This window comes from Parasteatoda tepidariorum, chromosome 9 (genome assembly GCF_982258835.1).
Source record: "Parasteatoda tepidariorum strain Cologne lab strain chromosome 9, Ptep-v5.0, whole genome shotgun sequence".
Lineage (NCBI taxonomy): Eukaryota > Metazoa > Arthropoda > Arachnida > Araneae > Theridiidae > Parasteatoda > Parasteatoda tepidariorum.
In genome coordinates this window covers 12,796,772-12,857,719 of record NC_141763.1, presented here as the reverse complement: position 1 = coordinate 12,857,719, position 60,948 = coordinate 12,796,772, and the positions used below count along the sequence as shown (strand labels likewise).

The 60,948-nt window shown below is 29.2% G+C and overlaps 3 protein-coding genes and 1 long non-coding RNA gene across 4 annotated transcripts in view; 2 read left to right on the top strand and 2 right to left on the bottom strand.

Moving 5' to 3' along the window:
• Positions 1–204: 204 nt before the first annotated feature.
• On the bottom strand, positions 205–14,836 carry cpb (F-actin-capping protein subunit beta). Its single transcript, XM_016074625.4, has 7 exons — positions 14,611–14,836; positions 9,877–9,966; positions 8,450–8,571; positions 5,739–5,994; positions 4,935–5,051; positions 2,259–2,324; positions 205–870 (listed from the first exon to the last, which is right to left on the bottom strand). The coding sequence occupies exons 1-7, from the start codon at positions 14,611–14,613 to the stop codon at positions 697–699; spliced, it is 828 nt and encodes a 275-aa protein (XP_015930111.1). The 5' UTR covers positions 14,614–14,836; the 3' UTR covers positions 205–696.
• A 36-nt stretch (positions 14,837–14,872) lies between these two features.
• Positions 14,873–27,683, top strand: LOC107456687 (uncharacterized). Its single transcript, XM_087150892.1, has 7 exons — positions 14,873–15,281; positions 16,662–16,752; positions 17,720–17,842; positions 18,923–19,094; positions 20,297–20,384; positions 22,317–22,410; positions 26,648–27,683. Exons 2-7 carry the CDS (start codon positions 16,683–16,685, stop codon positions 27,625–27,627), a joined length of 1,527 nt encoding a protein of 508 aa, XP_087007018.1. The 5' UTR covers positions 14,873–15,281; positions 16,662–16,682; the 3' UTR covers positions 27,628–27,683.
• A 6,917-nt stretch (positions 27,684–34,600) lies between these two features.
• On the bottom strand, positions 34,601–47,311 carry LOC107456680 (tubulin beta-2 chain). Its single transcript, XM_016074614.5, has 7 exons — positions 46,775–47,311; positions 40,224–40,332; positions 38,835–38,945; positions 37,361–37,605; positions 36,970–37,169; positions 35,710–36,146; positions 34,601–35,221 (listed from the first exon to the last, which is right to left on the bottom strand). Exons 1-7 carry the CDS (start codon positions 46,829–46,831, stop codon positions 35,037–35,039), a joined length of 1,344 nt encoding a protein of 447 aa, XP_015930100.1. The 5' UTR covers positions 46,832–47,311; the 3' UTR covers positions 34,601–35,036.
• An 11,927-nt stretch (positions 47,312–59,238) lies between these two features.
• Positions 59,239–60,948, top strand: part of LOC107446028 (uncharacterized) — a 3,220-nt gene continuing 1,510 nt past the window's right edge. The window contains exons 1-2 of the long non-coding RNA XR_001584343.4: positions 59,239–59,480; positions 60,358–60,542. This is a non-coding gene — a long non-coding RNA (uncharacterized LOC107446028). The remainder of the gene's footprint in view (positions 59,481–60,357; positions 60,543–60,948) is intronic.

The following is a 60,948-nucleotide window of genomic DNA, read 5'->3' as shown; positions in this document are numbered from 1 at the left end:
GGGTGGGCCCTGGCCTTCTCAATCAACTTCCTCCAGGCCTGCCTCCGCCTGGCAGTTGTCTTCCAGTTTGAGACTTTTAAGACTGAAAAGTCTCTTTCCACGCAGTCGGCCCATCTCAGCTTTGGTCGACCTCTGGGCCTTGATCCGATGAGCTGAGCCGAAAAGATTATGTTTGTCGAACACCAAAAATTAAAACATAAAAAAAACAATTGTGAAAATATTTATTGTAATAAATAACCACAAGTAACAATAAATGAAGTCTATTGGATGGATAATAAAAATTTAAGGACACACAATGCAAGGAATTATTACAAATACTTTCTTTTTCTGTTGAAAAAAAAAAAAAAAAAAAAACAGATAAAGCAATCTAAATTTAATTATATCATCATTGAACATAATCACCAGCCGTATTGCTGTTATATTTCGGGATTTTTAACACAGGGAACATACATGTTACTGAAACATAAAAAAATAAGCAGAAAAATATAAAATTTTTCAACCTCTCAACTGAGTAATGTACACACCTAAAACAGACACCATTTTTTTTTTTTTAAATCCACTTCTCAACCACTGAAATATAATGTATGTATATATATATATATTTATAAAAAAATCATTACAGTTGTGTTTTTCTCCTTCGAATTGGGAAAAAGAAAAGAAAACAGTTTATTTGCTATTGATTTGAATTTTTATATTTCAGACTTCGTTCTTGGCCTGCCTCTTCTGGAGGGCTTTGGCAAGATCGTTCCTCAGATCTGCTTGTTGTCTCTGTTCCGTAAGTGATTGTACAGATCTCAGTCCATTCACAATATCTTTGGTCTTTCCAAAATAGATTTCATTTAAAGTATTCCTAATTTTATTTTCCATATCCTGCAAATTAAAAAGCTTCAGTTATTCAGGGTGCGTAGCTAAATCTCTCAACAAAATATAAGCACCTTTTAAGTACTCTTAAAGCACTCAAAAAATATTTTAAAGAACTATATACATTACAAAATGAAATATAATTTTCAAAGACTATTCATGAGCATGACAAAGTAACTAGTTTTTGACAAAGAATTCTTTTTTTGACTATATTAGCCACCATAAAAAGATTGAGAGATTTTTTGGTTCGATTTCAGAGGATGGAAAATGAAGCCTGAAACGGAGATTATCTTGCATAATGCAGCAGAGTTGCACATGATAGTGCAAGAATCCTTCCCACTGAAATTAGCTCAGTATACACACATGCGGACCTGCAAGTATTTCATCAGACATGTACAATGATTGGCGCTTTCATACGCTACAGATTGATGGCAAGCCGAAATGCAGTGTGAAAACATTGAATGGAACAATGTGAAAGCCACACTTTTGCATAATATGGGGCGAAAATCGACATGATAAAGAAGGGAAAAAATCTAATTTTCAAAAAGGAAAAATTAAGACACGCAATAAAAAAGCATCTTTAAAGGCTCTCAAAAATAAAAAATAAGCGCTTTTTTAAAAACGCTACGCACCACAGTGTTAATTTTTTTTGTGTTGCCAAAATCATTATTACAGGATTTGTTTGATCAAAAAAACTTTTTTTATGTTTCTTAATGAAAATTTATGAGGTAAGGAAATCCTGGCAATGATTCGAATATTTAAAGAAAATGTTTAATAATGAAATTTGAGGGTGGAAAAATGATTTCAGAAGATTATTTTTAAGATTTAATGAATAAAAATTTGAATAAATACTTCATAAATTTCTAACTTATTAGTGCCTGGTCAAAGCTCAGATAAGCAAAAATAATATACACATATTATATATATATATATATTAAAAAATTATCAAGATATTTTACAGTTCAATTTCAGAGGGTGTAAAATGAAACTTGAAATTGAGAATATCTTGCAAAAGGCAGCAGAGTTGCACATGAGAATGCAATAATCCCACCGAACCCAGCTCACTATAAGCAAACGTGGACTTGTAAGTATTTCATCAAACCCGTAAAATATTCGTGGAAAAAATTGATGAGATAAAGAAAAAGTCTCATTTTTGAAAAGGGAAAATTAAGCACTTTTTAAAAACACTCAATGAAAAAAGCATTTTAAAGAGCTTTTAAAAAACGAAAATTGAAAATAAGCACATTTAAGCACTTTTCAAAAACGCTATGTACCATATAATAACATTAAAATATAAAACATATATAATTCAATTATTTCTTGGCTTTTAAAATCTTTACATAGTATATAATATCAACATCATGTCAAGTAAAATGCAAGTAACATAAACTATTTACCTCTACCATTCGACCAATATTAGCAATGTGAGGATTAGCTTCATTTACATTGGAATCGCTTTCCACCTGCATTTAATAAAGGAGAAAAAAAATTTAATCTTTTTTTAAACATAAAACAAATACAATTTAATATAATAAAAAAAAATTTATTTATTTCTTTACTGAAACAATATCAATAAAAAATATTTATAAAAGCCTACTAGCCACTTTGGGCAACTGGGTCCTTCCATGTCAGTTCATCCCAGGGCTAAAGAGAATAGAAGGGCTAGTTCACTCCGCTCTTAGAGCTGAAGCTACGATTTCCCTACTCATGACTTCACTGTGTCCACAGATCTCGGAGATCGCAGCAAAGATATGATAACTTTGCATCTTTCTCTTTGTAAAAATAAGTTAGACATTTTCTGGTTATAAGCTTTCAAACTTTACGTAATTAACACTTTATTTCCGTTCATAAACATAGCTCAAAAAAACTTTCTTTGCCATTATATTAAAAAAATACCATTTTAAACTTATAAAAATATTTTACTAGTTGGCGAAAATGACACTATAAATACTCTATTTTAAACAGTTCTGTTTTAACTTTTAATTATCAAGAAAAATTAAAGCATATATTGGCACTTTTTGTATCTACATATTCTGTTATAACAATAAGTTAAGTTAAATTTAGAATCCCTAATTTTTAAATATGCCGTTAAAAGCAATTTGCTCATACTTAATCATTAGGAAACATCAACCTTATACGCTTATTACTGAAACAAAATAATAATTTAGGTTCATAATGACATTAGAAATTTTACAATTGTTTAGAGATATTTAAATTTACAATGATATAATTTATAGATATTTAAATTGAAGAGAATATAATTTTTAAAGAAATCATAAATATTTTGAATAACTACATTAAAAATATGTTATAAAAATTAGGAGAATTTCAACTATATACTATATATTTTATTTATACTTTTTATTTACATTTTAATTTTCTTTGACTTTATCTATTTTTTAATTTTTTTCATCTGCATTTCTTTCTGAAGTAACGAGGCGGTTTCTATTTTGATAATGAATTTTTATAAAAGTTCTTAACGATAGAATAAACGTATTGCTGTTTTACTCGTATATTAACTGTGTCATTTCGGAATCCATTCTTTACATAGTTGTTCATTTACTTTAGGGAGCACGTTTTTCCTTTTGTTTTTTATCAGAATTTTTGCAAGTTGCAATCTAGCAAACTGGCATTTCGATAATAGTTTTAAATTTTTGTAAATTCACTGCAAAAACTGAGGAAAGTCATTATAGAAAATAACAAATGTCTTAGAATATGTCACAAAAAAATGCTCCAATATTAGTTAGAGCTAGCAAGGCCAAAAGCTCCGTTCTTGAAGTGAAAGTGCGAGCTTTGCACCAAAGTGACGTCACTAGAGAAAATCGGAGGATTGGCGCGGCAAGAGCTACTTCAAAGGAGTAAACCAGCCCTTCTATTCTCTTTAGTCCTGAGTTGATCCAGCCATGGCACACACTCATACAATTTTTGATGCTGATTTCAAAAATATCAATATTGGAATCAGTAAAATGGTTTAAATGTTATAAAAAATAAAAAAAACTTTGGAGACCAAATAAAATAAATTCTTTAATTGATTACATAATTTTTTTACTCTAATATTACGTTAAATATTTTTTTTTTTTAATTTTGTAAGGGGAAAACACACTAATTATTTCCTTTTTCACATTTTGTAAATCGTCTTCACATTAAAAATAATAAAAAAATCGTTAAATCCGTGGCACTAACTACCGAAAAAAAATTATCAAAGGCAAAATCACACGAATCGAACTCTTCAAAATGAGGTTATTAAATGCCTGCCTTCATTTCGAGATTTACTTGTAATAAATAATATCGTATTAAAAATGTCCGATTTTAAAAGCTATGTGGAAATCGCACAAAAAAAAAAAAAAAACAGAATGAAAATTTCTGCAGAAAAGAAAACCAAATTTTTTACTTCATTAGTCTCAAATAAGAATAGAAAAATCATGAGCATTTTTCTCCCCACTTTGATGAGCGTCAAAGGAATCTTTTGAGCATAATTCTGAAGAAAACAAAACCAATTTTTTTTACTTCCCAAACAAAAAAAGGTTTCCCGCTAGAACTTGGTAATGTTCTGCGCCAATGTCGCCACAATTCTGATATGGGATCAGCTATATTGGGCTACCTATACTAATTTTAATGGATGGAAAAATTTAGAGGAAAAAAGGAACAGCTGAAAATACTTAAATAATGCTATAGTAGAATTAAATAGTTTAGCGTAGCTGAAATATCTTCCTTAATCATCCCACAGAATGCTTTGAATGGACACCATTTTTTAAAAGATGAAAATTAAAATTCCCCGTACTTTTCCTATTAATTTTAGTAATTTTTAAGATTCCCTGTATTTTCCAGGTTCTCCCTGTGAAATGACAACCCTGGTACACCAATTTTGACTAAAAGATGACTTTTGACAGCATTTCAAGGCAAAATCTGCTAGGATATCAAATTAATAGTTAAATATAGATAACTTCAGTGATTTATTGATGTGTATTTATTTTTATAAGCATGTAGCAATCAAGACATCTCAATAAAATGAGAATTTGTTTTGTAAATATTCTATACCTATTAACAAATCAAAAATTGAAAATATCAATTACCTGTCTTGTGAGACTTCCACCTAAATTCATAGTACCAGAACCAGATTTGTTTGTCTGAAGCCAAAGCATTACTGTTGATGTCAATTTATAGTGGGCATTTCGACCACTGGATTTCTCCTACAAAATTTAAACAAAAATCTCTTACATAAAACCTTTAAAATCGATTAAAATGAATTTCTTACATTAAGCATCAGATATCATACCAGCCAATATCGGAGAAATGAAATAATGACGATTTTACTAGCAATATTTCTTAGGCTGCGAGTAGTTTTGATACATCATGCAAGTCAAAAAGAGAATTTCAAAATTGGAAATAATACAAGCACTTACATTCCACGAAATTACCAAAATATATATATAAATTTTAAACAAAAGAAGACTTCTACTACTTATATAATTACTTAAAATATAAACACTCAACATACTGCAGTACTGGCAATAACACCATCTGTTGAGGAATAAGAGAAGTATTTTTGCTATCAGCAGATATTTTATAGCCAAAAAAATTTTTTTTCCCTTTCAATTTCTTCTACAAATACAGAGAAATTTGAGAATATACGTGTAAACCAAAGATAGTCATAGGAGTCTTCGTTAAATAACAGGAGACTTGGCAGGTATGGGATACATTTAAAATAAAAAAGGTATTTTAAATATGATGGTGTTTAATACCACAAAAAGATTTCAAATAAATAACTTATTTATATTTGTTATTTTTGTACTTAATTTACACATAAACAAATGGATTAAAAAAATGTACCCCAACAATTTTAGTTATAAATTAAAGAATGAATAAATGTAGCGTACCTGTACTTCAACTACATGAATAGAGTCCCAACAACCCTTGATCTTCTTAGACCCATCTCCAGCCTTCTTTATTAGTATGACGCCTGCAAAGCCGTGCTCTAGATCCCATAAATACACTGAGGAGACGCCGCCCTCAAAGTACATCTCTCTGTACTGGTCAAACGCTTCATTTGCATCAATCTCAAGTTTCCTCAGTCGGTCAGATGGCATTGCACCATCGTCCAGTGGTGGATCATATGTGTTACTCCAAGGAGACCTGAATCAATTGCATAGTTATATTTTTCAAAAGGCATTTTAGAAACAAGAATATCTGATTAACTTTTAAAAATTATAGGGTTGGCACTCAAATCTGGAAAAAAAAGTTCCTGTGTTTTCCCTGTACATATTATACACAATATATTAAGAGGAAACAACAATTACTGTGCTTTTGTGTGAGCTATATTGGGTAACTACATTTATTAGTTATAATTGCTGGAAAAACAGCTGAACATGTTTAAATAATGTAGTAAACGAAATAGTTTAGTATAGCTGAAATATCATGGTCAAATATCCCATAGATTACGCTTTGAGTGGTCACTATTTTTTAAAAGACAAAAATAAGAAACAAAATTCCCTGTATTTTCCCAGTTTGTAAAGAAAAAATCAAAATTCCTTGTTATTTTAGGTGATTTTTAAATTCCCTGTATTTTCCAGGTTTTCTCTGTGGAGTGTCAACCCTGAATTAGCAATTCATAAAAGTTAAAAAATACACAAAAATCTAAATTATTTGGTGACAATCTGGGTGATAAATAGTATTTGTAAAATAAATTAAGAATCACATTATAACTTGCCATTAGCTCATTTTAAGCCAAGCATATAAATTTTATAAAATGTGGTACTATTTTCATTGAAATAAACTTACATTACATTCATTAAGACACAAAAAAAATTATATTTTATTTAAGAAATAAAATGGTGCGTATAAGCACCATTCACCAAATCAATGAACAAACCATTTAGTAGAAAGCTTGTTTTGTTTATGAAATTTTTTTATTTACTAACTTGCAACTTCAATACATATCATAAAAACAATGATAAGTATCAAAAGGAATAATTATACATTTAAAAAAAAATTCATTTGTCAATAACCGTTTTAAGTTAAAAAGACTTTAAGAGTTCAAAAATTTCTCAACAGAAAGTGTTTACACCAATTGAATTACTATTAATTTTTGAGTGTTTTAAGAACCCTTGGAATAACCCAGAAAAATAAAATTAGTGAAAAATATACATCACAGTGTTAATAAATATTTACTATAATGATGCTTTTGCGTACCTTTGGCCGAAAATGAGTTAATGTCACCATAATAAAGTTGACCACAACAAGTTTTGGAATAGTTAACTATCTATAGCCTAGCACAAATTACTACCAACACATATGAAAAAATAAATATTAGGAGTGTAGAGAAATAGAATCATAAGGAATTACTAATTTATTTGTATAATTTTTTAATGCTGATTAGATATCTGCCTACTAAATTCAACACCGTTATTCGATAAATTTGACCGTGTGGTTAAAGTAACAACTTAAATCAAAGCAAAATAATTCAAATATTAATTTATAGTTATCACAGAATTTGCAAATTAAAGAAAGGAAAGTTATATAATTTATTGAATAGCCAATGTGTAGTTCTTAAAAGCGGCACTGAAATAGCACTCTATTGGCAGGCCAGAGAACTTTTAAGGCAATAACTTCAGTCAATTTTGTTTTGTAATACTTTTTATTTGTTTCCTGTATAGCTATTTGTTTGTATAGTAATAATTTGAATATTTGAAATAATTTTAAAAAAAGGTTATTTTTGTTGAGAAAAGTGTATTGAAACAAATAGATAATATTTTTATAACATAACCAACTTGTGAAAAAAGCTATGCAGTTTTATAAATTCACTAACAAATCTGACAATTCACATGCACCAATCTAATAGATTAAATGGTTTGATATGCTCTATGGTTTGCTTATTTTTATATTGACAGGGTTTGTTTTTTACCTTAAAAAACCTATTTACCTATTTCCTCCCTAAAAAAGGGCACCTATCACAAAAAAGGCAATGCTTTTCAAATATTTGTATAGCTTTTAAGACACTCAAAATATAAAAAATTCTTAATTTCATCACTAAAAAAACTATTTTTAAAATCCTCAGTTAAATCTGCACATTCTATTAATCGGTTTTAAAATGAGCGTAATTCTAGAATTTTGAAAATGCTGTGTCATAAAAAGAACGTAGTAAATAAAATGCTGAAAAAATTAATAAACTTCTAGGAAAAACTATCAAACAATGTGAAATGCAACGAATCGAACGCTTCAAAAAAGTGATAGCTCAAGTTTGAAATGTGTATGCCGTAATAACATGTTAAATATATTGGAATTCAAGAAGCAGGGAAAGGGTCGAAAAATGATCAATACTGCCGAAAAAACGGACGGCAAACCATGTGGATTTACAAAAAAATAATAATAAATTATTAATATATCTGGACATATAATTAAGATCAAAAGGCATGTAAGCTGGAAATGTTTCATCCAAAGGGCAATTCTACAAACCTTGCCTAGAATGAACCCTGATATTAAAATTAAAGCCCATTTTTCAACTTTATTCACTTTTAACACACATAATTTGTTAACACATAAAATGATCAAAACAAATAATTTATCTCAACAAGCAAATGCATGCAAGTACCTGTATGAGTCTCCATCACGGTTGTAGTCGCAGAGAAGATAATCTTTGCCAAGAGTTTTATCCCGAGCTATTTTGAGGGGCTGATCAACAGAGGACAATAAATCTTCGCACAGACTAGGAACCTTAATTCAAAGAATAAAATACATGTACATATTAGTATACATATGATATATAAATAATAAGATAAAAACAAAGTATATGCACAGACAATTCAAAAGTATCTGCAAGCTCATAATATTTTTTAAAATAGAATAATTTTATTAAATATATGAAATCAATGCACTATTTAATATTTTTATTTATTCTTGACAATCTATATATTATATATCAGAGCTCATTCTAGGCAGGGTAAACAGGGCGCAGCACCCTGCTGCCCTTTTAGTCAAAAGAATCCACCCTGTTGCCCCTGAAGTAAATTAGTGCCCTGATATAATAGACTCCATACCCTTTCTTTCCTCAACCCTTCTTTATTTTCAACTCTTTTTATTTAGTTTGTCATTGCTGTCAATACATAGATTTATATGGGAAAGGAAAAATAGCCATCACACCCCCTTGTTACACTTGTCTTTGAAAGTTTGCAGTTACTTCACTATCATTAAATCATAATTATTATTAGTCATTTTAATTATTAAATCATAACTACAGACACTTAAAAACATACATTTATTATTTTAATAATATATGCATGCATTTTAAATAAATTACTAAGCTGATTAGCTCATTAACTCGATATATATATATATGTTAATTTATTAATAAAAATTAGTAATTAATATGATTGCTTTGGTACTTTTAGTAAAGTAAAAATAAAAAAAAATTGACAATGTTTTTTAATAGAGCCTGTAAGCCCATAGAAAGAAATTATTGCCTATTTAGAATAATGCCCTTTTTTTTTAAACTTTTGCACCCTGCCCTTTTTTCTGCCTAGAATGAACTCTGTATATATATATATATATATATAAATTAATAGTAAATTAATTATATTAAAAGATTTTTTATTGTCACTGCAATTGTCTGTTTTCCTAGGAAAGCGATAGTCCAATTGAGTTGAGCTCTTAACAATCAGCTGGTTGTAGGCCCGATCGCTAACGATGGGATCGCTAAGCATTGAACTAAAGTGGAAGTTAGATCTTTTCTCTTTGGGAACAGAGATACATAGAACTAATTACAGACTTTCTTCCACCTTGCATGAATCATGATTATGCCGTCTGCTCCATATCCCACCCCCCACTGCAAACGTTTTTTGTGTGTGCGGATACTTTTTTCTTATATTACAATAAATATCAAAAAAGTATCCGGAATATTGGAGAATCACCACCAATGTATCTGCCCATGGGCTGCGTATATATGATCTAACTATGGACATATATATAATACATATATAATTCAAAAAATGTAAACTAAAGATGAAAATTCAAAGAAAGTACCAAATCGATGAGGTCACTTAAATTCTTCTCAATCTGCTGAGGAGGGAGTCTTCGCATCAAATCCAATGCACAGTCCAGCTGTTGTTCTGTCTAAAAAAATAAAACATAAAATGAAAATATACACTAATTAAATCACTTCGTTATACTTTAAGTTAAAAGAACTTATTAGAGCACTACTCTGTCTAAAAAACATAAAATCATAATTTTTTAATGAGTAAAATCGCTTTGTCACACTTAAAAGTTAAAAGCAACATTATTTTTAAGTACAGCACTCTAACCATTTGGTAAGAACACTATCAATCTGATAAACATAAAGTAAAATTCATAAATAACTTTGCTACACTTTAAGTTAAAAGCACTGTTTAGGGTTCTGTTATATCTAAGATACATCTAATGAGTTTTGTAAATGAGTAAATCTCTTTTTGTTGCATAAAAGCACTTGTTCTCACTGAAAAACAACAAAAAGAATTTTTTAATGAGTATATTACATTGTTATGCTATAAATTAGAAGCAGTCTTTACAGCCGGAGTCTGCCTTATTTTAATTACTTGAATTAAACCATGATTAAAATTACAATTTGAATAATTTTTTTTTTTAAAAATTATTGATTTAAATCTAGTGTAATTTTTCATATACAATATAATTGATACATATATACTTGAAGGTGTGATGCATTTAAAAGCATAATTTCATTGATTAAGGTTTTATATATTTATTCATTTATTTTTACTAAGAAATAATAAAATGAGAGGCACGTAAATTATTATATTTCAAAATAGGTTAAAAAAAGAAACTAAAAAAAGCAATGAACGCATGAAACTTTTATATAATTGGTTGTATGCAAAATAATTTGATGTTTAATAAACATCAGGGTTGGCAAGATTTTGCCACAGGTGGAAAAAACCATGGTAAATACCGGTAAAAACCGTCCTGGCAAAAACAGGTTTTTGCCAAGCAAATTGGCAAAAACCTATATTTTCCAAGATGAGAGGACAAAAACACATTTTTGATACAAAATTATTCCTAAAATTGAAATATATACTATAAATATAAATAATTACAAAAAAATTAACAAAATTAATGTTCCATAATTAAATGATAATGTAATAATATATCATTTTAGTAATTTAAAACATTATTGATTGGAAAATTTGTGATTATTCTTTTTTTTCCAGTGAAATGAACTTATTTCAAATTAATATAACTATAATTTAAAACATAAAATATCTATCAATATGTGTAGTTAATTATTGTACAAATAATAATTTTTTATAATAAATAATAATATTATGCAAATAATATTTATTTATTTGTAAAAAAACATTTATTTTAGGATTCTAAAATGAAAAGAGATCACAAACTTTCAATCTTTTAAAAATTATTACCATTATATTAATTATTAATGTGTTAAAAATAATTTTTTCATGTAATGTATCAAAATTACTATTCCTTATGATTGATTTAAATTTGTTTCAAGTAGTTTGTAATAATATTTAATCAGCAATTTAGATAATTTGGTTTTTGCCGGTTTTTACCAGTTTTTGCCGGTTTTTACCAGGTTTTTGCCACTGTCCTGGCAAAAAACCCTTTTTGCCGGCAAAAACTCCAACCCTGATAAACATAATACAATATTGATTTATTTTACTTAAATATGTGGTTAAATTATATCAATAATAAAGAAAGATTAGATGTTATAAGACTTAATTACAAATTTTTTTCAGTATAAAAAACTATAATTTCAATTATTCAGTGCTTAGTAAGTAATTGTAATAACTACCGAAAAAGGGATAAGAAATTGCTGTAGGCTTATGATGGAATCATTGCGAATAAAGCACAAAAAAATTTAAAATATTCGAATAAGAAAAGAGGAATGAACAAAGAAAAAAAAGTAATTGCAGGGTTTGTTGATTTAAATTTAATGATTTTTTAAAAAAAAAATCATTGATTTAAATCAACTGATTTTTTTTTATATATATATATATATAGATTGATTTAAAAAGTTTAAAAAAAAAACAGTGTTTTAAATTATTGATATTTCTATTATTTCTTTTCTAAGTTTTAAAATTTATTTTAAATTAATTGCTGCATTAATTAACTTTAGCTAACGAAATTACTTTCTTTCTTGGTATGTGTTAAATTCCAACACACAATTACATTTTTAAAAATCTTTTGATTCTTGAGATTGAAAGTACAGATTAAAGTAAACATTTAAGTTTTTTTTCTTATAATATGTTTACAGTATCTTTGTTTGACATTATCAGATTTTCTAAAAAGAAATTTTGTAAAAAAAAAAATTTCAATGAGTACATAGATTTTTTTTTAGCTTAACTAATCTATTTTGATACAAGATTAAAAATGAATATTTTAATAATATATAGATTAAATATTTATTTATTCTTTGATGAATGACTACAATTATAAACACAATGTGTTACATTTATTTTGTCATTTTAAAAATCAAAAGAAAAAAAGAAATCACAATTTTAAATTAAAATTATGGTTTGGTAATAGAAACTCTGTTTTAATAGGTATTCTTCAAATTCTCTATTTCATCTAGTCTTCAAATTTCAATCATGCATTTGTTTCAAAATGGCTACTATGCATTCAAAGCAATGTATGTATTATAATGAAAATTTTATTATGTAGTTAGAGCGTCTAATATATACTATAATTAATGTTAAGACTAAATAGTCTTAAATCAAAGTCCTTACAGTGTATTAGAGTAAAAATCAAAAAAAAAATCAGATTTAAATCAAAAAATCTGATTTAAATTTTAAAAAATCTGATGTTTGAAATTTTTTTTAAAAAATAAAAAAACACAAACCCTGATTGAAAGATGCTAGGGATTCATGATGGTGTCATCGCGAATCGAGTGTCTCAAAAAATGATTCAATTATCGATATTGATTATAAAAGCAATTGAAAAATGAAATCAAAATTCATGTGTCGTAATAATGTATTCAAATATCGGAGAAATATAAAAATCATGTCATTACGGAAAAAGAAATGATAAATAACTGATGAATAACTATTGAGTCGTCCAAAAATTTCATATTGGTAGACACATTATAGAATCAAGAACTTTCCAAAAGACCCAATATCGTCCAAAGACGTGAAATTATAATGGTATCGTGATGAATCGAAAATTGTATTAAATATATCAGAATTTTAAAAAAATCATGTGGAAAAGAGCCAATCAAAGGATAAATAGCTGCTGACTGAAAAACCTATAACGAAATGACGAGAAGTTGTGATGGAATCATAATGAATTGAAGACTTTAAAAAGGGATAACTCAAGTAAGAATTTCAAATGTTGTAATAAAATTGTATTAAATATATTGGTGATTGGAAAACCACGTGAAAAGTGATAAACGATTTTTGAAAAAACAATCTACAAACAACTGAAAATTTAGACAGAATTGCCTGAAAATTTAGACAGAATTTACAAATTTGCAAAAAGTGATAATGTAAATTTGAAATTTACTCATGATAACAACATCCTATTAAACATGGAGAGATTTTTGTAACATGATCTGAGACAGAATAATCGCAGAATCTTGGCAACTTCCGAGCAGCAGCCCAGGGAAAACTGAAGAGAAAAAAAACATCACAGAAAGGGACCAACTCAAAGGGCATAACTCGTATCCAACCCCCAGGCAAGCATCTGCATACTTTTTATTAAAACAAATTATAAGTTTAAAGTCTATTTGTCACCTTGGTGAGTTGGTGCGACCAGGGGTCTTTCTAGGTTTTTCTGAACGGTACCTATTTTGTGAAAATTTAGACATAATTTGTGAAAAATTAAAAATTATATTAAAAATTCAACACAAAAATATGGATTTATCGTTTCTTAAGGGATACAAAAATAACATTTTAAGAAAAAGTATTTTCTGAAACTACCGTTTTTCCTCAAATTGAATTTGTGAAACTACCGTTTTTTCTAAAGTTGAATTTGTGAAGGTACCGCTAAACGGTAGTAAATTCGGCCTGGACAGACCCCTGGCGACAGATCACAATACAGAAAAGTCCCCACCGCTAGTGTGACTGAATTGTTGTAAGGGTCTATTGTTTCACCAGTAAACATCTTCATAAAAATGACCAAAAAAATTATTATTACTTTAAAAAGAACACAGTAAGACTATGTAATAAAATAAAATAAAAATTGACGATTTTAATCAAAACACAAGAAAATTAAATCTAAGGAAAACATGACTTTAGAGTCCAAAATTTTTTTTAACATAAATTCCTCAAAATTAAATAATAGTATTTTTTAAAAATAAAATTTAATTATAAAAACACATATAAATATAGATAACCACTACCATTTAATGATAATACTGTTATACAGTATTAAACAATCCAATAAAAACATATTATAAATATAGTCTACATTTGTCAAAAATCAACATTTTGCAGTTAAAAGGATGCGTATTTCAAACAAAAAGAAACGTTTAGTTATAATAACTTAGACCAACTATTAAATTTAACCGAGTATAGATAATAACAGTTAGTTTAAGAAATATTAACGCAAGAGTGCAAATTCGATTCCTTTTTTAGGAATCGTGAGAGGGTGGAATGAAAGCGTCACATAAAAATCAATCAAACATATTAATATTTATAATGAATAGTTACTAAGTTCAAATCACAATGATATTTACATTGACCCAAAACAAAGGTTTTAAAGAAAAACAACTTATATGGGCTTGACACTTACAAGAAGGAATAAGAAACTTACCATGTTTTAAGATGAAGTCAAATATTGACAGTATTAAATCGGAAAGCAGTTGTTGTAGCTTCGATTCTATTTATTAATAATTAAACTAGAATAAAGAAAAAAACCTCGGTAACACCCACTAAATATTATTAACACTTAAGACATATCAGCAGCGGAAGAAAATTATTGAAATTTATTAATCTCTAAAATTTTAATAATGTTCCATTTTAATTATCAAAAATCTTGCAAGAGTAGTTGTACTGATGGGCAACAGATGGCAAATATAAAGGACATTGTTTTTTGTTTTTTTTTAAATATTTTGTAGTGCCTCGAATTATCAAAGATTATTGATCTTAGATTAATTTCTTAATTTTTTTTATCTTTTTAAAATATTGTTTTCCGCAGTTCTTCAGTTTTCCGCAGTTCATTAATGACAAAGTCAGTTTGGACTATTTAATGAAAAGCTAAGATTGCACAGAAAGAAGTGGCTGGAAGCTTATTTTTTTAACATCACTTCATAAACAAATGAAGAGATCTAATTCTTTTTCTTGTAAAGTCAACGTGGATGTCATTTAAACTAAATTAATTTTTCAATTATTGACAGTTCATGTTCACTTGTAAGATCTAAATAATTAGAATAGCATATATGGGATCTTTGGAATTCTCATGTTTTTAAAATTTTCTCAAAACATGTAAGTATTTATCATGTCGCCGAAAGATTATATAGAAATAAGATTACTATTGAATTTTTTTGCATGATAACTTTATATTGTTATACGGTGACCGATTTCAAATTATCCTCTTTTTACCAAGAAAATAGGTAAAAGATTCAGTTAAACTTCAATCAACACTAGTTTATGTTATTATCATTGAATAAAATTGTATTTTTGAGCTTTTAACATGGGTTCACCTCCCCTGTGGCAAAGTTTTTCGAGCTACCTGCGGCATAGCACTAATATCTTTCTGCAAAATACTTTTAATAATAACAAACATATATGTTACTAATTTAAAATAACAAAAGTGCTGTGTATATTTAAAGAAAAACGTTATAAATAATTTTTTTCTAATATTATGGGTGGTATTCTCTCATTTTGTTGGGGGTAATGCACTATTTCCTTCTTCGCATTTTGTAAATAATCGTCACAATAAAAAAAATAATAATAAATCATGAATTACCGAAAAAAAGATCGACGAAATCACGCAAATCCGTGTTACATTTCGATATTAGGTTGTTTTAATAAGTAATTAATAATATCATATAAAAATTTTGGATTTAAAAGCCATGAAGAAATCAATAGCAATAACTGCCAAAAATCCGATTCAATTATTGCCTTAAAAAGTAAATACTCAAATGCACAATTCAGATTTTCCACACTGCTTGAATTATATCAGGATATTCAAAAACCACGGAAAATCAATATCATGCAAAAATACAATCAAAACATTACATTTATTTACGATACTATCGCCATAAATTTAACGTGTCCAAAAGTGATTATCTAAATGCATAATTCAAATATTGCGTAAATTTTAAGAAGATTACGTTGTAAATTTCTGTAGTAAGGAAAAGTAAAAAATTTTACTTTTCAAAAGAAAAATAATTCTGCATGAACTCTATAACATTCTGCGACAATATCGCTGTGTCGCTGCGATTCAGCCACAGGGTTCACCTCTACCTCTACATTATGATGAATAATAAGACATTTAAAAATTGCTTATTGATAGTGATAACTCAAATAATAGTCCTTCAGTTGGTTCAAAATGAAAAATATAAAACTCATTTTTCTCTTTATTAAGCTGACCTTTAGTTTTATTCTGCATCTTTAATTGCTTATTTATAAAGTGCATTTTTGAAGGACTGTTAAGTTAATTTAATCCATTCATTGAAAATAAAAGAATGTCAGTTACCTGCTTAGTAATGAGTTGTATGCTTTTTATGTATATTTAAAATATTTTTTATAATTACAATAATAATCTAATATGTTTTTATATTAAAAATTAATAATTATGTAACTTTACTTTTGAATAATTTTAATTTATATGCAAATTAATACTTTATTTGGTTTTTATAGTGGAAGTAACAAATAAAGATTATGGCAAGTCAAGTCAAAGTTTCTAAGCTGAATTTTGAATTGAATCCTCGTGGAAATTTATGGTTTAACGGTATATATATATTATTAATAATTAATCAGAATTTTCTATGCCAATTAATACAGTCATTTGTCTTTTGAAGGAAGAAAAAAAACAATGTTAATATTCTATAAAACAGTTTTTATGTTATTGTATAGTCTTAATCAAGTTGCAATTTTATTGATCTTGTAAATTATTTTAACATGCCCAAATATGACGTATTTTTCTTAACATATTTGATTTAAGTATGTCAAGATAAAATATTTTTGTTAAAAAGTGGTATTTACTTTTGTAAATTAAACTTCTTACTACTTAAATTTAAATCACCAGTCTTGCATTGTGGCGGGTACCATGGTTACGAGGAAAAGTCATTTGGAACAGGCGTCTAGTGTGAATAGTTTTGTCTTAATCTTGACATAAGTGAGCAAGAGTAAACCAATCGACCATCCTTATTTTCTCCATTGCACCCCCATTAGAAAAGTATTCCCTATTGTTACCATAGCAGCAGACATCCCCAGATTTTTAGTCTGGAGGAGTTCTCCTCATAGCCGCACAATACTTATCCAGTAGTACTATAACTTTTTTCTTGTCATCAATGTTATTTTAATAAATTATTCTAATTGATGATTTGTAATTACTAATTTTTATTAGATAAGCATTTTTATATATATATATATATATATATATATATAAATTTCTTAAAACACTAAAATTATTAACATTTTTGAAATCCACTCATACATATTTTGTTTATCTTGAAACTTGCAGGTACATAATGATGAAGAAATTTCAGTTACAAAAACTAACAATTTTACTTTGAAATGTAATTTGTTTGTCTTGTTTGTTGTCTTTTTTGCAATTTTTTATAAATTTGTAATGCACCTATATAAATATAAAAGTGAATATATGTAATGGCGTTCTAGTTAATGTAAAAATGCACCAATTGTTTGGTTTATTAAGTGTCCGAGTGAAATAATTTAGATTCTGCTAATTTTTTCAGATGAAACTACTTTTGGTCACAAATTACTTTCCAAGATGGGCTGGAGTAAAGGTAAAGGTCTGGGAAAGAATGAGGATGGAATAAAAGAGAATATCAAGATTTCTAAAAGGGATACTAATACCGGTATAGTCTCTTTCAATTTGTATGATTTGAATTGAAATATAAACTTTATTTAAATATTTTAGTTGAAAATATTATTGTCAATTATATTTAATTTTATAATAATGTTAGTTATTTTCCACTTGAAGGCTGCATATTCAGAACGAAATAAATTAGGACTGACTTAAGATCATCTATGTTCAATAGAAATGAGGAAAATTATTGTGGAATTATTGATAAAATTGTATTATTGTGAAATGTTTTAAAAATGAGTTTATAAATAATTTCTAAAAACAAAATAATGCCTAGTTTTAGTTTTTTTTTTTTTTTTTTCAAAAATATTGCAAAATTTGAATTTTTGGTTTATTTAAAACACAAGGTTAAATAATTTACAATATATATAAAAAGTATTTAAGCTATTATTAGGTATAGTCATGAAAATTTTTTTAACTAATCATTAATACTACCAATGACAATTAAAAAAATATCCACTTTCATTTGATAATCATGCTAATATAGTAAAAATTTGGAATATGCTTTATGTTGCTTTACATTTCAACTAAACATGCAGAGCAAAATTTGATATCTTAGTAATGTGCAAAAAAGCAAAAAAAAAAAAAAAATAATAATAATGAGTTCCCCTTTGTTTGTCAGTATTTAAGGAAAATCTCATACTTTGGCAAAGGCCTAATACAGGTTAATTTTACTATCGTTCATTGGTACTTTCACAAAAGTCAACCGGGCAAGAACGATACTTTCACAAAAATCAATCGTTGCAATAAAATCTGCACTTTCATAAACATCTAAATTATTCTAGCAAAATTGGGATACGTCGATTTATAATAAACGCTTGGCCTTTTGCAGAAAAGTAATCCAATAAGCATACAAGTTCAATTTTCATTGGTTATTTAAATGCTTGTGTAGTTATATTCACTTTACACAAACATAAATTATTTGTCAAAATAATTTTCTTTGACTAAATGTTTTTCATTGTCTTATTTTTTTAAAAATATATTTTTCTATTCTATGTTGTTATTTTTTAACCTTTTATTACAGACATTGCTTTTATGATTTTTAAGATGTATTTTTTAATCATGAATTTAGGGGTTGGATGGAAAAATGATGAGATTCCAGTTACTGTTGGATGCTTAGAATATGAAAATATTCTGCAGAATTTGCAGAAACATTTTAAGAATGATCAAGAAAAGTTCAAGTCAAATGAAAGTTTTGAAAAAAGTTTGGAACAAAGGTCACGCAAGGCAAAGAATCATCTGCAGTAAGTAAAGGAATAATGCTGGGGAACAATTTTTTTTAAATATTGTACGAGATTTTTAGCACAGCTCAAGTATTTTTGTATTGCTGATTTCAAATCTGCAATCGATTTATCTCTCCAAGTTTCAGTTTTGTTTGTTTTTTGTTTAATTACATTTTTAGTTTATTTTTTCCCCAGATTCTACTAGTTTAAAAATGTTATATGTAACAGAGGAACTCATAAATGCTGCAACAAACTTCCAGGGAAAATTGGTCATATTATCAGGATTTAAATTGCATAGAAACATTTTCCTGGAAATGTTATTGTATGCCAGGGGGATTGCCCTATCGTGAACTGTTTCTTTGTGTGGTTCAGAACAGTTCAAAGTAGAAATGTGCCCTTATGAGCTGAGCATGGGTTTCTATGCAATTTTCATTCTGATGATGTGTCTTAACTTCTAGAAGTTTATCACAATTTTTATGTCACCTCCTGTTATAGATAAAATTTTGAAGAAAAAAAAATCTAGATAACATTTTGAAAACTAAATATGTTATTCAAAAAAAAAAAAAAATCTGTAGCTTTAGAAGCAAAATTAATTTCAGATTGAAATCCCTACACTCGAATTAGACAACATCAAGTATTTGCTTAACTGCAACAAAAAATTTGTTTCCTACTGTAATTATCGAATCCCTTTGTTATATGTAAAATTTCAATTTTCACTTGGCATTTGATGGTTTTAATATCAGTGACAAAAATATAGAATTTTTGTGCATACAAAACATTTGAAATTGCATATTTCTGCGCAAATTTATTTTTATTAAAAAATAATTTACTTATTATTGTAGCTGTGAAGAATTTTTGTGACAAATTTAATTACATAAATGTTATAATGGTTTAAATGCTTAAATCGACTGTTTTTCTCTCCGAAATGTTAGTTCTAAAGGAATTTGGTTTTATTGTACTACATTTATCTTTAAGTGGCATAAACAGAAGGCATTATAAATGTCAAAATAGAGCTATTTTTTTTCTGATCTTACTAAAGTAATTTGTTTTTCCTTCTTTTTTTCCCCTTGTAAAAAAAAATTCACAGAAAAATTTTATAAGACATATAGAATGCTCTCGTCTGTGAAGCAAAATATAATTTTTTAGAAGTCTTAGCAACCTGTAGTTCTAATTTGAAAGAGAAAATTACATATTTGAATAATAATGATTTGTTTTTTCTTTAGCTATCAGAAGTTTGTTCGAGTAAAAGACTTGAATCGGTATTCAGAGAAAGATATGAAATCTATATTTTTGGAAAAACCGCCAAAACCTGTAAGTTTACAAATTATCAATACATTTTTTTTTACTGTCCGAAAAGTTAAAAATAATATTATTAATGTATTTGTATCATACCATAACATAACATACATAACCGGTGTAAACATACCATAACCGGTTGAATGGCCATTTAAAAACTTTTACATCAAAAATGCACTTATCATCTTATCGTTTTTGCACTTTGACTTCATGATTTTTTCTAACAATTATATACAGTTAATATTCCATTATTATTATTTGTATTTTGTTTGTTTCGAATAATACTTGTCATGTACCTATTTCTACCGCAACCGGTCATTTGACTGGGAGAACAATTTATTGCTTAATAATTTCATTGGATCCTAAGTTACGATATAATGCGTGTTCAACGTATTGTATTTGATGAGTTGCACATTTCTGCAAAGACTGTTGTGTAGTTAGTTCAATCAAAATAGCTGATTTCAAATTTCAAGAAAGTACCTAAAATTTTAAGATAGACATTTTTGTGTCAGGAAAAGTGACGAGACTAAATGTTTTGGTAAGTAGTTTATATTTGATTTTGATAGCTTTACTTCATTTCTACAGAGCTCATTCTAGGCACAAAAAAAAAGGGCAGGGTGCAAAAGTTTAAAAAAAGGGCATTATTATTCTAAAAAAGCAATAATTTTGTCCTATAGGCTTTACACGTTCTATTAAAAAACATTATCAATTAGTAAAAGATTTTTTTTTTTTTACTTTACAAAAAGTAGCAAAGCTATTGTATTAATTACTAATTTTTATTAATAAATTAACATATCTATCGAATTAATTAGCTAAGTACAAGTAATTTATTTAAAATGCGTGCATATATTGATAAAATAATAAATGTATGTTCTTAGGTGTCTGTAGTTATGATTTAATAATTAAAATGATTAATAATAATTATGATTTAATGATAATGGAAGTAACTGCAAACTTTAAAAGCCAAGTGCAACAAGGGGGTTTCATGGCTATCTTTCCTTTCCCTTATAAATCTAAGTATTAACAGCAATGACAAACTAAATAAAAAGAGTTAAAAATAACAAAAGTTTAAGAAATCCACTGTAGAGTTTGGGGGAAAAAATAAAGAATGGTTGAGAAAAGAAAGGGTATGGAGTCTATTACATCAGGGCACTAATTTACTTCAGGGGCAACAGGGTGGATTATTTTGATTAAAAGGGCAACAGGGTGCTGCGCCCTGTTTACCCTGCCTAGAATGAGCTCTGATTTCTAACTAACTGTTAGTTTTTACCCAGAAAAATGTGGAAACAATCAAGACAGCACAAGTTTTTAGAAGAAATAATATTAATCACAGGAATATATATAAGAATTATAATTCTTATAATTATAAGATTTATAAAATAATAATTAGAAGAAATATGTTTGTAGAAAATGTACAGTGAAAACACCCTGTGCATGTAAAAAATGCATTGAGCAATGAATTAAAAATTCTTATGCTTTGTGTTTGTAGTACATAAGAATTTGCATTATACAATTTTGTTTAATTATGACAAAGTTTTTTTTCAGCTTATTTCCTTCCTAACATCCATATTTCATGCATTCAATCAAGAAGCATAAAGTCCGGTCATTTGACCGGCTATGGTAGAATTATGTATATATTGAGTGTTGGTATGTTTAGTGTTAAAGAGACAGATCTTTTGTTGGTTATTTATCGACCATGTCCCCTAATTTCCCTTCTTGACAACCGAATATTCAAACTAAGATACCCTTTTACACTGAATCTTTTTGTATTTATTTTAGTCTTAACTATGTGTAGTTACTTATATGACAAGCTCACTATAACAACAATTCCATCTGCCATTGTGGGTTATTGTTATCGCAGACTTTTAAAAAATTATTAAAATCTACCTTTTTTTTTTTTAATTTTAATCTATCACTCTGCGAATTCTTTTTTTGTGTGTGTTTTAGGTTCGTGAGCATCCTTCCTCTCATGCTAACCAAACTTTCAACAGTCAGTTGAGTGTAAATGATTACTTTGCTATGAAGATCCAAAGAAAGAGAGGTATGTCATCATCAATTCAGGTTTTGTTACTAGATTATAATAAAGAAATTATTAAGGTTTCAATTTTTGTTTCAGTAATTCCGCAATACTTTGGAAACTATGGGTATTTCTGGCAGGGTTTGTTGTTAAATCAAATGATTTTTTTTTTAAAAAATCATCGATTTAAATCAACTGATTTATTTTTTATATATATATATATATATATTGATTTAAAAAGTTTTAAAAAAAACAGTATTTTAAATTATTGATACTTTTTTCTTTTATTAGTTTTAAAATTTATTTTAAATAAATTTTATTTAAATGAATCTCATAATATGTTTACAGTATCTTTGACATTATCAGAATTTCTATGAAGAAATTTTGTGGAAAAAAATTCCAATGAGTACATAGATTTTTTTTAAAAAATTTTAGCTTCACTTAATCTATTTTGTTACAGGATTCACTTATCTATTTTTATATAAAAATTAATATTTTATTATAAAAATATATAGATTAAATATTTATTGATGAATGACTACATTTATAAGCACAATCTGTTACATTTATTTTGTCATTTTAAAAATCAAGAGAGAAAAAAAGAAATCACAATTTTAAATTAAAATTATTTTTTGTTAATTGAAACTTTGTTTCAATAGTTAAAGTATTCTTTAAATTCTCTATTTCATCTAGTCTTTAAATTTCAATCATGCATTTGTTTCAAAATGGTTTCTATGCCTTCAAAGCTATGTATTATAATGAAAAATTGTTTTAGGTAGTTAGAGCTTCTAAAATATTGTTATAATATAGTTTTAATATTAATTTAATTTTGATTAAACATTTATAAAGTTTTTTAATCATAAATCATAGTCCTTACAGTGTATTTGAATAAAAATGAAGAAAAATAGACTTAAATAAAAAAAAATTTGATCTAAATAAAATAAAAAAATCACGAACCCTGATTTCTGGAGGTGTACAAAAGGCGGACTCCTATTTGAAATGTGTATTCTCAAATCTCTTCCTACAATGCTTATAATTTTTTATTTTCAGTTTTGAAAAGCCTTTAAAGGTGCTTTTTTTCATTTGGTGTTTGTTAAATATGTTTAATTTTTTTCTTTTTCTAAAATGAGATTTTTCTTTGCCAAGTTGATTGCTGCCATGAGATACGGAAAAAAAAGGGAGTTTTTACAATGTTCTGTTCAATCTTTTCAGTATTCATTCAACAATATTCCTTTTTGGAATACCTTGTGAAAGCCAATTATTTTTTATGTTGGATGAATTACTAAGTCTACATGTGCTTACACCAAATATTCTGTGGGGTGAGGAGGATTACTTACACCTCTGGTGTATTTTGAGAGAAATTGTTAATTTCAGGCTTTATCTTCCACCCTATGAAATTGAACCAATAATCTCTCGAATTTTTACAAATCTTGATTTTATTATTTTTACCCCTCTACAATTTTTGGCATATTTAACAGGTTAAAGCTTGTAAACGGAATCAATGGTAGGTATAATACATGGTGCATAGCGTAAAGTGCTTAATTTTCCCTTTTCGAAAAGGAATGTTTTTTCTTTACCATGTTGATTTTCACCATGTATTAGGCAAACACGCGCTTTTTGCATTGTTCTATTCCATGTTTTCACAATTTTTTCAAGCACAATCCATTTTGCCATACCGTTGGTCCTTAGCGTATGAAAGTGCTAATCATTTTACATGTTTGATGAAATACTGCACGTGCGTCCACTGAGCTGGGTTCCGTGAGATTATTGCACTCTCGTGTGCAACTCTGCTGCATCTTGCAAGATATTTTCAATTTCAGGCTTCATTTTCCACCCTCTGATATCAAACCAAAAAATCTCTTGATCATTTTATAATGGCTAATATAATCAAGAAAAGAATTCTTTGTCAGAAACTAGTTATTTTCTCATGATCCTAAAGTCTTTGAAAATTATTTTTCATTTTGTTAATGTATATAGTGCTTAAAAAGTACTTAAAATGTGCATATTTTTTGTTGAAAGATTTGGCTACGCAACCTGTAATATTATTCTAGCTATTGATTAGACAAAATAATGAATTTCAAATCAAAGAAAATTATGTTTGAACAATCGAGACTTTTATTTAAGACTGATCAAACACCTACATTGAGAAAAAGCAATCATGTATTTGATTCTCATATTATTCTACTTTTTTTCTTTAGCTGTTATTAACGAAGAAAATTAAATTTTTATTTATATTTATCTTTTTATTTTATTTATATTATATTTTTTATTCATATTACATGGTAAAAATTTCACCTGCATTAATCTAAGTCATTAATTTTTTTTCTCTGTGTAGAATTATGTGTCTTATTTTTTTTCGACCCCTGCAAATTTTGGCATATTTCACAGATTATAGCTTGTAAACGGAATCAATGGTAGTCTTGAAAATGGTTGAATATTGTGATTTTGCCTTATCAAAAAACACCTAAAAAAAGCCATTACTTGTTTTTCCTTTATATTATTAAATATTCAAAAGGGAGTTTTCAATTTGAAACTCTGATTTATATTCATATGCAAATAACATATTTTCTATAATTAAAAACATGCTCTCTAATGATTTATTTAAAAAAAAACTTTTAAAAATATTATTTATATGTGCCTTGAATTTGAATACTATCTTAAAATTCATTTATTTCACTTTAAAGTTTTTAATAGATCTAAATAAGCTTATGGATAACTTCCATTACTATATTTTGTCCTTCTGTTAACATAGTCTGTCTTTTCATTGACATTAAAAAGCTACTAAAATAAAAATCCAATAAAATTTTAACCGTTTTTTATTTATAAGTGAAATATTTCTGCTTTGTATAAATAACATTAATTTCTAAACCTAATGGTTTCTAGGTGAGAGATAGTTGAGATGTAGTATTTTGTTAATGGAAGGACGATCGTAATGTCACTAAATAATCTACCTGTTTCTTGGTTAAAATAAAAAAAAAAATTTCAAAATAACTGATATGAAAGTAATTCGACATTTAAGAGATAAGTTAAACTACACATTATATGTGAGAAATAAATTTATTCAAATGACAGTATCTAACAAAATAGAGATTTTCAGCATTGTAAAATTAAGTGACTTTGCTCCTGATTTTCTGAAAATTAATATGTTAATTAGAAAAAAATCTGGAAATTTAGATATTTCTGAAGAAAATGATGTATGACAAGTGACCAAAGATCAATTTTAAAAATTTAAGTATTTTGACTTCTTTTTTTCCGGAATTCACCAACTATTGTTAAAAAATAATAAAAACTCTGGAATCCCCTTCTCTGATTCATGTGTAAGCTAATTTCTATTGCTGTCGTTTGTGTTTCTGTCTCAAATTTTTTTAAGTATATTAACTTTTAAAAATATTAGAAACAATAATTTAGTTTATTATTCAGCTATAGTAATTGTACTTTTAAAAAAATTGTCTAATATTTTTTGTTTTAACACACTGTTTACATATTTCAGTGTTTAATACAAAAAAAATTTTTTCAGCATTTGGTTGTAGTAATCATGGTAAAACCAATCGTAGTAATCGTTCCACAAGTTGTATGTGCGTGGTTATTGTTTGGGAGCAAGGCCGGTTTTTTTTATTAGCTCGGATTTATGGGAAACTCAAGCAATCGAAACTCAAACTATCTCTTGTGACTCGACTGTATTTAAATTGTAGTTTTTATTTATAGTATTTTTTTAAATGAATCTTGAAATAAAAACTTTTTTTTCTTCAATCAATTGCACTTTTTACTACTTATTTACTTCCTAGAAAATGAATTATTTTTCAAATACAAATAAAAATCTTTTTCACTTTTGCAGCAATTTAATGGTTTGTGGCAAGGATTTAAGTTTTTAGGTGGTTTATGATAAACAGTCTTATGTTTGAAATTCTTTAAGACATTGAGAATTATTTGAATTCATGAGACTTATTTTACAATGCAATTAGATATTATGTAGGAATGGTAGTAATTTCATGCTGATATTGATGAAATTAGAATTTTTTATGCTTTCAAAATTTTCTTGCTGTTTCTTACATATATTAATATTATGTTAACTGAACATTACATTGTTGTTGGCATTGTTGTATTCTATATACTAAAAAATTTTTCTAAAAATTTTCTAAATGCTTTTTTTTGCATAAAGTATATCCTCATTTTTTTTCGACAATAAGTAAAATTTTTATTTAAAAAAAAAAGATATATAATATTTTTCGCACAGCTTTTAATTAATTTGTTTTTGTTTTAGAGGACACATCCATCTCAAATGAAAACAGTCTTACCCCTAAATCGCAGCCAATAAATGAAAACTTCTCCAAAAAAAGGAAATTCATTTCTGAAAGTCCTGAAAATGAAACCTCAAGGAAAACTAAGTTAAAGAAGAAAAATTCTGATGATGAAACCTCATTTACGAAGAATAACTTACCAACAGATAAATCTTCTGACTTTAAAGAAATTGAAACCTCGAGGAAAGCCAAGTTAAAGAAAAATTCTGGTTATGAAATTTCGAATACTAAGAATAACTTACCCACAGATAAAAATTCTGAATCTATAGAAATTGAAACCCTGAGGACAGCCAAGTTAAAGAAAAATTCTAATGGTGAAACCTCAAATACTAAGAATAACTTACACACAGATGAAAGTTCTGAATCTAAAGAATGTGGCAAAAGAAAAAAGAAGTTTAAGAAAATGAAAAAGAATAAATTACATTTGCAACAGTTAAAAAGCTGTCTCAAAGGCAGAACAGAATATAACCTCGAGAAATCAAGAAACGTGTCATTCAACGAACAAGTGTCTTACAAGATACTTGACACCAGTTTAGAATTGTGTGAAGACATAAACGACGTGGACAGTGATGATCCTACTATGGAAGAAACAACCTTCGGTGGTGAATCAATGGAAGAATCTGGTGACGAAGAACCCCCAACAATCATTGATTCTGTTGAAGAACCTGAAAATAATATTTTAAATGAAAACGATAATGAAAATACAAAAGATGAAGAGGCAGACTCAATTAATGAAGAGGAAGGTATATCAAATGAGCAGTCTCCTCAATGTCTTGATTTACCAAAATGTTCCGGGTCAAAGTTTAATTTCTGGCTTGAAAATCAGCGCCAAGCCTCTAAAATGAAACTTTATAAAGAAATGATGAAGAAAATAAGGAAAAACAAAATATTGTGCTCTACAAATTTATTAGATATCAAAGGTTATGGAAATTGGGGCTTATGATTAAATTTATTTTTAAATTATTGAAGAATAAATAGTCGAAGTATTGAGTACTTAAATTAAGTTTGTTTTCTTTTTCAATATCAATAATTGTCACACTGACAATTTATTCATTATAGTAATGAACAAGCTCAAAATATATCAGTGAATATTCAATACAGATGCATAATGAATTAATAGTGCTTTAGAAAATAATGTTATCCGTAAAAAAAAATAAACGGTGCACAAAAAAGAAAGGTGAACATCTAAGACTCAATAGTTTGAGGGCCTAACCTTAAATATATAAATGAACTTGTGTAGATGTATGCATTTATTGCTTGTGGAACATATTTACATTGTGAAATCAGACACAAAAACGTATTAACTTTATTTAAGTAAAAGAAATTTTGGCATAATATGCACACCTTATTCAGGTTCGTGACCTTCAAAACATTTAAACTGTAGAGCAATCCTATGTTCGAGTCCCTTAATGCCAATTTAATTTTTTCCTACAACTCCAAAACTAATGAAGAATAATGAGATGTACAATGTTTGTAAATTAAAATAGAAAAGTAAGCATCCTGAATAACTTTTGTTCTAATAATCGAAATTTCTCGAACTAATTGCAGATCATCATAGTTCAAAGAATTGATCTCAAATAGACTAATTAATCTGTTTTGACTATTAAGTTATGAAATTAAACAGTCAAACGGTTCTTTTCAGAATAAATATATATTTGTTTCCGACAAATATGTATTCTCGATTATCAAAATATTGGGCAGCTACAATCTAGGAAGTATGATCCCAATAGTGAGCCAATAATATGTGTAAATCAGAACCTGGCGTGGTTAATACATGGCAAATTTTACTTCCTAGTCTATGTAAACCGATACTTACCAACCAGCGTAGATAATTTTAAAATTTAAAGAAATCAGCTTTAAAATTAGAACTAAATTAAACATGTAAAGGCTATTTATTATAGAATAATTAACGAACTTGAGTTTTGGTTCATTTGCAACTTTTCCTTTTGTGAATTAAAACGATTTTTAACAACAGGACATATTTCTTAATTAAAATTCTTGATATTTATCTATTTCAGGGTGCCAAAAAAAATTTCAAAACTATTATTGGCCCCAATGTTGACTAATTAACTGTTATAGGTACTACTGGTATTGTGGTAATAGTACCTTATATATTAGGTACTGTGGTAAAAAAAAATTTAGGGTTCCCTAAACGGATAGGTACCGAATTCTTATTACACGTGTCTTGAAGACTTAGTTGAAGTAGATTTAAGAGGGGGGAAAAACTTACGTGAACAGTGACTCATCATATTTACTTTAAAATTATAAATTAAATAATGAATGATCACTTGAGTAGGAATAGAATATTTGATAATGTATGAGGTTTTAGTGTAACGCCGAAGTATAAATTAAAGTGTTTATCGCCCCCTGGAAACATTGAATAATAGCTTTTTTATACATGTCGCATAGCATTTTTTAAAAGCCCTTAAAGGTGCTTAATTTTCCCTTTTCGAAATTTTTTTTTTTCTTTACCTTGTAGATTTTCACCACGTATTATGCAAAAGCGTGCTTTTCACACTATTCTATTCAACGTTTTCACGATTCATTCAACCACAATCTCTTTTAGCGTGCCATCAGTCCATAGCGTATGAAAGCGCCAATCATTTTACAGGTTTGATGAAATACTTACGAGTCCGCAAGTGAGCTGGGTTCGGTGAGATTATTGCACTCACTCTCATGTGCAACTCTGCTGCATTTTGCAAGATAATCTCAATTTCGTGCTTCAATTTTCACCCTCTGAAATCGAACCGAAAAATCTCTTGATCATATTTTAATGGCTAATATAATCAAGAAAAGTGTTCCTAGTCAAAGACTAATTATTTTATCATGATCATCTAAAGCCTTTGAAAATTATTTTGCATTTTGTTAACGTATATGGTGCTTAAAAATATTTTTTGAGTGCTTAAAAGTGGCTATTTTTTGTTGAAAGATTTGGATATGCAACCTGTCATAGTTAATTAAGGTGTACATCAAAGGAACAAAACTAATAATTTGATTCAAATAAACAAAGGTCATTTTTTTACGCAACATTGCAATGCACTGTTTCCAAAAATTCTGATTTCACAATTAGTATTTTTAAAGTAGTGTCAATATTCCTAAAATCAAGCGTGGTATACTTATTTATTTCAAAGGGAAGTTAGTTTGTCAATAAATAAGGTAAAAGTGTAGAATCGGGGGGGGCCCTCTTAAGATTTAAAAACACTTACACACCTATGTATATACATATGAAAATAAACCAAGAACGAATTACATAACGGCAAATAGAAATTGTGGTAACCCTATGCTGATGTCATGAAAAGCAGAGACAGCAAGAAAATGATTTTGACAGTTGAAATTTGTCGTCAAACCAAGGAACCCCCGATTCTATACCATAAATAACTATATTAAGAAAAAAATACGTAAATGTTTTAATATGGATTAAGCCAACCAAAATATTTTCTTATGTGATGAAAAACACTAATGTTGAATTTTCGAGTTTCTTTAAAAAAATACCATAAACTTGAAATCAGTTTAAGCACATTAAATTTATAAAATTACTATAGAACAGCACGAAAGTTCACGATTGCTGATCTCTTTATATGGAAAGTGGTAACTATAAAATTAATTAGGCCTTAATACGACGTCCAAAAGCTATGTTATACTCAATGAATTAAACTATTTATAACTAAAAATTACAATTTTATTTACGTAATAATCATAAATTAGGTAGATTTTAAATAATATTATAAGTGGTTACACTTAGTCTTTCTAATAAAGTATGCGGTTTAGGATGAATAAAAAACAAAGCAAATTGACGACACTTCTATTGGCATGACAGCCCTTTGAGGGCTAGAGCCATCCCTAGAACCTTCCTCCATTCTGCTCTTTGTGACTGACCTAGATTTTACTCTATTAAGATTAATTCTTAGGATTTTAAAATCCTCTTCCACACAGTCAAGCCATCTGATTCTTCAGCCTACCTTTAGCTCTAGTTCCCATTGGCTTGTAATTGAAGATCTTTAATGTCAAGGAAAAGGTTCCCTTTGACAGATGTGACTCGCAAAATTTAAGCGGTTTATTTTGAATGCATCAACAAATACATCAAAATAAGTCGATAATTGACGACACTATAAACTCTTAATATTTGCAATTATCTACAAGTCACTGTATAGTTATAAGTAATATTAATATAAATTATAAGGTGCATCAGTAATGAGGGAAAATATTTACGTTCACTATCTATCTTCAATATCAAAATGTGTCGTCCTAGAAACGCACTGTTTACATTCATAAAAATAAAACAATGATGCGTGTGATTTTATTGACCTTGTCCACAACTAATTAACTGTAATATAGATGTGGGATATTTATGGGAATTTTAGCTGGAAAATAGAAAAAGTAATCCGCGAATCGCCTTTTTTTTTTTTTTTTTTTTTTACGATCTTTCAATTTGAATTTTTAGATCTATGAAATTTACAAACGTTTAAAATGCGGTGGTGCGCAAGGTTGCTTGGACATCGTAACTTTAATTACGATTCTGACGTTCTATATGTTTGGATGTTTAAGAAATAGTGGATGTAAATATTTTTCCTCATTGGCAGTGTGTTTAATAACTGGAATCAATCATGCTTATAATATATTAACTTTGTAGATTATAAATGTTATAGTGTCGTCAATTTACTTTCTATTTATTCATTCAAAATCGCATACTGTAGGAAGACTATGCATCTTCCTTTACAGCAGTTCACAGTAATGTTTTACACTTGTTTTTTATGTTTTCTTTCGTTGAATCAACCAATTTAGAAAATTTAATGGAAATTACTACGCATTTTCATATAGCTATTTGTATGATCTCTGTCATAGAGTTACAGTGCCACTACAAATAGACATCTCTATATATATTTCTCTTACACGGCGGCAAAAAAAAAGCCTCATTACAACTCCCCGAATGGCAACGCTAGAAAATCGACCAATGATTGCCGCTAAAAATGTCACATGCCAAATCTAGCTGAGGTGGCTTGACATATAGCGCTTTTAAGAACAGAAACTGAAATAACCTTAAGCTAGGTCAAAGTGAATAATCTTTGTCGATCGATCTCTATTTTAGTATTTTGTCGAAAGCGCTTTTTTTCACGAATTTATTTGACGATTTTTGATTTATATCACGAATTTATTTGTTTTATTATTATACATTTCTAATAGGTTTAACGAATTACATGTCATTTATTTGAATTCAAATTTATTTTAATGGCTTAGTATTTACTAAAAAGATGTAATTTTTTTAAAAAAAATATTGTTATAGGGATTTGAATGATTGTTTTGAATTCTTAGAATTTTGTGTATTTGCAATGTACCTAAGTTAGTAGCGAGCTTGGTTTGCGAACAAACCATATAAGATTGCGTAGCAATTTTCGGGATTTTGCGAGCGAGCAGGGGGCGCAGCCCACTAGTTCTAGTTTATTTTTTATTTTCGTAATTTTATAGTTTACAGCAAATGCGGTCTCTTAAAAAGCAATATAAATGGAGGGAAAAAAATTCAACAAAATGTGTGTTACATGATATGAATTAAATTAATTTAAACTTTAAGTTTTAGTTATCAATTAAATGTTGATATTTAAAACTCAAAGTAAATAAATAAAATTTTATTTATTTTGATACCAATTTTGTATAAAATAAAATACACATTTTGATTAGTTCAAACGGATCACTGTTATGTATTAGCATTTTGGTCATCATTTGTTTTTAAGTCGTCTATAAACATAAGAAATAGTTTGTAAAATTTAACTTGCCTAAATATTAGTCTGAATGATCTAATTTCTTACCTTATGAATTGTAAAGTAAATAGTAACGAAAAAAACAATATTTGGTACCCACATTTATAAAGAGGATAAGGTAAAAGTTGAAGTGTGAATAAACTATTGATATCTAGACAAACGAGACATTCTTTCTTAAGTATTTTTTACACTGATTGTATTTATTATTTTGAAGTTAATTTTTTACAATGACTTACTTGAATGTAACTAAAACAAAGTTAGTTATAAGAAAGTTAAAAAGTTTTATGCACAGAAAAAAAACCGGTTTTGTACTTAAACGTACTTACGCATCTGACATTGCTATATAGACAAGTGAGGCATTGTTTCGTCGTATTTTTTCTAAACTAGGTTAGTAGTTCTTTCAGTATCATTATTCTTTTTCACTCATCCCTTTTTAATTAATAATTGAAAAAACTGTATTAACTACAAGTTTAAAAAAATGTATTTGAACATGAGTGGATGAATAAAAAGTATTTTATGAACGATTTTAAATTTGAACAAGATATAGGGAGAGCGTGAACTAATAGTAGAAATTAAATATCTCACGAACTGCTGTACAGCCCGTAAAAATGTAATTAACGAAGGAGTTGAAATTTAACTTGTTAAAAGGGGCATTTTTTATTAACTTAAATTGCTTTTTTTCCAATCTGTTGAAAAATTTTTGCAATTTTAAGTGCATTATCACGAATTTTTAAAAATTATTTTTCGCAATATTTCTATGACTATTTATGTATGATTGTTGGAAAAAATTTTATTCTCTGTGAGAATCTTCATTGTATGGATGGTGTTTTCAATAGAAATGTAAACAATAACAATCTCGAGCTTGGGACCTACTCTAGTTCCGGTTAAAAAGTTTGCAGCTGCTTACTACATGTTATTCTGATAGGCGATGTTTTCAAACGGATAATTTTGTTTTCAATAAAAGAAATAAACTAGATAATTTCTGAGCTCAAATCTGCCGTATTTCATAAGATATTAATGTTATTATGAAATTCTGGGGAGTTTGGAGTGAAAATTTGCTTTAGTTATTTTGTTATTTATTATTAAAAAAGGTGACATGGTTGCTAGATTTTGAATAACTCGCTTTTTTGGCAGTCTTGATTTGGCCTCTTTCCATTTGTTTATTACTGTTTGTTCGTGTTGCAAGCTGTGCACCATCTTACGTTAGTGTTAACACTTATAGTATTGTTAGCATTGTAAACATGAGTAATAAGTAATCAAATGCATTGTTTGCCAGAATCTCAAAACACAATTATGCCAAATGGCTTTAAAATACAACTGAAACAGTAACCCGGAAAATTAGGCAGTCCCGAGCTTGCAGCGCTCCCTAGTGTAGAAAACACCATCCATAAACTCGCTCTTTCGTCAAAAAAAAAAAAAAAAAAAAAAAAACGAACTTGAGATATTGCATGTTTTCATGCAGATACAAATCTTAACATTTATATTGTAAATTTAAAATGTAAAAAAAAATAGATAAAAACCATTTCTTATTTGAACTGTTATAATAATAGGTGACGTAAGCGAGAAAAAGAAGTTATCATTTTTTTTTATTACCACGCATTCTAATGCCAATTTTACTGTCACGTACAACTGAATTCGATTTTTTTTCTTCCAAGAATATTTCTTCCAAGATTTTTTTTCTTCCAGTTGAATATTTTTCAAATGGTAATTGTTCATTTTTTTTACGATTATTAACAGAATTTTGTTGCCTAAAATAATATATTTTATTTACGAGATTTTTTTCGTACTAAATAACAATTTATAAGTAAAAAACTGCAATGAATGAGAAAAAATCAATGAGTAGAATGAACAGAGCCTCCTAGTACAGAAAAAAATTCCCAACTTTAAAATTGTTTGTTAAATTTTATGTATTTCAAATAATAACTGTGACTTTGGTATCTCAATACTTTTTATAATTGTATTTTTCCCGTAAATATTTTTTCATAGACTTTTTTTTTTCTTCTTTTATTGTGAAAAAAATATCGAAGGAAAACTCGGTATTTCATGTAAGATGATGCAACAACACAACTCTTTTGTTTTGAAATAAAAGTACTACTCACAGAACTTATATTTCCAAACATACAAATGAAGAAATAAATAAAATACGAGAGAGTGACACAAAAAGAGTTTTCAACATCGTTTATTGAAAAAGGACAGAAATTAAACATTCGCTTAAATTCAACGCTGATGTAAAGAGAATAATTCTTTATATAGGAATAGTTTGTTCAACACGGGCTTTCGTTTGCACGAAAAATTGCTTGAATAAACGTTCGAAATTAAAATTGCATTCCATAAAATGATAAACTGCAAGCCTATCCGTTGGTGGAATGCCGCTGAAAATAGAAATGTCATTAAATAAATAAAAAAAATGCTATCTAACTTTAAGGAATTAAAAGGCGGAGACTGACTGGAATGTTTAATTCTTTTTGTGTTGAAAAAGTTCAGAGAATACAAGCGAGGGCTGAGAAGCCTTTCTAATTGGGGGAAAACGATATTTATTAAAAATGGTTTAGCTTTTTCTCGATCCTATAAATTGTTTTCTTTTTATTTTAAATTCAGTTTATTCGTTTTCTCCGACAGCTTGTTCCTCGTCTTCGAAGTCTCCTTCGTCATCAGCTGTGGCTTCTTGATATTGTTGATATTCAGACACAAGATCATTCATATTAGACTCGGCTTCTGTGAATTCCATTTCGTCCATTCCTTCGCCTGTGTACCAATGCAAGAAAGCTTTTCGTCTGAACATGGCTGAAAATATAGAACAAAAATTATAAAAAGAGTTTCATAAAATCAGGGGATAACAAATATTGCTGCTTAACCCTCTATAGGTCCATTTTTTTTCTTTGTAATGTTAGGTTAAAACACTTTTTGGATCGATTTCGAAAAAGAAATTCGTTTAGCTTATTACCAATAATAATTAAGATTTTTTTTAATTACTTTAGAAAGGGAGTTCTGAAAAAATAAGCTGAACATTTTAGAACAAAAAAAGTTTTAAACTGATTTCTAGAAATGAGACTCACTTCAATATACATTAGTAATACTTATTTAAATATTTAAGCAAGCAATAATCTGAGCAAAAATTCTATTTCAGTAAGGATTTTTTTATTAAATTTTAGGGAATTTTCTAAAATGTACAAAAACCAAGAGAATTTTTATTAAACTAGTAGACTAGGAGAAACTGGCAAAATCCAGTAGAGTTGACAGCTATGTATATACATTAGTGGGGGGAATATTACCTGTGAATTGTTCGGATATCCTCTTGAAGAGTTCTTGGATTGCAGTGCTGTTTCCGATGAAAGTGGCGGACATCTTGAGACCCCTGGGTGGAATGTCACAGACTGCAGTTTTCACATTGTTCGGAATCCATTCGACGAAATAGCTGCTGTTTTTGTTCTGAACGTTGAGCATCTGTTCATCCACCTCCTTCATGCTCATTCGGCCTCGGAAGATGGTCGCGACAGTCAGGTAGCGCCCATGTCGTGGGTCGCAGGCTGCCATCATGTTCTTGGCGTCGAACATCTGCTGGGTCAATTCGGGTACCGTCAGGGCTCGGTACTGCTGGCTGCCACGAGAGGTGAGGGGAGCGAACCCGGGCATGAAAAAGTGGAGTCGAGGAAAGGGAACCATGTTGACGGCAAGTTTCCGGAGATCAGCGTTCAATTGACCAGGAAACCTAAAAGGAAAAGGACAATAACTTTAATCAAAACATATCTCACCAATGGACTGTGGCTGTAAGACAAAATTAAGGTAAAAAGGACTTGGATTAGGAAAAATGAAACGATTGTCGTATTATTAAGTGATTCGAACTTAGTTGATTTATAGATGATTTGAATCGAAACAAAGAGTTTATCCAAAAACTACAAATCTCATTAACTGAGAAAATTACACAGAGAGTATAAACTGGCTAGAATCTTGTTATTGCACTATAATCAGTTTTGAAATGAATCAAAGTTTACACAGTTATTCAGAATTGTAGTTCAAAAGTTTACACGTAGGTCAAGATCGAGATAAAATTCAAGAATCCTATTAGAGTATAATGGTCACAAGCGTAATACAGACGCACTACAATGCCAGTAAAATGTATAGCAGTAATGTAGTATGAATGTAAGTCAGCGCATAAATAATTTGATTTTTGTGACACAAAGATAAGCTTATTCTTTTATATCAAAAGTAATTTTGAGGCGGACTTATGAAATAAAAGAATAAACTTATACAAAGGTATCGGAAACGATGAGTAAAAATAGTCTAAAGTTGCAATTAGAGTAAAATTTAGGAAATTACTTTTCCACTGAAAAAAACTTTTTCTTTTTTACTTGCTGCTTGACATAGTGTTTTGTCTTGCAACTGCATTTGAAAATGTGACACAGTTTTGCCTTCTCCCGAAAGTTTTACAGAAATCCTTTGATTGATAAATAACAGAAATATTCCATTCGTCTACTTTAGCCAATCGATGAAATGAACAGGACCTAGTCTAGTCTTGTGTATGTTTTAATCACCTGAGACATGTAGTGACGCCGGACATGGTGACAGAGACAAGGTGGTTGAGATCCCCGTAGGTGGGGGTCGTGAGCTTGAGTGTCCTGAAGCAAATGTCGTAAAGAGCCTCGTTGTCGATGCAGTAAGTCTCGTCCGTATTCTCAACCAGTTGGTGCACAGACAGAGTGGCGTTGTAAGGTTCTACTACTGTGTCGGATACCTGTAACAAATAAGGCATTCATCATCAAAATCTGCAGGAAAGCATTGGCCCACACACATTGGGCTGTCTGGCCAAATATTTGAATCTGCAAAGGCGGATCAACATCGGGTAAAGATTTTTGCAAAAAAAATAAAAAATGCGCACGTTATGCATAAAATAATGAATAAGCATAAATAATAAAGTATACTTACTTTTGGAGATGGCATGACACTGAAGGTATTCATTATTCTGTCAGGGTATTCTTCTCTAATTTTGGAAATGAGGAGTGTTCCCATTCCGGAGCCGGTACCTCCTCCCAGGGAGTGTGCCAGTTGGAACCCTTGTAGACAATCACAGCTCTCGGCTTCTTTTCTGACAACATCTAAGACAGTGTCCACTAACTCTGCACCTTCCGTGTAGTGACCTTTAGCCCAGTTATTTCCCGCTCCACTCTGTCCTATAATTATGAACGGAGAACAACATGTCGTGAGATGACTAATTACAAATGATAAATGATGCCGATATTTTGCTGAGCCCCATACTAATCGGAAAAATCTTTAGTATTTTATAATTTGCCTGGTAATTTTTATAGGCTTATTGTAGTTAGCCTCCTTGCTTTTAGGGTTGGGTTGGTTGGCGTCGTGTCATGGACAGAAAATAATTTTAAATGTGATCAAAGGTTCTATATACAACATCTGCAATTTGAAATTCTGCTTTTAGAGTGATTAAGAAATGTGTGAAAAATTACTCAGTCAAACTAAAATTGTGTAAGAAAGCTCGTAAAATATTTCCAATTTATACAGTAGGGGATGATTATTCAAGATGGTTCCAGTAGTAGTAGTAGTTCATTTACGTCGTACTAGAGCTGCACAATGGGCTATCTGCGACGGTCTGGGAAACATCCCTGAGGATGATCCGAAGACATGCAATAACAATTTTGATCCTCTGCAAAAGAGATGGCACCCTCGCTTTGGTAGCTTCCCGAATACCTCCGCGTGAAGTCGAGTACTTTAGGGTAGAACAGTTTAACGAGGACCCACACCGCATACCCTTGGCTCCTACGCAGACTGATCCAAGTGGTCACCCACCCGCACACTGACCGCAGCCAACGATGCTCGACTTCGGTGATCTGCTGGGAACCGTGTTTAAACGATCAGTCCATTGAGGGACCAAGATGGTTCAATAATATAGATTTCCAAGATACTATGATGGACATTCTTGATGGTCCAACATGAATGAACCATCAAAACAGTTGTTATTCTTCTGTTGAACTATCATTAAGAAGTCAAAATTCATTCATTACGATGACGGTCACTTGACTTCGTTACGATCGAAAAATATGAGGAATGCATGTAATGGTCATCAAAAAGTTTAACTTGGATCAGGCTATTGCAATAAGGGTAGGCTATTAACATTAAAACTTCACTACTTTGAGCATTTTGCTGTTTATAAAATTTTGCTAAACAAAAATCTGGTTAATTGAGCAATGAATATGCTGCATTTTCTATGCAAAAAGCCTAAACAGTATCACACTGATTAGAGAATACTAGAGATTTTTCGCTTATTGACGGTTAAAATATCGGTGGCTGTTTGTAAAAAATCGATTTATTCAATTAGATTACGACATACATATAATATCATTGAGTTGAAAGAGTTAATTTTCCATGGTGAGAAATATTCATTTACCAAAGATAAAGTTGTCCGGCCTGAACAGTTGTCCGAAAGGACCCGATCGTACAGAGTCCATTGTTCCAGGTTCCAAATCGAGAAGAATGGCTCTGGGAACATATTTGCCTCCTGCAATGAAAAAATATACATTTTTATTAATTTCCAATAAGAGTTTTTAATAGAAGCTCTGCATATTTTTAAACAGCTGACTTAATTTAAGTTTATTATCACATGCATTTCAATTTGTTAATTTCTGCGATGATGGTTGGCGTTTTCTTACTACAGAAGAGGAATTTTATTTCTGTTACTGCTTGAAGTAGTTCTCAAAATGAAATATAGATGGCAGCACAAAGTCACGCGATTAGTAAATGTTTTTTTTATGTATTATGTAGTTTAGTTCTCCATGTGTTTTGTCTGAATAAAATTGTGTTATTAAAACCGGCATGGTAAGTTCAAAGAGATTATTTCCCCGAGAAGGAATCATTTTATAAATTCCTTCATGTTAACCCAGATCAAGCATGCCAGTGAAGGGTAGTAACGGGGGGGAAGCTTTCCTAAAACACCCTTGTTGTGTGTGGTCAAGCATTGTCCAGTTGAAACGGCATGAGTGGAAACACGTATGGCTGAGGGATGTCAGAAACGTTGTAACTAGTTAATGATCTAGTAATGAAGTAACTAGTTAATGAATCTTGTTTCATTTTTTGCTATGTGTTGTATTGAACTTAGTTAACAAAGTTTACATTTTATGGCTGAAAGTTTTTTTTAAAAACTTTTTCATAGTTCAAGTTTTAAAAATGCTTAACAGTCTTGAAATTCGGTGACTAGATTTAATAGAACACATTTCCGTGAATGAAATGAAAAAAATACAGAAATTTGGATTAGTAACTTAAAAATAAGGAAATGGCGTTCATAATTCTCCATAGGGTTAAGCAGAGAATTTAAAATTCTTTTTTTGTTTTTTTGTTTTAAGAAGACCCTATATAAAAAGTGTTTAAATAGCATTATTAATATAAAGCATGTGAACAGTGTGAGATAGCCTGGTTTGCAGGGCGCTGGGCTCACGTTATTACGAGCGAGATTTCGAATCCAGCTGGCCGAAAACTCTCTGAGGAATAAATGGCGACTGGTGACGTTAAACCTGTCGGATCAGAAAGTCCTCCCTGTTCCCATAACAAATTATGCCTCTTGGGGGTTCTGAACTGATAGATTGATCACTTTCTGGTTCTGGTCAAAATTACGATCTGTGGATGAATGAACGGATATATGAATGGGTTCATCCTATAAGCGGGTGTGACGTATGGAAGAAGTCGAATTTTTGGCAAAAGATGGCGCCACAGGAAAGTAAGAACAATCGTACCCTTTGCATTAATGGCCTATTACAACAACATATGAACAGTGTGTATTCACCTGAGGCTTCATTGTAGTAGACGTTGATTCTCTCCAATTGGAGGTCTGAATCTCCGTGGTATGAGCCAGTGGGATCGATTCCGTGCTCATCCGATATTACTTCCCAAAACTGAAAAAAAGAAAAACACCTGAGTTGAGAACTATCATTGAATTTTTAAAATAAAACTGTGATTGTGATTTGTATTAAGTACACTCACAGAAAAATCGGCTTTGCAATGAGCCATACTATCACTACCTTGAACTGATAGTATGTTGTTTTTTTTTAATAATCATAGCATAATACGTTTCAAACTTTTTGTAACATAAATATGGTATTACTTTGAACTAATTTTCCTTTCAAGTTGAATCTAAGTAAGGTATAATTCAAGTTTAAGATTTACGATGCTATGATTCAACTTAGCTCCCTATTTAGGTTGCAGCTAATTTGAACGATATTATGGTTAAACATGATACAAAAAAAAAAAAATAATAATAATAATAATCTAACAGAATACTTTCACGGTAAAATTTATTCATAGTGCAACCTACCTAGAACCATAAAACAGGTCAAATTTAGAATAACATTAATAAGGTTATAATTTCCCACAACATTAATTTAACCCAGTTTCCATCCAAGTTGAAACAAAGTAAGGTATAATTAAGTTTAAGAGGTACAATAATATGATTTAAGCTTGAACCACATTAAGCTTGCAGCAAATTCTTATTGTTTGTCTTTGGATTATTGCCAACTTTCATTGGTAAACTTATTCTTAAAATGTAACATTTTAAAATTTTAAACTACAATCACAATAAACCTGATGTGAACCATATCTGACGTCGCATCTGTTAAGTTGGTGAAGCTTGCCACCCGGTTTTGGTACTCTGGTTTCAGTTTGAATATTCCTGTTTTAGATGACAGAACTTTTTCTTCTTCTTCTAAACAAAAGGTTTGTAATTTGTTTATTTATAGTTAAAAAAAATAGATTAATGCTAGAAGTTTTGTTTTATTTTTTATAACATAATTTGTTATTTCGTGAAACGGAGAACAGTTTATAACAACTGATAAATGGAACTTAAAATAAAGAAGTTAATAAACTCGCACTATAATTTATGCCACCATTACAGCTTATCATATTATTTACATCACAGCTACATATTTATTAAAAAAAAATCAAATTAAATCGTTTTACAACGCATTAAATGAATTTATTAAGAACATTGAAGTTAGAATTTAATTCCAGTTTTAAATTAAAAATTTAATTTTCGATTTTCAATCGTATATATTTAATTAAGAGTTTCAAGTTAACAAAAAAAAAATGTAATAAGTATAATTTAATTTTTTTTACTCATTTTTAAAACACTGAAAAAAGATCGTTCATTTATTTATTTATTTTTTTCCAATTCGCTTTTCTTTTTTGAAGTGCATATATGGCAACGTTACTTTTAAAAAGTAACGAGTAAAAGTACAAGTATTTTTAAAAAAAGTAACGAGTAAAAAGTAACAAGTTCATATTTTAAAAAGTAACGAGTAAAAAGTACAAGTAAAAGTACAAGTACTAAGCAAAAAAAGTAACGATTTACAAGTACATTTCTAGGAAATCGAAAATTCAAAGTAACCTAAAATTTTATTGAATAATATTCTTATGCTCTTTAAAGTTTTTGCCAAATTGTTGTCATTTATTTAATTATTTTTAATTTTGAAAGTTATGGATTTAAATTTATTTTTAAATTCGAAAGAATATTATAATATAATTTTACAATATAATCGTATAATATAATTTTAAAATCAAATATAGTTTTAATTTCAAACTTTTTATGGATTTGCACGAAAAAGAAATTTTATCTATTGATTTTAATTTTTAGTTTATTATTTTTATTTATTTAAATTACCATTGATTTAAGATTGTTTTACTCTTTAGAGACGCGTTTCAAAAGCACAAACGTAAACAAAGCAAACACAGGGTTTCAGATAGCTTTGTGATCTTTAAGCTAGTAAAAAATAATTGAATGTGCAGTATAAGTTGAAACAGAAGGTATTTAAACACGAAGTTAGCTGTGAATGCATGTATATTGCACATTAATTTTATTAATTAAAAAAAAAAACATAAGCATTTTTTTTCAATTTAATATTTTTTTTTAGAAAGCTTACCGAGTTTTAGAAAAAAAGTAACGATTTCGTTCGATATTTCCGTTACAAATACTTGTACTTTTTCCCTAAAAAAGTAACGAAAGTGCAAGTAAAAGTACTAAATTTTAAAAGTAACGAAGTACAAGTAAAAGTACGTACTTTTTACTTGTTCCGACGGTACAAGTAACGAAAGTAAAAGTACTGCCATATATGTTGAAGTGAGAAGAGAGAACGAGTACTGTAAGCATCCCTCCTAACACTACATGAAAGAGCAGCAGGGAAGAAGGGTTTCAAGAGAAGCATTTCGTTCGTTGGCATTTCATCTTTACAGTTCAAAAACCTTCGAAATATCTCAGAAATGCTCCGCTGATTTTGGCATCGTCTGCCGAAGTTCACCTTCATGTTCAATTCTTTTTTTTTTCTTCCTATATATGTTATTTTCTTTTTCAAATATAAACTTTTTATTTTTATTTTAGAAGAATGACTATTTCAGTTTTAATTGAGAATCAAATTCATAATAATGTTATGTTTGGTATAAGGCAAGAATAAAAGTCGCCAATGCTTTAAAAGAAATGCCTTGCATTTAATAATAACAGTTTTTTAATTGTTTATATATTTTCCATTTTTGAAAAACTGGACGCATGTTTTAAAAAGTAGCGACTGTTAAAACTATTAAAAGTGCATCCGGGTGAACCGGGTTCGAATCCCAGAGATGGCAGGTCGACGCGAATTCCCGGCTCGCACCGACCACATTGCTGACATAAAATATCCTCAGGGGTAGACGGATCATGGGTCTCATTGCCACCGGGCTAACCGTGGGAGGTTTTCGAGGTCTTCCGCTCCACGTAACGCAAATGCGAGTTGGGTCCATCAAAAAGTCCTCCACGAAGGCAAACTTTCTCCCAGTATTCGATCCCTTGTCTTCTGGATTGGGTTCAAAATTATAGGCTGCGAAGCTACGAAGTTGAACATTAGTAGTTGTAAACCCAAAATTGGTTTTGTTGTTCAACGACGGTAATAAAATAAAAATGAATATCAGCTTATCTGGGAAATAAAGGTGGTCGGGGCGCAATACTAACCACCATGTCGCCCTCATCATACCGTTGGTCACAAAATGACGTAGCTTCAATTCATGAGTCAATTACGCCAAAAAATCATAGTGGAGATGCGAAAAAAATAGCTATGACGCATCTTCGAAGATGCGTCTCCATCGATCAAAAATAACAAAAAAATAATAAGCCAACAGATTCATGTAAGCAGAATAAAATCAAGCATTAAACAGAATTTTTTTTTTTAAATTAAAAATGATTCACGGTGGTGATTATACAACTTGATATAAGCGTTCGATTAAGTTCGAATTAAAAACTTTGAAATTCTTTGTTTTGTCTATCAGAAGATGAAATCCTCATAAATGCGGATATTAATAAATGGATAAAGAGGAATAAACTTTATTAACTACTCAGTATTATAGATAATCTTTTATTATGTTTCTTTTTCAACCTTAGAAACTAGAGCCATAAAGGCTCAAGGGATAGAGCGTTCGCCTTCCAATGAGGTGAACCGGGCTCGAATCTCAGCGATGGCTGGTCGATACGAATACCGCATCCGGCTTGCACCGATCACAGTGATGACGTAAAATATCCTCAGTGGTAGACGGATCATGGGTTAGAGTCGCTTTGCCGTCAGGCTAACCGTGGGAGGTTTTCCTCTCCGTGTAACGCAAATGCGGGTTAGTTCTAGCAAAAAGTCCTCTACGAAGGCAAATTTCTTCCTATACTTTATCCACGAGTTCCCTTGTCTTCTGGATTGGGTTCAAAATAACAAGACTACGGAGTTGAACATTAGTAGTCGTAAACACAAAATTGGGTCTGCTGTTCAACTAGTGTTATTAAAAAAAAAAATTTTTAAAAAATCTACGAAACTACTAGTCCTGCATCTGTTCTCTAGATTTTTTTTTTTTTTTAAATTCCAAAACATTTCTTAAAGTGATAATTTATATCATTTCACGTAGAATTTCGTAATGTGTGAAAATGTAGAATGTTCTAAAAGATTTATATTATTTTAATAGGGAACCGCTTTTAGTAAAAAAAGGCCCCAGAAATTTGAAAGCCTTGATTCTTAAAGACCTGTAGTTTACGGATTAAAAAAAAAAAAAACACAAAAAGCACCGATGCATGTCAAAATGAATGACTGGTAAACAGTAAGTGTTCGTGAAACATTTTTTCAATTATTAATACACTACATAAAGCTAATAATGTTTCCAAAAAAAAATATATCGTTGATTGTCATCGTCGAGTTACTATAGAAACAATGACTCATCTTAGTTATTGCTACAGAAGGGGGAAAGGGTCTGTCAATAAATCAATAAATCTCAAGAGTTAAATGATTAAGGTTAAACCATTTAATCACTCAATTAATTACCCTTTAAAACAATACTTTTATTGTTCTTACCATGCTTAACTAGAAATGTAAGTTACTCAGCTTGAAATATTTTTATGTCACTAAATATTGAATTTTTACTGAAACTACAAAACTGAGGTTTTTTGAGGAACGTTGCACTCAGAATTGATGAAAAGACATAATTATTGACGAAAGAAAAATCTGATTAAATTATTTATAAAATTGTAAACAAGTTCGTCTTATTGTTTTGTATTTAAATATATATTTTTCCTATTTAAATCATATATCTATAAAGTAGACGTTTTTATCTCAAATACAAAACGTCTAGAAGCGTTTTATTTTTTTACTCTCTAAATTTCGCTTTTTTTTTTTTTTAAGTATGCGCCATTTTTTTTATAACTTCGAATTTTTTTAAATTTAGTTACTTCAAAAGACAATAGACAAAGAAATCTAAAAATTATTTGGTTAGATTTGGCTTAATTTGGTTACGAAAATTTCTAGATTCTTTTTTACATCAAATAACGGATATGTTGAGATAGAATTTCTCGATTTTTTTTTTTTTTTTTTTTTTTTACGTAAAATTCTTTTTTACGTCACGCAGTTTTCTCGGAGTAGGAGTTTTGCTTCTGAACTTTCCTGCCGTTTTTAAGATATAAAAGGGACTGAAATTGGAATCGAATTTATCAATTTAAAATATTAATTAAAATAATCCTAGAATTATCGAAAACGGAATTGCTTAACATTCTGCGTTGGACAGAACACAATGAAAATGGGACAGAAGTCATTTATTTCATAGTTTTGAACATAAATGTTCTTTGCGCCAAAAAAAAAGGAACACCTTGAATAACTTTTGATCCAATGATCGAATTTTCAGGTACTAGAACTCATTCTTAATGGTCCGAAGGCTTGATCTCAAATAGACTAAATAGTTATCACAGACGATATTTTAAATTACGAAATCATATATAAAGACGTTCTTTCCATGAATAAATATAGTTTTTTTCGATTTATTCGGAGTTTTCGACCCTTAAAAAAAGAGTTATTTCTGAGTTACGGCGAATTGAGTTGAGTTGAGAAGACTTGCCGAGTTCTGGGAAATATGGTCCCAATAGTTTAATCAGGATGGTGGACGAAAGTTTCAAACGAACTCTGAATGTTAATTTCTTCCTTTCTTTTTTTACTTATTTATTTATTTTTTTGCGTATTTTACTATATTTGGAAAACTTTTTAAGCGAATCGAAAAATTTTTGAACTCAATTATAAAATTTGTTTATTCAAAGATATCCCTGCAAAATATGATTTTTAATTTATCTTTATTATTCTATATCATTTTATTTAATAATAGTAAAAAAAAAAATTCGAATATTAAGATATACGGAATATAAAAATTATTTTAAAAAATGTAATTTCAAATCTCAAAATACAAAATTTGTGCGCAATCGGTGGAATAGTTTCTGAGTAATAAAGTTTCTAAAAAGTCGTATATTTAAAATTGATTTCTAAAAAGAATTAATAGCCGAATATTTATTTTACCTTTGATTTTTTTTTAAAAATTATGCTTAGCCTAGTAGAAATTTATGTTAATAATTTGCTTTTTTAAGGTGGCAAGAATTTTTTAGTTCAAGATTAAATGCGATCAAATTTACATAAAATGAAAAACAATATATTTAAATCTCCTACACTCCTACTAAGAAAGAAATAAATTGAAATAAAACCTCAAACCTCGCCCTTTAATTTTCTTTTTTTTTTCTGTATTATTTGCGAATTATCAAAATGGAAACAAGACCACGCTTATTTTATTTACTGAAGAAAACGTATATTAATATTTATTACGGTTAGTATTTTTTTCAAATCTGTAATACTTCAGAAAAGTGAAGAAAATAAATTTATTAAAAACAGATATAAATTTCATGTACTAATATATATTGCATATGTTATTTTATTACACAATAAATGTACATTGTAATAGTATTATCATAATAAACATGTTTATATATTAATATATTTCAATGTATATTTTATAGATGTTAAATGTTTAATTTACCTTAGCACCAATCTGGTTTCCGCATTGTCCAGCCTGAACGTGTACGATTTCTCTCATTTTTAGTTTAAAAATTTGACAAAACTTTAAAAATAAAGGATTTTATACGAACGAGAGCTGAGAGCACGGTGAACGCACCCAAAGTATCTGCAACAAAACAGCTGCGGCAGCATCTAATCTACTCCATCCCTACAGCCGCCAACGCCCATTCGCTCAATAACGTCACGTGACCCGTCATCCCTCCTCTTTCTCTTACTCATCGGCGAGACGTCTGCCTATTATAGACTTTTTTGAGATGCAGAAAATCTTTTTCTTTAGGAAAAAGAAAAACGGGTATGAGTTATGATTGTCTTCATAAGGAAAGATCTTGGGAAATAAAATGTTAAACCTTCTTTACAAAAAATAAAATAGCGTCATCAATGCATGGTTTTTTTTAATTCCGACAATTAGTTCACAATCTCCCTATATCTTGTTCAAATTTTCAATCGTTAAAAAAATACTTTTTCCATTCAAGTTCAAATACATTTTTTTTTTAAAATTCGAGTAGTTGTAATTATTGTTGTATGCGACATAAACAAGTGCAGTATAATCTCGATATCTCGAGCTTCTATAACTCGAAAACGTTGTGATGTCAAAAAAATATTTTCCCCTTGGCCTTACATATCCACCTAATGTTAATTTAATTTGATTTCCAATGTCGAAGATTTTCTTCTCAAAACCTTGTTATGTCAAATGTTCTTCGAAATAGAAAATTAATTTTTTCGGAAAAATCACATGTAAGTTTAAATAAAATGTTAAATGATTGCAAAATGATTGCTTAGAAAATATGATGACAAAATGATTACTTAAAATAATGATTACAATATTAATTTGATTACAAAATATATTTGAATACCTTATTTTAATGCCTAATTTCTGAAAGGAAAATTCATTAAATAATTGTTACTGCTCGATGCACAGTAAATTATTTCTTCGAAATCCAATTTTTTGGATACCAGAAATAATAATTTTTTTAAAGTAATACTTTTTTCAAAGTAATCATTTTTTAAGTTATAATTTCTTCAAATAATAATTTTTAAGTAATCATTTTTGAGAAATAAATTTTTAAGTAATCATTATTACGTAATCATTTTTTACGTATTCATTTTTTATGTAATAATTTTTTAAGTAATCATTTTTACTTAATCCTTTTTTACGTAAGCATTTTTTAAGGTAATCATTTCTTACGCAATCAATTTTGGTCGTAATCATTTTTTCCAAGCAATCATTTTGTAATCATTTCTGCTAAGCCAGTGTTTCTTAACCTTTTTGGCATAATGGACCCCTTTTAAAAATTTTTAAGAGGTCACGGATCACCCCCCTGTGAAAAAAATAATTGCAAAAAGACATCCATAATTAGAAAACACTTAATTTTATTATTTTAATAGAATAAAAAATTTTTATAATTAAAATTTTTTATGTTAAGGTTGCTGCTGCTTTTCCTTAATTAACAAATTGAATTGGGGGATAATTTTCGACAAAGCAACGCGCATATCATGTTCAACATTCAATCGATTTCGATGTTTTGTTTTTATTGTCATGAGTGTGGAAAATCCCGCTTTGCAACGATACACCGTAGCAAACGGAATTATAGCTGCCATAGATCTCTTTACAAGCAATGGGTAGGCCTCCAAACGTTTTAAAAATTAGGAGTAGTTAGCAGACCCCCCCCCCAAAATATGACTCATGGACCCCTTAGGGGTTCATGAACCACAGGTTAAGAAACCCTGTTCTAAGCTATCATTTTGTAATGAATTTTTCTACGCAATTATGTTGCAATCACTTTTTCTAAGTAATCATTTTTTAAGAAATAATTCTTTCAAGTTATCATTTTAAGTAATCTTTTTTGCGCAATCAATTTTCAAGTAATCATTTTAAAGTAATAATCTCTTACGTAATCAATTTTATACGTAATCATTTTTTCTACGCAATCATTTTGCAATCATTTTTTCTAAGCAATTAGTTTGTAGTAAATTTTTCTAAGCAATCATGTTGTAGTCTTTTTTTTCTAATCAATCATTTTGTAATCATTTTTTCTAAGCAATCATTATGCAATAATTTTTTCTAAGCAATAATTTTTTGAGGTAATTATTTTTTAAGTAATAATTTTTTTAAGTAATCATTTTTAGGTAATCATTTTTTCTAGGCAATCATTTTGTAATCATTTTTTCTGAGCAATCATTTTGTAATCATTTTTCTAAACAATCATTTTGTAATAATTTTTTCTTAGCAATCATTTTGTAATTGCGATTATTTTGTAATCATTTTCTCTACGCAATTATTTTTTCTAAGTAATCATTTTTTAAGAAATCGTTTTTTCAAGTAATCATTTTAAGTAATCTTTTTTGCGAAATCAATTTTAAAGAAATAATTTTCTACATAATCATTTTATACGTAATCACTTTATACGTAATCATTCAATACGTAATCATTTTTACTTAATCATTTTTAAGGTAATCATCTCTTACGTAATCAAGCTATACGTAATAATTTTTTCTAAGCAAGCATTTAGTAATAATTTTTTCTAAGCAATCATTTTGTAATGAATTTTTCTAAGCAATCATGTTGTAGTCTTTTTTTCTATACAATCATTTTGTAATCATTTTTTCTAAGCAATCATTTTGTAATAAATGTTTCTAAGCAATCATGTTGTAGTCTTTTTTTCTAATCAATCATTTTGTAATCATTTTTTCTAAGCAATCATAATGTAATCATTTTTTCTAAGCAATAATTTTTTAAGTAATTATTTTTTAAGTAATAATTTTTTTCAGGAATCATTTTTTGGTAATCATTTTTTCTAAGCAATCATTTCGTAATAAATTTTTCTAAGCAATCATTTTGTAATCATTTTTTCTAAGCAATCATTTTGTAATAAATGTTTCTAAGCAATCATGTTGTAGTCTTTTTTTCTAATCAATCATTTCGTAATCATTTTTTCTAAGCAATCATTATGTAATAATTTTTTCTAAGCAATAATTTTTTAAGTAATTATTTTTTAATAATAATTTTTTTAAATAATAAGTTTTTTAAGAAATCATTTTTAGGTAATCATTTTTTCTAAGCAATCATTTTGTAATAATTTTTCTGAGCAATCATTTTGTAATAATTTTTCTAAGCAATCATTTTATAATAATTTTTTCTAAACAATCATTTTGTAATAGTTTTTTCTACGCAATCAATTTTAAATAATTTTTCCTAAGCAATCATTTTCTCATAATTTTTTCTAAGCAATCATTTTGTAATAGCAATTATTTTGTAATCATTTTTTCTACGCAATCATTTTCTAATTATATTTTCTAAGCAATCATTTTGTAATCATTTTTACTAAGCAATCAATTTTAAAAATAAATTTTCTAAGCAATCATTGATTTTTTCCAAGCAATCATTTTGTAATCATTTTTTCTAAGCAATCATTTTGTAATCATTTTTTCCAAGCATTGTGTGTTTTATAATTATATACAACGATACGATAAAAAGCGCAATAAAAAAGTTTCCCAACGATAAAAAAGTTTCCCTACGATAAAAAAGCATTAATTTAAAAGTAAGAAATAAGTATAAATTTTCTATTTTAAATTTTTGAAAAAAATATTTTTATTATAAATTGCAGATAACTAAAATTTGAAATTTTTTTTAAACTTTCAACATACATTATATAGTATTAGATTATTTAAAAGTTTAATGAATTTTATAGTATTAGATTGCTTAGTATATAGATAGCTTATCTAAAATGCTTTCCATGGATTCTAAAATTAAGTATTATTTATTTACCTTATTTTATTAAAATTCTGAACGCAATGCACGTTTAAGCGAAAGCAGTTTTTATTGACACTCATTGAATTGCTACAAAACTAAACTACTTTAAACTACTTTATAAGTATAACCAAGTAAAATTTAGAAACCCAAACTTGACTTGCAACTTTAAAAATAACTAATGACACATTTAAATAAAAAAGAATAAACTAACCTTATGCGATTAAACATCATAAGTGGGAGAGCCCACAAAACTTGAATGCCTACTATTTAGTAATGCTTGCAACCATATATGGCAGTACTTTTACTTTCGTTACTTGTACCGCCGGTACAAGTAAAAAGTACGTACTTTTACTTGTACTTCGTTACTTTTTAAATTTAGTACTTTTACTTGTACTTTCGTTACTTTTTTAGGGGAAAAGTACAAGTATTTGTAACGGAAATGTCGAATGAAATCGTTACTTTTTTCTAAAACTCGGTAAGCTTTCTAAAAAAAAAAAAAAAAAATAATAAAAAAAAAAAAACTGCTTTCGAATTGCAATTATTTTGCAAAATGAATAAAAATATTAATTAGCTAGTTATTTTCATTCATTTTCGAGTTTTATGCATTTGGTTAATAAATTTTAAGTAAAAACTGTTGGATTTTGTTATTACGTTTTTCAATTTTCTTTTTGAACTCACTAATAATACATTTTTGTCTTAATACATTTTTTACTAAATACATTTTTACCTAGTACATTTTTTATTAAATACATTTTTACCTAGTACATTTTTTACTAAAATTATGTTTATGCCCGACCTTGTCAAACAACGCCCAGTCAAATCTCTGAGAACTTCAGAACTATTTGTGCTATTGAAAACTATTATAATTACTATTTTAACTCTTGAAAACTCGAAGGTATTAATTTAGCCGCTGATACTAAAATTCGTTTTCAAATTTTAATTATTCCTGTTAGGCAGAAATGTTCGGAAAATGATTTTCTCGCGTGACTTCAGCATTAGCCATTGTTACAAATAAAACTGTAGACTGTTCTGTTTCAACTTATACTGCACATTCAATTATTTTTTACTAGCTCAAAGATCACAAAGCTATCTGAAACCCCGTGTTTGCTTTGTTTATGTTTGTGCTTTTAAAACGCGTTTCTATAGAGTAAAACAATTTTAAATCAATTGTAATTTAAATAAATAAAAATAATAAACTAAAAATTAAAATCAATAGATAAAATTTCTTTTTCGTGCAAAGCCATAAAAAGTTTGATATTAAAATTATATTTGATTTTAAAATTATATTATACGATTATATTATAAAATTATATTATAATATTCTTCCGAATTTAAAAATAAATTAATGTCCATAACTTTCAAAATTAAAAATAATTAAATAAATAACAATTTTGCAAAAACATTAAAGAACATAAGAATATTATTCAATAAAATTTTAGGTTACTTTGAATTTTCGATTTCCTAGAAATGTACTTTTAAATCGTTACTTTTTTTGTTTAGTACTTGTACTTTTACTTGTACTTTTTACTCGTTACTTTTTAAAATAAGAACTTTTTACTCGTTACTTTTTTTAAAAATACTTGCACTTTTACTCGTTACTTTTTAAAAGTAACGTTGCCATATATGCTTGCAACACAAACACTAGTAGGCGAAGAATAAGTAAATAATGTGCTACCTGCCCCATCAAAAATATTTTCCACTCTACGACTATGCAAGAACTTCATCTAGAATAGTTTCCGTAACTGAAATCAAAAGAGCATTTAAAAGAAATTAAACAAAGCTTGATACGTGTGATTACATGTGTGGGGGAGAGTAGAGTTCTTCTTCAAAGTCAACCTTCATCTATGAAAAGGTACCCCGCCATAGAATCGAGTTAACAAATCTTATATACTAGTAAATTGGAATTATATTATTGTAGTGGTAGATATATATACTATACTCTTCCTCCAGAATTTTATCTGTGATAGAATTCAATGAATAGGATACCACTAGTTGATTCATTGCTGTTTTGTGAGAAGACGGGAGAGCTGTATTAAGATCACCTTACCTTTTGAGTGCTGATGATCGTGAGAGCTGTATTAAGTTCACGGTCGTGGTCGCTCCTGTGTTGTCTTCAGCAGTCGAGTGTATACGTTGAGTGTGATCGAGACTGAGAAGCAACAGCGTGAGGAGGTCAATGTCGCGGTCACAAGTAGCAAGTCAACTGTTCAATGTGAACCATTCATCAAAGTAGGCGTGTTCAAATCGTGGTGGGCGTTTCCGTCAAGGTAGGCGTGTTCGCGGTGTGTGTGAGTCAACCACTACAAAAATACAATTCCAAATCCCTAGTAAACTCGATTTTATGGTGGGGTACCTTTTCATAGATGAAGGTTAACATTGTAGATATCTACAATCTCCACAATATCCACTAAACTATTGATTCTCAAACTCTTTGATGTTGCCTCCCCCTAGCGAAAAGCATTTCAACACCCCCTTTGTGAAAATCCAGTTATTTAGAGCAGCGGTTCTTAACCTATGGGTCGCGACCCAAAATTGGGTCACGAAGCATATTTCTTGGGTCGCGCTGAGTCGAACCAAAAAAGTTAGTAATACACCAAATAATAAGTAATACCAACACCTCCTAGAAGAAGTCATTGTGGCTTACTCAGCCTAATTTTGACTTTTTTTTGGGTCGCGACATGAACATATTTCTCAAATTTGGGTCGCGGCTTAAGAAGATTAAGAACCACTGATTTAGAGCATGGGGACGGAGAGAGGTGTGCTGAATTATAAGAGGCAACAATAAGCAATTTATTTTGGTTTTTTTAAAATAAAAAATAATATGTGCATTAACTCGATACTTTTCTCACGGCAGGTAATCGTAGTCTATTTGTTATAATTAAAATAAAAACGGTAATAAAAAAAAACAAACAAAGGGACCTATTCTTAAAAGGAATAATTTATTAGACAATTAAGCAAATAGATAATTAAAAAAACACCCAAAGTTATTTTTTTACACTAAAAAGTAGTATCAACGAAACATTCAAGTAACTATGTCAGTGGGATGATTGTACTCAATGATGCAGAGCCAGTTTTTTTTAACGTTCGGTTTAATACTTTTAGTGAGGTGAAGACGCAAGTCCCCTCGTTGCACAATTTCGGGTCGATTTCTCTTTTTTTTGTGACAAGACCTGTAACAGCACTGTATATCCACGTTCGACAAGGTAGGAGGAAGGGAAGGCCTTTAAAAATTTTTAACGATAGTCTACACTACAGTCCAAGGAAGAGGCGAATGTTGCTACCTTGAATCCAAAATTCTGTGAGATCAACATTTCAAAGATTCGTTAGTTGAAAGTTCAACCGATTCCTCATAAATCTGAACCTTTGCTGTTTCATTATTAACAAAAAGATTCATAACCCAATAACTTCTGAGGACTTCCAGGAAACAAAACATCTTTAAAACAGTCAGAAAAGTCCATGTGCAAAGAGTCAAGGTGTTAACAATATTCTTGGGCATCATCAGAGCGAATTTCGCCTGCTTGGCTGAACTCATTCCAACCAAAATTCTGCTACCACAAAATTAGTTTTCTTAGAAAAGCAGAAATAACTGATTTTGTTGGAGTCAAATTGAGCTCATCGCCTTGAAGTTGTAAATAAATGGCGTTAAATTTACAAATAAATCCTCCAAAGTCTTTCTTAAATTCTAGCAATCTGTCTCTCAGAGCTACGTCTCTGTTTTCGAGAAACTCAAGCACAGAGTCGAAACGATTTCAAAACCTATCGAGACAGACGCCTTCGGTAAGCCAGAGAATCTCGGTGTGTAGATAGCTATTGAATTCTTCATCATACACAGTAGTTTGAATAATCAATCGTTGAGAGCATTACTATGAATTTTGTTCAAAGCAGATGTGACATATTGCAATGACTGATGTAAACGATCGCTGAGATTTTTTCCTACTAAATGCTGTCTGTGAATCCAAGGCCGGATTTACGTATAAGCTAAATAAGCTGTAGCTTGGGGCCCCGAGATGACAAGGGCCCCCCATCCCACTTTTTTTCTTCTTTTTTTAAAGTTTTATTCGGAGCTGCGTCCCCTATGAAGCTAATTATAATTTTTTTCTTTTTACATTTTCGGATGCTTTTTAAAATCTAATCGAAGTGTTTAAAAATATAAAATAATTGCTGACTATACACACTTTTTATATAAATAAAAAGTAAGGTATTAATTTCTTATTCCTTATACTATTTCTAAATGAATTTGGTATACTTAGTTTAATTGCATTGTTTTATAAAAATAATTTATCTGTAATATTAATATTTAAAATAAGTCAAAGTGTGAAAAAATAGCCTTATTTCCATGATTGGATTTGACATTCAATGCTAAGGGCCATTTTTAGTATATATGTCTAAATAAATAGTGCGAAAGTTTTAGAACACAAAATGACTCACGGAGAAAAAATTACGACACTTCTCGCAAAAAAGAAGAAGGAAAAAAAACAATTTTGGTAACGAAACCAAAATATATGGTATTTAAATCATTCATTTGGTATTTTTTTTGTTCACAATGCAGCAGTTTATCGAAAATTCAGGTTTTTAAAATTATAGCTCTTATTGCCACACATTTAATAAAAATGCAAAAGTCAAAAATAAAATGAACCGAATTAGTGATTATTATGCCATACTCTAAAGGTCTGGTTTCTTAGGACAAGCGCCTTATCTGGGCGTCAGCGTGACGTCAACGTCCCGCTGACGCCAACAAAATACTGGTTTGTTAGCTCAAGGCCTGGTTTCTTAGAACTAGCGCCTTATCTGGGCGTCAGCGGAAAGTTGACGTAGAGCTGACGCCATAAAAATACTTTTTTGTTAGCTCAGCGTGAGCAGTCGGCCCAACGCAGACATTTTCTCTCATTGCGCATGCGTTAATAACGTAAACAAATATTTATTTTGAATTTGTATTGATTTTGTTATTGTCGACCAGTGTTTTAGAGAACAAATAATGACTTTGTCCAAGAAAAAACACATTGCAGCTGAGCTAAATGAAGAGTGCTATGTTTAATGAAGAAGCTATGTTTAATGTCAAAATCGAAATCTTGGCTGATTTCAATGCGCTGTTGGATGTTGTCCGCCATTGCTTCTGTGGTTAACGTCACGTTGTAATCCAACTGCAGTTGAGTTGGACGGCAATTGTAGTTCAAGATGAGCGTTCGATGACGTATACTATCAAACTCACAAATGGACCAATCAGAGGTTAACGCTGATTTTCAGCTGACGGCGTCCTGTCCTAAGAAACCAAGCCTTTAGGCAGCGGTTCCCAATTATTATTTAGGCTTCCCCCTACGGAACCCTAAATAATGCCGGAACCCGATCTTACGATTAAAGTTTATTAAGATAATTGTGAACGTTATAACCTAAAAAAAGACCGTTTCAAAAATATTAAATTAGAGGAATGAAGAATTTTCATTGTTTTATCATTAACAATCTTAAATATGGTTTTATAGCCGATAGTTAAATTTGCAATCCTTGTGCTATATCTAGTCAATTTTGAATTTATTTTTGGTGCATTTACAAAAGCTGAAAATGAATAAGATAAGCCGAATTATATGTTACTAGAGTATGTTATTAAACTAGTTATGAATGCTATAAAAATGATAATTTAGAAAGCATTTTTCTTTATAAAAGAATTTAGTTATTTCATATTGATTTGAAAAGTGCGGTAAAAAATATTAATGTAATATTTTATAAATGCTTATTTTTTTCCTAATTTGATCAGCATTCAACACTTTTAGTTTTTAGAAATATATTTTCATTTAAAAAATGCCATTTCTATTTAATTGGTATTTTACTTCAAATAATTTAATAAAGGAAACAGAAAGATTATATACGATATGATTTATATGTTGGATCAAAATATAATCAGAGATTATAAAAGAACTAACTAGAAGTTATAAAAGTATTCATCCCCGGTTGTCAAAAGTACTAATTCGCTCTAAAACCATTAAGTTCCATAGAAGACAGTTTGGAACTACTTTTCTAAGGTATCATGATAAAATTAAAAAATTTAACACATTTACTACCGAACAGCATGGCAAAAAATTATATTTTTATTATGTTAATTTCATGAGAAGTCATAACCAGATCAATATTGAAAAAAACTATCCTGTATTTTGGTGTTCTCATAAATAACGTAAATTTTACTATATTCTAATAGTTTTGACCATACTTTTTTTTCTCAGTGTGGTCAGTACCATGATTCACATTTCATAAAAGGTACTGTATTGTCGCATGCAAACAGATATTTTTTCTCAAAATTTAGGAGAGCCTTCTGTTTTGACACCTCAAATTTTTTTTAAAAAACTTTTTTTCTCGCGAAATTGAAAGGGAAGAAAAACACGAGTCTAAAAGTTTTACATCAAGAACAAACATATCCAGAAATTTTCGACAAAATCAAGAATGTCAAGTATCCAAATGACTTAATTTATTAAATTTTTTAAAAAAAAAATTATAAAAAAAATTCGCAAGGCAGGTGTGCATATTTGGGGCTGAAGATTATGAAATCTAACACGAAACTGTGAGATCGTGGCTTTTAATCCAGCTGATGACAGTTTTTTATTTTTATTTCTTTATACTGAAAAATGTTTTTCTTATTTTTTTAAAGTATGCATGTAAAACTAATAATTTAACAATTATTTAAAAAACTAGAAGGCTCCGCCCCTAGTTCACTTTGCTCACTAACCCTTGTGGTTGCTTTTCATTAATCATTGCAGATATGAGGAAAAACGGCTATTTCCATTTTTTAACACAAAAATTACGATTGCCATTTACATTTTAAAGATGACTAAATTTATGCAAATCAATGAAATTGGAAAATTGGTACCCCCCGCAAAGTTATTACTCAGTGAAGATGAACTCGAGGGATAGAGCATTTGCCTTCGAATGAGGTGAACCGAGTTCGAATGCCAGTGATGGCTGCTGGTCGATATGAATTCTACACCCGGCTTGCACCGACCACAGTGCGGACGTAAAATATACTCAGTGGTAGACGGATCATGGGTTAGAAACCCTTTGCTGTTAGACTAACCGACGGAGGCGTTCGTGGTTTTCCTCTCCATGTAACTCAAATGCGAGTTGGTTCCATCAAAACGTCCTCCACGAAGACAAAAATTTCATCAAATACTTGATCCTGGAGTTCTCTTGTTTGCTGGATTGGGTTCAAAATTACGAGGCTACGGAGTTGAACATTAGTAGTCGAAACTCGAAATTGGGTGGACTGTTCAATGACTGCTATAAAATAAACGAATAGTTTGGCTATAATAGCCTGGTTGAGGACTATGGACTCGTGTTCATGAGAATGGGAGTTCGAATCCAGCTGACCGAAGAATACCCATGCATAAAATGGTGACTGGTGCATGCTAAATCTGTCTGGGTCACAAAGTCCACTAAGTTCTCATAACAAATCAAACCTCTGGGTACTGATCCAGAAGTTCCCTTGTCTTCTGCATTGAGTTCAAAATTACAAGCTACGTAGTTAAACATGGGTAGTTGTAAACTCAAAATTGAGTCAGTGTTTCAACGGTGTTCATAAAAAGAATAAAACTAATAATCGAATTGTATTTTCTTGTATTTCTTTCTAAGTCCTTGTATATTTTCTACACACCTTCATAATTTCATGTTTCTAAGTCTATGGATTTTGAGCAGCAAAGCAAAATGTAACGTAAAGAAATTTTTTTAATAATTTAATGTTAATACTCAACAATAAAAAATGACAGTTTTCCTCAGGTGTATATAAATAGAATTGAACTCATAAGGGCCCCATCTTTTTCAGTAGCTTGGGGCCTCGCCAAACTTAAATCCGGCCCTGTGTGAATCACGCAGTGAACAGCTGAAATATCTGGTATTTCTCTTTTCAAAGAGAGATAAACCCACGATGTCGATCCACCATTGCAGGAGCTCCATCAGTGGCAATCGACATAATATTCGCAAGAGGAATGTTTTTCTCTGTAAAATAATCTTTGGCAGTATTAAAAATAGATTTATCTTTGGTATCTACAATGAAGCTTCTTGCAAAAAGCATCTCTTGAATGATTTTTCCTACCTTTACAAACCGAATATACGCCTACGGTAAAGTCTACATTACATGACAAGGTTGATTCATCAAATTGAAGAGAAAATTCGTTGGATATCAAAAGTTTGCATAAAGAATCTTCAACGTCTTCAGACATCTCATCATTTCGTCGCCGCATTGTATCGTTGCTAAATGGGATATTTTTGATTACCTTGGATGTGGCTGGATGGTGTAGAACTGTTTCTAAAACTTCCTTGACAACCGGCAGTAACAACTCGCTTCGCCGATGGTATGAGCTTTCCCAGATTCAGCAATAAATTTTGATTATTATAAGAAGCTATCAAACCATCGTCGTATTTTTGTGATGAGGTTGACCCTGAGAACGAAGGTGCCCTAGAAACTTGTCTTTGATATTTGTAAAAAATGACAAAACTTCATTTTGTTTGTCAGGATGAGTTTTTTGCAAATGCTCCTGCTAACGGGAAGGTTTCATTGTCTCATTAGATACAACTTCGTTACAAAGTGAACACATGGGCAGTCGAGAGTTCAACAGCAATTGAATAAATCCAAACTTCAAGCACGTGGCATGGTATTGATGAGATTTTTGTAGATATTCGCATAAGAGTAAAAGGAAGTGAAGGTCTGTTTTGTATGGTGGCAACGATTAAAAGGTTACTATTTTATTTCTAGTGGCGACATTATTTGCGGTTTCAGTCGCCAGTCAGTGCTTTTGCCCAGCATTGCGCTTTGGCTCCATTGTTGTGTAGCAGTTCATTGTAGCACGTGTAAAATTTGATATTGATACACATTGATTTTATTAATTTTAGTAATTAATACTTGATTTTAAGACTTGGAGAATCTATTAAATCTCTTATGGTAAGTTTATTTATATTATTGTTTATTTATTTGAATTTGAAACATTTAATTTTTATGATGTATTTGTTTATTAGATCACGTGTTAAATCTTATATTTGTAAATATTAAAATCGCTCGATTATTGATGTAGTTAAGTGTTTGTTTTTTTTCTATGCATGTGTAAATGTTGAATAAATAACGTATAGCGAATATAAAGAAACCACGATTATATTTAATTTCGCAAGCATTAGATTCATGTTATCAAATCTGTTATGGTATGTTGTAGGGTTTTATTATTTTCAAAAGTTTAATTTTTTGTTTGGATTTTAAATGTTCTATTACATACTATTCATTTATTTATTTTACGTGTTACCTTTTTTAGTGTTAAATATTATGATCGCTAGATTGTTAATATGCTTATGTGTTTTTTTCTTCTTCTATAAAACGTGTAGTAAGTGTTCAGTAAATAATGTATGACTACAATATTGCAACATGTTATGGTACATAAATCTACTGTGTTGTTTTTTCGGATATCATAATTTATAACAGAATGTTATAGCTTAATGTGTTCAGATGGGGGGCATGCATTTGCATAACTCAGTATTGTATAATACATGTAATATTGTATAGGTACATAATTTAATCATTTAGAAGTATTATTTAAGCTCTTAATTCTGTTTCATTCATTTAATGTTTTAAAATTAGCTACAATTAAATTCAGTGTAGTAAAATTAAATATTTAAAAACATTTATGTAATTTGAATGTATGAGGAAGAAATACTTGTAAATGAGAAGAATTTAATTATTAACATACTCTGTGATCTAGTATTTGTTTCATAAGTATGTTATGAGTATTTCTTCTAATATATAATTATTTTTGTCCTAAATTTTCATTTAGATGAAGGCTCTAGTTATGATTTGGAGAATCAATGTTGAAATATTTGAAACCCCATCTTCCTGATGTAAATACTGGGTCAAACATGCAGCTTGAAAGCTTTCCTGGATTTAAAATTAAAGGTTTAATGGAGAATATATCAAGGAGTTTAGTGGATTTGATGTGATTTGTGATTGTACTACATATTGGTAAGTACCTTGTCTAATTTCACATAAATTTGCTATGATTCCTCTAGACTTACGAAATTAGGGGTCCTTAAGACTTTAGATTTCTGAGTTGTGTCTTAATAAAAGTTAGTTCCTATTTAGAATTTAAAAATTCTATTTATTGATAGACTAGAACTGCAGTTCCCAATTACCTTTTAGTAGATCTCAGTAATTGTGTTAATAAAAATTGGTTTTTTATGAATAAAAAATATATAATTTTTTTAGTTACATCCTAAATAGATAATGAGAAGGTTCCCGAAAATTTCCGTATTTTTTGTTCGGCTTTTCAAATTGAAATAGAATAGCTGAATTTGTTAAGAAAGAATGTGATTCCCTAACAATCTTTCCAATTTTTATATACTTGTTTTAGCTTCCATTTCAATGGAAA

What these genes read in the sequence shown, in the direction of transcription:
- cpb (XM_016074625.4), bottom strand. An exon ending in TAAGTGACCTCATCGATTTG is followed by an intron (nt 8,572 to 9,876) that starts GTACTTTCTTTG and finishes CTTTGAATTAAG; the next exon opens with GTTCCTAGTCTGTGCGAAGA. An exon ending in ATATTGGTCGAATGGTAGAG is followed by an intron (nt 871 to 2,258) that starts GTAAATAGTTTA and finishes TTTAATTTGCAG; the next exon opens with GATATGGAAAATAAAATTAG.
- LOC107456687 (XM_087150892.1), top strand. Translation starts at nt 16,683, where the DNA reads ATGGCAAGTCAAGTCAAAGTTTCTAAGCTGAATTTTGAATTGAATCCT. An exon ending in TGGAAATTTATGGTTTAACG is followed by an intron (nt 16,753 to 17,719) that starts GTATATATATAT and finishes TAATTTTTTCAG; the next exon opens with ATGAAACTACTTTTGGTCAC. An exon ending in TGGAAAAACCGCCAAAACCT is followed by an intron (nt 20,385 to 22,316) that starts GTAAGTTTACAA and finishes TGTGTGTTTTAG; the next exon opens with GTTCGTGAGCATCCTTCCTC.
- LOC107456680 (XM_016074614.5), bottom strand. Translation starts at nt 46,831, where the DNA reads ATGAGAGAAATCGTACACGTTCAGGCTGGACAATGCGGAAACCAGATT. An exon ending in GCCGGACAACTTTATCTTTG is followed by an intron (nt 37,606 to 38,834) that starts GTAAATGAATAT and finishes TCATAATTATAG; the next exon opens with GACAGAGTGGAGCGGGAAAT. An exon ending in GATATCCGAACAATTCACAG is followed by an intron (nt 35,222 to 35,709) that starts GTAATATTCCCC and finishes CTATATTTTCAG; the next exon opens with CCATGTTCAGACGAAAAGCT.